Here is a 72,089-nt window from a genome sequence, read left to right as displayed (position 1 = left end):
CACTTCTGTTCAGCTATCATGGAGTACAAGGTCTGCAAATGCATTCTTTAACAGCATTAACTGTTTTCAGCCCAATGGAATAATTTTGACCATTTCTGTATTTGAATTCATAACTCTTACATAGAGCTAAAATACATATCTAAAACACAGATAATTTAAATATAAAATATGATAACTAATAAATGCTTTTGGATCTATATCAAAATTATTTTGGTAAATTTAAAACTTGCAATGAAATAAATATCACTATAGGGCATATACAACTGTATACCATTCCTTTATAAACACACATCCATAATCAATTATTTTAAAGCCCTGTTTAACACACATTTATTATTAATTAGAAACCAAAGTACATTAATAATAAATAAATCATAGTATATTTCAACAGAATAGTGGTCTACCTTCTTCAAATATGACTATCAAAGCATGGAGGGTTTATATATAAGTACTAAAACAAAATATGCAAGGGTTTAATGCTGATGTATAATTTCACCTAATAACAGAACTACAAATAAAAGCAAGGTCATGTCTGATTAATGACATGTTTATATTTTCTAAAAGTATGTGATCTGGTACAACAACTAAAAGTTCACAAGTTTACATTCCCTATAAATAAGAGAGGAAATGTGACACTAAACTGATTGTAAGGAAAAAATAACTTTAGCTTTCAAATGATATATTTATAGGTTTGTTCATTTTAAATTTAGCAGTTGTAAAGTTATAAATCCAAAAATGCAGTTAATTTTTAGAGCTTCTCACTCTATGAAGTGCAAAAAATAACTGTTTTCAAAATAATTATGACAGTAACAAATAAGTATAGAGACTAGATATTAGTCTCTGTTTTGCATGTTGAGATTGCAAGAAGGAGTCCAAATATTTCTACTCTTCAGAATAAAATTATAATGAAGTGAGGAGAAAAAATTGAAATACGAGTTAGCAGTTTTGATGTTTTCTTAATTTGTCCAAAATAAATGCTAATAAAACACGAGTTACACACAAATTCTCAACCTTATGATATTGGCAATAATTTTAATTTGTGCATGATCAGAGATGTGAGATCATGTACAATTATATCTAACTTAATAATGACACTCACCCTCATAATGCATCCACAATAACAGGTTCACAAAAGTTAAGCTAAAACACACCATGTTTTTCACTCCACATATTTTAAACTAATTACTGATACATTTTTCAAACCTTATGTCTCACTAGTCTAGCTGAAATATTTTACTGTCCAAAAACTGTGCTTACAGTAACACACATTTTTACACACAACATGTGTATATTCAGTGTACAACTACATAAAAAAACATATTTTGAACAATATATAAGTGTACAATATGACAAACTGACAACAATAATACATGTGGTAACCAAAAGGCACCTTCACCTGATGCTCCTTTGTCTGCTTCCGTTTTGCCATCTACAAGTCAGAAAACCCACTTCTATTAGTGTTAAATTACAATACGGAATCAGAACTAAATTACAGCAGAAAAGAACTCTACTGCAGTTTATGAAACCTAGATCACCAACCACAGTATAATCTTATAAACATAGACAGACTGATGCAAGGTCTGTCACATACTATCACAGCTGATAAACAACACCTACAGACATGACATCTATTATAATGTTGCCAAGAAATAATGTAAAATTGGCATCCTCACAAAATTCAGTAATTAAGAGTATATTCTGAAATTCTCTACTTATTGAACATGATTTATCATATTGCATGTTATTCCTCAACCTGTTATGGTGTAAACTCTAGTATTAGACTGTGTACTAGTCAAGATGATAAAGACCTACGAATCAAAAGTTTATATTTTGGTTTTTCACTTCCAGACAAAATCCTACAAGTTTGAAAGACATATCTAGTAATCTCTAAATCTTAATATTTTAGCTACAGTTCTTTTCTAGGTGACTGGTGTGGAGAAATCAGACATTTTTTTTCTTTCAGTTCATTAACTCGGCCAAAGTATTCCACAAAAACTCTAGTTGATCACTTAGAAACTGTAAAGTGCAAAATCCTTATAGGTATTTGCCAATTTTCTAAGTATAAATTTTACAATTAATAAATGTCAATGACATTTTGATTAGTGGCAAAAATGCAGAGTTTTGCAAGGTTGGGCACACAAATATGCATCTTAAGGGTAAAATTCAGCCCATTTAAGTTACATTTCAGAAATTTAAATGGGCAAAAACATATGTAACATAATAAATAGTTTTGACATCTAATTATGTGATTTGCATTTCAGTAACAAATTACAAAGTTTCTTTTCTTTATAACAGTTAACTGTTCATTTTAATAGTCAGCACATGCTCATTGAACAAAATATGAAAAGCAAATTACTCTAAAATACTGCACCAGACTAGTCATCATATACTTTCAGTTTGTGCTTCACCATGTTGATCTGCAAAAACATATCTTCTTTAAATTGAGGAGTTGTTCCCCTCTGCTATACTTGATATGTTTATTTTGGGAATAGTGTGTACATATATGTGTGTAGTTTGCACTGCTAAAAGATCATTTAAAAATACAGGAAATAACCAAAGCAAATGCTCCTAAAACAGTCTAATTAATTTTATCTTTTAACCTATAAAAAAATCAAAGACCCCTCTTTTCAAATGAAACCTGGAATGAGGCTCGTTGACAGAAAGCCACAACCTTCTTGTGTGAAGTGTGTGATTACCCACAAGTTGTGTATTCTTTAGTTTTAATCTGTTCTTCAAACACATACATACCTGTGTATGAATTTTTTTACATCAAATTTTACACAGTTTTCAACATGATTATGTCAGGAAATGTCTTCTCATATTCTTTACTATATACTTTTGCAATACTGTGACCTTATGCTAAGTGTTATTTCACTGTTAAATTGTTTACTTTCTCATAGGTAGCAAGTAATAAATGTTTACATAATGTGATTTGCTAGCAATTATCATCATACCAAAATCTCTGGAATGCTTGTGTATCAGGTAAATTCACTATGGCTTGTGGAAATGCCATTTAACTTGACAAGCTATGGGTGTAAGAAACAGGCTCTTAGACCATTAGATGCCCAGCAATTACCAACAACCACATTAACTGTTGATGTTCTAGAGTTATATCTTACAAACAACGTATAAAGAACTTCAGGAACCTACACTACAGAACTACCACACCATTCCAACAGGTAGCTCAAAAAGTACAAATCACCATTTAATTTTAGTTCTGTATCAACTTCATACAACTGTCCTAACTGTTCTCGGTTATTACGTGGCTATAACTGACAAATTTGTAAACGAGTTTACCATGAAACTCCACTCAACTTGAATTTTTGACATTCAGACCCTGTAACTGGTTAACTTCAATCCTTGCCAATATCAACTTGGAAATAAATGTTAATGCTGCAACCACTCCCCTTTATATTGTGTCACTATCAGCTCTTCTGATTACAACTTATAAAGAGCAACTGATGGAATACTTGTAACATCTTGAGTGCTATCACTTGGGCCAAGAACATATATTTATTAAAAAATGTTTTACACTTAAAAACAAAACAAATCAGAACAAAGAGGTCAGCCATATAAATACATGATATATATATATATATATATATATATATATATATATATAAGAGGTAAACTTTTAACTAAAAAAACAAAATACAGGAAAGGCTTAGCCCTCTATATAATAATTAGTATGTCCAATGAGATCATTCACTCTCTTCTGCAAAGAAAATACTAAACCAACTTCACAATCATCAGTATCAGTCTCGTAAATAAATGGATAGTCACTACAAAGTAAAGCCAGTATCAAAGCCTTGACTAAAGCCAATTTTAGTATTAGAAATAAATGGTCAACAGTTTCTGGTAAAAATTAACTTGCATTCAAAAGTGTATTGAACTACTATTTTATCAATTTATGTAACTATGTTTGGAATCAAATTGTAGAATATAATTCAAACTTTATTAGTGTATATGGATTATTTTCTTAATTTAAAAATAAATATTAAAATAACATATCCAAATATAGATTTCAGTGAATCACATGGAATGTTGAATACAGCACTGTTTAAAATCAGATGTTTGTGATGTCAAAATACTAAATCTATAGTTTTGTGCATATTAGAAGCTTAAATTACTAACATCATCAAGCCATAATATAAAATAAATATCTCATATCTTTTTATCTTGCTGAGATATGACTTACTGAATCAAACACAGTGACTCTGTTTACCTCTTTCTACTTTTATATACACTTACTTCAATATATGACAGGCTAATAACCAATCAACAGTTTAGAACATCTCCAGAGTAGTTATCCCTGCCATTATAATCTTTAAAGAGGCTTCCACATTCTTTCAATCCAAGATTTCAATAAGGTGGGTTTCCTTTGTAGTCTGTTTGAAGTTTCATTTTTTTTTAAATCTAAATATATATTAATTACTAAGCTTAATAAATTATAGTGGAATTCTATGGTATCAGTGTAGTTTTTCAACTGTATATGTGAAACCTAAAAAAAATTATTTGTTTGATATCCTCCATGTGCAGAATTCTAAGACTTAGCAACCTACATCCAGAAGCAACTGAGTACATAGGCCGTAGCAAAAAGAGATAACTGTTTACTTCTTGACTTACTGTTCTATATTTAAAAATAAAAATGTTTAATAGTTTATTTCTAAACAGCAATTATATATGTATACTGTATAATAATTGAAATGTGACTGTATATTACAACATACTAGTCTACTACGAGACAGCCAAGACAGGGAAAACTAAAGGTCAGTTTTATATTACTAGACACAGTAGTATGACTGCAAGTGCATTGCATCAGTGCAAATTATGTGATGTTAGCTAGGCATGACTGAAAGATCAATATGATAATATATATATTAAATGGTATATATTTACACACATATATATATACCATTATGAGATTTAAGCTACTTAGGCTAAAATTTGTATTTTAGTGTTATAATCAGCAGTTATTCTAGCACAGAAAAAGAATAATTTATATTTATTACCTAATTTATTTACAATGTTTACGAGGTTAATCAAGTGGCATACCCCACATAAAAAACATCAGAAATGTAAAGTCTTACTGAAAACAAACATTTTAAATATATTTAGGATGTTTTATAGGTTACACAAACAACAGAGATTTTTGAGATGAAATATAGTTGCTTTTTATCATAACATGGAGGCACTCTACTTTCACAAACAAATCTATGTTTAAAATGTTAATTAAAAAATCAGATTTTTGATATACAATATCCATGTAATCTTTATTAAACGTCTACCAAATTTTGTGAAAATACTCATGCTGTATCAGAAATTATCGTGCAAATACTTAAGGTGTGAAAATGTGTAGATGAACTGATGTATAGTCATGTGAAAAAATTATGACACCCTCTGAAAGCCTGTGTATGTTTGTAACAATTTGGGATAAATGGATATTTAATCTCAATTGTGACAATATTGAGAGATTAAAGTAATATAACTAAACAATTAAAACTGAAAAAAAGACTTGTCAAGATATTCTGTAAAATGTAATTTTACAAAAATGCATATTCTAACTGAGAAAAAAGTTAGGACACCTCTATATTTATACCCACTTAAAATGGCTCAACTCACACACAGGTGTATCACACAAAATGCACATGATTAGAAGACCATTACTCAGCATTGTGAATGAGGCTTGCCATATTTAAACCTCAGACATTTAGTTTGGTGTGCTCCTGACTGTTGAAGTTGGAGTGAGTATCATGGTGAGAGCAAAAGAGCTGCCTCAGGCCTTCAGAAAGAAAATTGTAGCAGCTTATGAGTCTGGTAAGAGATTTAAAAAGATCCCAAAATATTTTGAAATCAGCCATTCCACTGTCCAGAAAATAGTCAACAAGTGGAGGGCTTTCAAAACAACTGCCAACATACCCAGGTCTGGTCATCTAAGCAAGTTCAACTCGAGAGCAAACAACAAGATGCTTAAAGAGGTCTCCAAAAACCCTAAAATGTCATCACAGGAACTACAGCAGGCTCTGGCTACTGTTGATGTGAAAGTGCATGCCCTACAATCATAAAGAGATTGTACAAGTGTAATTTGCATGGGAGGTGTGCCAGGAGGAAACCTTTGCTCTCTAAGAGAAACATCAAGGCCAGACTGAAGTTTGCCAGAGAGAATGTAGACAAAGACCAGGACTTCTGAAATAATGTTCTTTGGACAAATGAATCCAAAATTGAATAATTTGGACACCAGAACAGAGGACATGTTTGGCGTAAACCAAATACAGCATTCCAGGAAAAGAACCTCATACCAACTGTGAAGCATGGAGGTGGAAGTGTCATGGTTTGGGGCTGCTTTGCTGCAGCAGGACCTGGACAGCTCACAATCATAGAATCCACCATGAATTCTACTGTCTATCAGAGGGTGCTTGAGGAACGTGCAAGTCCATCTGTAAGAAAATTAAAGCTGAAGCAGAACTGGACCCTGCAACACAACAATGACCCCAAACATACCAGTAAATCCACCAAGAACTGGCTGAAAACTAAGAAATGGAGAGTCCTGGAATGGCTGAGTCAAAGTCCATATCTTAATCCCATTGAGATGCTGTGGGGTGACTTGAAACAGGCTGTACATGCAAGAAACCCCTCAAACATCTCACGGCTGAAAGAATTCTGCATTGAGGAGTGGGGTAAACTTTATTCAGACCGATGTCAGAGACTGGTATATTGCTACAAGAAGCATCTCACTGCAGTTATTTCAGCCAAAGAGGGTAACACTAGCTATTAGGGGGTAGGGTGTCCTAACATTTTCCTCAGTTCAAATATGCATTTTTGTAGTATTACATTTACAGAAGATTTTGAAAAGTCTTTTCTTTAGTTTTAATTGTTTAGTTATATTCCTATAATCTCTCAGTATTGTTAAAATTGAGATTAAATATCTATATATCCAAAATTGTTACAAAAATACACAGGCTTTCATAAGGTGTCCTAATTTTTTCACATGACTGTATACTATACCAACCCATAGTGAAAGAGTTAAGGCATAATAGCATGTTTACTCACTTGAAGTCAAAACCAAACTGCTGATGCTCCTTTTTCTTCCTTACAAGCATCACCAACAATGACCAAACATTCCCTCTGATGTTAACTTGCTCAGTCCTCTTATTTCAGCAATATCTCTGATACTCCATAGAAGTCTGTGCAGTGATTAGTTTAATAGACACCCTGTGATGTCTATACAATGACATGCTGCCAATGTTCTACACACTGCAACAACATTTACCAATAAAGACATCAGCAAGTTAAATCCTGAGTTCCCACTGCCAACCTAAGTCCAAATTAATTGTAAAGTACTCACTCAGTGATTCAAGTGCACTGGAAGCTAGACAATGTGTTGCAGAAGAAACATTACTTATACAATCAACTCCAATCACATTTTTCTTATTCTGTCTGACAAATACAGCTGGGTGCTTGGTGGAACCAGATTTAAAAAAATGTCTCATAATTATGCCAAGCAGTTCGGATGGTCACACTCTCCCACAAGATAAAAACAAACCTAGAAGGTACAAAATTCTAAAAAATGGAAAGTTCCTTAGTAAATATATAAAGAGTATGAAAAAAGGCAAGTTTAACCAAACAAAAAGTTGAAACTAGACACAATTACTTTACTTTGAAACAAACAATTTATTACAAGACAAACAATGAAGAATGACAATTTCTATCTGACAGACAACAATAGATTACAATGTCTTACCAAGGTCAAATTCTCAATACCCTTGACACAAGCAGGTACAAATTCAAGACAACTTGATTTTACAAGAAACATGGCAAGTCTACTTGAAGTAAGTTTTTCTTGTAAGTAAGCAAATGTTCAGTCTCTACCAATGTTTCTCATAAATCCTAGTTATAAACACACCAGAAAACTAATATTATAACCAATGAAAAGAGAATAGCCTCTGATTTTATGAAAGAAAAAATTAACTCGATAATAAATAGCATCACTATTTCTAGTCAATTTATGTCATCAAGCAAGTTTGTACATCTCATCTTATATGACTGCTCAGTCCACAGTTGGAAAAATCTTTTATATTTCTAATTTTCAAAACAGTTAAACACAACAGGTCATTGTCAAGTTAAAACTTACTTCAATATGGAAAACTCCCAAACAAAGACTGCTTCTTGACCAAGAGCTACTGGCTATCCTCCCACAAATTACATAAACTACAATGTCTTTTAATTGGCAGTTAAGGCACCATGACAAAAAAGATGGTATCTTAAAGACATACGTCTAATTTAACATATTTATTTTAGCCACATATATTTATAGATATTTAAAGTTTTATCTCTTTTAAATTTACCTTTCTAAACCTAACTGTTCATGATTTAACCATCTGCCCACACACTATTATTGTAGCAACATACAAGACATTCAGCAAAGAAGTCATTTCAAAGATAAATTTTATAATTCACAATTGCACACTCAATAAGATCATTAGAAATATTTTTTTTATCAATGTATAGATTCAATCTGTAAGATGTACAAGTGATAACATCAAACAACAGTACTGGAAAAGTGTCACCTTAGTAAACATGCAGATACACTTATAATAATCTCAGAACTGAGACTCAGTCACGGTAATTCTTGTTGTCTTTCTTTCATCTTTAAATTCTCTTGTCTAATTTTTAGTGTTTGAGCTAAAGCTTTCTTGTGTTGTTTCCTTTCCTTATATTGACCACGCCCACGAATGAGATTCAGTTGTTGCTTAATGGCTTCAACAATATTAATATCATCTGGAATATGGACAAATCTTACTTGCTTCCCTTGAACAAAAAAACTTTCATATTTCCGTTGTTCATTATTTGGTGTGGTTAGAGTCACATCACTCATTGTGAGATTCATGTATCTAGAAAGAATTTAAAACACTAACAGTTAATACAGTAGTCATACATTTATATATACATATAGATAGATATTTCAAACAAATATATATTGAGTTGAATTTCTCTCCTATTTAGTTACACTAACAATTATTTCAAAACAACATTTTTTAATTAGCATATTTTGAGTTTAGTACATCCTCACTATTTAGCTGAGAATTTTTTAATAAAATCAAAAATTAAAATGAAAGCTATTCAAACTTTAATAATATAATGGGGTCTTAAATAATGTACAAACATTTAAAATATATAATGTATTGTAAAGTAAATTAATTGTATATTATCATGGAGAATAACAACAGAACTTAAAAGGTTTCTCCATTCAAATCAGGACAAAATCATGTTGTTTCTTTCCATAAATTAAAACATATTTCAATGAAAATTCAATGATAAACCTAAATATATTTTAAACTATTCTCTTACCTGTAACAAACTGAGTATTAAAAAGCAATAAGTAATTTAGTAACATACAGTATTATTTGAAGTTGTTTTGTTTATTTCCATGAGAAGAGTTTCTTTACTAGCTAAATCAGATTGATATTTTGTCACGATTTACAGCTATTATCACAGAAAGGGTAAACAAGGGATATCACAACATAAGTGAATTGAAAATACTATTTCACATGTTTTAACATTTAAATGCTGAACTTATTATAAAGAGACTGACATTTACCACACATATAAACATAAATGATCTGAGCATAGTGGGATGGTAATTGGCCTTCAGTCAGAAAGTAATAGATTAAATAGTATTTTCAATTTAACATTTGAGTAAATTGATTTGACTAATATTTTAGTATTTTTTAACATTATACTTGTTTTCAAGGGGAAAAGATTAAAGAGTGATACAGAAGCATTGAACAGTTAAGATACTTGGGTATTCTTGTTGTTGAGAAAAGTCATTTATTGTGATGGATTTAAAAAAAAAAAACTATTTTAGAATTTCAGAAAAAGGTTATTTCTCTGAGTACACTTTGGTCACTATGACAAGTTTTAAAAGCATAGTCCAAAAGACAAAGTACATGATTCTATAGTTTATAGGTGTGATTTAGTTTAAAGATAAAACAAAAAAAATCTTCATTCAGTAAATGGGTGTTGAAAACTGTTATTCAACTTATGATTAGTATATCAAGACAAGTCAGAGGATGGTGTTGTCCAAATTCTTAGGGAAAGTTAGTAATTAGGGTGGCAGAAGTTTTCAAGTAATCAGGTAATATAAAAGCTTGGCTTCTAAGCTACAATAAATATGTCATACATATAAATAAAATTTGTAAAGTATCAGCTTATATTTGACAGGGCAGTTTTTCAATCATCTGCATTTACATTAACAAAGAAGAGCTGGCTAAAGCTGGGCCAAGTAATGATTCTATATGTACACTATCTTTTGGCTAATATTGAAAGATAAAAGTAGTAGTTTTTTTAACAGAAAGTTGTAGGAGTAGTTTGTAATCATCTTTGTTTAGTTTATTAACACAAGAAAGGTTGTCTATAAAATGATACGCACTAATTAGTTTCTTAGAATAAAAATATTAGTAAAGATGAAGTTATATCAAGGCTAGCTTTATAGAAGTTTGAAACTAAAGGTGTGGAATTTATTTCTGTTGTAAATTCCAAACAACTATTAATAGCAATTTCATTAGATGCAAAAGATTTTAATATTGCTACAAGAAATATGGCTAGTTTATAAGACTGTAATAAATAGACAACAGATCATATTGTTCATGGGTAAGGTTAAAAAATACCTAAATGGAACCCATGCCTTGACCACATGTAACTACTCAATAAAATAGGCTCCTTACTGCACAAGATAAATCTCCTATATATTAATCTATAAGCAATTTAAAATTGTGCCTATCTAAAAATTTCTAAATATTCTGATAAGCTACCAAGTTTACTTTATAAACTAAAATAGAAAGAAGATATGGTAGTTTTTCAAGTATCATGGTACAATTCTTAAATTTGCTTCATCACTGGAAGGTTGTGGAAGTCTAATTTGTGCTTCACTAACCTTGTTTTCATTGGCTAGTAAGACATTCTGTAGTTAACTGTTACTTTGACAGGTTTCTTAGACATTCATGCTTTAGAAATTGTCAGAAAACAGTCAGTTGCAATTGTCTATAAAAAATCCAAAATGTTATTAAAATGCCAGGTATTCAGTATTTTGAAAAATTCAGATAAACGGGATTTCAAGGCTTCCAACAGCTAATCTAAATTGTGGTTGAACATTCCTCACAGAAGGACTATGAAAGAAAGCCATGTTCAAGCTGTGACTGGAACTGTTGACCGATACAGCTAGGGCTACAAGGGGAGGAAACAGCTTCCTCAAAGAACTCTGATGTTGATTAACATCTACAATCAGAAACAAAATTAACTGAGAACCAGTACATTTTCACTGATACTTGTGTGAATTGGAGAGTAGATAGGTACAGATGGTGGTAGTGCTAGTGATGTTTCAGAAAAAAAAATGCATCTCATAGAAATATAAAGATATTCCAAGATAAGTCACATGTGAAAAATCAGTGGTAAAAAGAATTTCAATTGGTGAGAATCAACTTCTATTGAATTTTAGAATAAATGAACAGCACAAAACAGCTGTGTTTAGGCTATAAATAAAAGTCTATCAAAAGAAGCTCATCAAATCAGAAATACAATGGAATTTGAAAAACTAAAAAAGCAGAATCAGTCACAATGACCTATATAATGTGTGCAAACAACATTTTTTCTCTAGATGAATTTAACAATTATAGCCTAGTTTCTAATTTTCTTACTGTTTTACAAAGAAGTACTTAAGATATACACTCTATTCAAATATTTCTTAAAAGAAAAACTTTTCATTTAAAAGACTGTTTACATGTGTACACTGCACGTTACTTAAAGAAAACACAGCAACATTAACATGACACAAAACAAAAAGAACACATTATTTTTTCTAGTGTTTGGTGTTATCTATGAGCTCCAGAACAACATTGTGAAGACCATATACACTTTAAAGCTGCAAAAAAGGTTATTTGTTGGAACCATTTGTTTAAAGAAACGATTGACTCGGTTTTAACACCTGAAGAAACTAAGGCAGACAGAACTGTATATTCATAAAATGTTCTTCACCTACTGGACAGCTAAGCTGATTTTTTAAAACCTTTTGGTACAACTGGGAAAAAAAATATGAAGTTCAGACTTTCTGCAGTACTTCAACTATAACCTAGAAAATGAAATAATAATTTAAGGTATAAAATACTGCTAGAAGGTCCAGGATGTTGATTTGTTAATATATTTTGGTCAGCAACCACTGATCCAAAGCTTCTACCTGACTGACCCATGCCTTCCCCCATGCTCTGAAGGGAAGCATGTGTGAAGGTATAAAAACCTGGATAAGAGGGAAGAAAGCCAAACACCTGTTGATGTGCAAGTTTTATCCAACCACCAATGCAGGTCATATTCAAGAGGGAGAGGAAGGAAAATAGAAATCTCCAAAGGATCCCACACAAGGTTCCATTGGTTGTTCGGGGTGTACAGAAGAAACTGCACATGTGCTCAAACCAAGAACATAAGGGCTGCTATGGAAGACCATATTCCCCAAAACAATAAAACCTCACACACTGTAAGAGAAGAAACATTAAGGGCATGGAGAACTAAAAGCTCCATCAAAGAAAGCCAAAGAAAAGAAGGTTGTACCCTATTGAGATAAATGTTGAAAACAAACCACCAAGTGGACAACAGGAATGACTCTTCTAATTTCGTTATCCAATCCACATGAGCTGCTTCCTTTTTTGGAAAGAGCTATTAGAAAACAGTCATACATATGATGGAAGCAAAAACCTTGAACATGTAAATGTTGAGGAAATGTCTTAACCACTCAACAAAAGACATACAGGACCAAAGCAAGCTGAAAGGGTAGGGTGCAAAATTGATATACTACCTGATGATAAACATACCAAAGATAAATGGGAAATCAAGATATGCATATCAATATTTATGACATTACCTTTGTCATCTGCAAATCCAGAAAAAAAAAACTCTATCTGAGAAAAAGATTCCATAGTAAATTGTGTTAGAAGCAAAAATTAATTGAGGCAAGACAATTCAATCATAGGCTAATAGTCTCTGGTTTCCTTGAGTAGTACAAATAGCCTAGAATAAAAACCTGAAAAAAATAATTGACAGGTTTGATGATCTACAGGGATAGGCCTTGTATGCCTGATCAGACATTGGTTGGTTGTAGGATTCTGAGACAATGGAAAGGAAATGGGTATCTGAGATAATTGAATAGGGAAAAGATACTGTATAACAAGTTCATTAGATAAAACTGCCAAAACCAACATACCTGAAGCAAAAAATTGCAAAAGATACTTAGAAATCAATGAGTAGACTGTTCAAGTATAAACAACAGGAGGAAGCAGCTTTTGATATTACTGAGCATGTATGTCAAGCATTGTCCATCCAGTGAAAGCACCTTGCATAGAAAAAAAAATTATTTTGTGAACCACAAGTGTGGTCAGCCTTGGCAAAACTTCTGAGAGAAGCCCCTAGTGTTTTAGTAAGTAAACAAGTGTGGTCCATCTGGGCAGGAAATATCTAGTAGAATCATCCTGCATAAAAATTTTATTTCATGATCAACAGTATACCAAGATTGGTTGGTTGGATTGGTGTTTTATGGCAGAAAGCAACTAGGCTATCTGCATCAAACATCCAGTAAAGAGTTAAAACTAAAGTACAATTAGTAAAATTCATATAAGGAAATTGATGTAAAACAAGGCAAAGTTTAATTTTTGAAATAAAAACATAAATAGTATTAAATCCAATTTTTACATCTAGTCTACAGTAGTAAGAGAAAAACTACAGTATATAAGTTGTAAAGAACCTTCTGTAGCATAATTGTAATTATCATAACTTGCCAGGAAGACTAATGGGTAAGTTCAAAAATCCTTCATTAGTCACCTGAAGTTAGCCTTTCCAGTCCTGGTATTGTGTGATTTGACGTTATAGACATTTTCAGAAAGTAGAGTAACAAAACTTTTAATAGACTTGTAGCAATATTTTAATTATAACTCACCAGGATGACTAACAGGCAGTTCAAACAGCAACATCAGTCACCTGAAGTTGGCTTTTCCAGACCTGGTTTCGAGTTATTTGATTTGATGGGCATTTTCTAATTTCAAACTGAACTAGATGTACTTTGATTCTTAGAAGAGAATCATATTAAAAAAGGTCTAATGTATAAATTAAAAAACTTAAATAACATTAAAAAGATTAATGGCCTTTAAAAAACTAAAAACATTTCTAAGGTGGACATTGTCACCATCGTCAATAACACTGTCTATTGTTATGGATAAACCTTGGGACAGGAACATATTTATAATGGTGCCATCGTTGAGTGAGAGTCATAATGACGGCAAGACAGTAAAATGTGGCTTGTTGTGCATTAGTCCCAGATAAAAGAAAACAATGAGTTATACAACTGTAACCTATGTGTGGTCTAGTCAAAACAGCTTCCTCTTTCCAATCCTTATGGAAGCAAAATGGCTAAAGTCCAATTGAGGGTTTTATTTGTAAAAGCTTGTTTTCACATTGCTCACTCCAAGTTGATTGAAAACTTGCACAGAGTAGAGCCTTAAATACAGGACCATAGTCCATGTATGGAACAGGCACAGCAATGTCAGTACCAGAGCAGACAGATTTAACTGCAGAGTCAATAAGCTTGTTCCTGTGATTACCAACATGGCCCAGTATGCAGAAAAAATTGGATAGAAGTAGATGATAAAGAGAAATAAGCCAGATGGTTTTGAATATCAACAACAACAGGGTGTGAACTAAGGTGAAGCAATTCCAGGGCCAGTAGAGAAATAAGAGAGTCGGTATAAATAGTGCAGTTTGAGTTTGCATAGCTTCTATGTGATCCAGGGCAAGATAAATGGCGTACAATTCAGTAGTGAACACAAAGCTGTAGGGAGGATTCTGCACGCAACCACTGAACCACAACAAACCATGGCAGAGACCACACAGTTACCTGATTTTGAACCATCTGTATAAATAGGAATGGAAGAATGGTTTGAAAGATTTTCAGCAAATAACAGACAGTATTTTCAATAAAGTGTTTACTTTTCTCAGATGACTTAAAGATAAGGCTTATTACAGTCCCCAAATATGACCTGGCAGGATGGGCTGACCAATGGATGTTATCCAAGAACAGACCTAATTTATCCAACTGCATTTGGATATGAAGTCCAAAGGGAGCAATAGCAGATCATCTGTTCTGAAAAAGTATGGCCCACCGAGAAAGGAAAACACAACCCCAGGTGGGATGCTTTGGTAAGGAACGATGTTTTGAAACATATAGTAAAGACAGCTGCAAATGGCAGAGTTGCAAAGGTGCATGAGAGTCTGTGTATAAGCTCTGAACAGGGGAAGTACAGAAAGCCCCAGTGCAGAGATGAAGTCCTTGATGATGAACAGGGCCCAGCATCTTTAAAGCCGTGGTCCTGGCAGAGCCATGAATCAATGATCCATAGTCTAGTTGTGATCAAATAAGAGCACAATATATCTTTAGCATAGAAATTTATCTGCTCCCCATGTGATGGAAAAGAGGGCACAGAGGATGTTCAGTGCTCTTGTACATTTGACCCATAGCTGCTTGATGTGTGGTATAAAGGTCAACTTACAGTCAAAGATAAGCCCCAAAAATTTTTTCTCAGGGACCAGCAAAAATCTCTGACTTGAGGATGTTCTTCAAATCCATCTCAACAATAACTCCTCACGATGATTTCAAAATAGCATGAGGTGTAACCTCAAAAAGTATATCCCCAATCGCCTTTGAATGCAAGAGGAGTTCACTGTGTTGAAATGTGGATGTTTCCACCAATATGTCAATAAAGCAAAGCTTCTTTATTGACTCTGGAGAGCTAGCAAGTCCCTCTTGTCCCTTCTGAATGAAAAATGGAGACATCTGCCCTGAAGATTTCTCTGAAAGAGAACGTAGTATTAGAAAATGAAGTACAGGTGTTACAGATGTTGAAGACTGCTGCTCAGAATCTTCAAGACATGGTCATTTACCTATGGATGGTTTCTTCACTATTTTATTTAAGTTTTCAATTGGAGGATTGATAATAAAAAAGAATATTTCAGTGCTCATTGATCCCACCCACCATGGGTCCCTATGAGGGGACTCATTACAATGACAAATAAGGACACTGCAGCAATCCCAGGGTTTTGTGAGGGCTATACCTAAACACCAGCATCAGCTACAATGTCCACAACACCTGTTAAAAACATTCAACACTGGTACTTGGTTGACCCTTGCCCAAGTGGACCAGCTTACTGATCCAAGGGGACCCAACCCAAGGCCAAGCATCTACAGGAATTCAAGGCCAAAGTGGTGTGTTAGGGTTGGAGCCCTCAACCACCATGATCCTCTCCTCCCCCTCACAGCAAATACATGGGTGGATGTGTAGATCACAGAGGAGGTAAACTGAAAGAACAGAAGAGGATATACCAAGATAAAAATCATCAAGAATTGCCTTATATTAAGCTTATTATGACAGTATGTAATATTAAATATATCAACAATAGTTATCTTCTCACTGAGTGAATACAAATGATGCACAAATTTTGATTTGGTTTATTGTATAAAACTTCCATGGTCCACCACTCCAACTGGAAACTGGAAGGGGTAAGGACTCTTGTACTCCACTGGAAGAAAAGGTAAGAATATGCTGAAGCAATAACAACTGAGAATAGGACAGGGAGTATTTCTCCAGTAAAACCAGAGCAGGGGAACTACAGCTGAGCCAACCAATATGGAGCAACTAAGAAAACACAAGGAGTAGTATGAAGAAAAAGACATAGGGGAAGAGTCTGATTTTAGGGATATTTACCCCAAATCTGAGGGATAAGGAGCTGGAAACTAAAGAGAAAGGCAATTTGTTATTGCAATGAAAGGAAAATACAATAAACACACACATATATGTGGTGTTTCCAGTGGAGAACAGACCCATAGAAATACTGACAATGAACAGATCACTCTATGGAGAATCTGGTTGAGACATGATAAGATACTAGTTAAAAGATTGATAACTCCTGGAACAAGACAAGCCAAACCCATCATATTGTGGTCATTAGCCTAGTTTAAGAAATCTAGAGTCTGAAACAACAGAGACCTGGGCACATTCCTCCTTGTTTGGTGATAGACCTGATGACAACAGAATTGTCAGAATAAATCAAAACTACCCTCTCTCAATATAAAACTTGATGAACTGCCAAATATTTAACATGCAGATATGCAGAGTAGCTTCCTCAACTGACTACCAATTTAATGTCTCTAGAGAATCAAGGAATGCTCTCTAGCTCACCAACAAAGCATCATGAACAGATAAGACTCAGGATAAGGTGAAGAAATGGGCACCCCACAATGGTCATGTCCTTGCCAAATTAGCCCTGATCCCATGTGGAAAAGATATGTTATGAATGAAAGGATTTTGAGAAAGGTTCCACTGGTCAAGAAGCATCCAATGAAAGTAATGCATGTGCACCCAACCAAAGGGAATGACAGCTTCCATGAAAACCCACATTCCTCCAAAAAGAGATACAAATTTCCCATGCAGAAAGAGAAGAAGGTAGGATTATTGTGACTACCCATTCCATATTCCAGAGCCAAAGTACAGAAGGCTGGACTTAACCAGGACAGTAAGACAAAAGAACACTCAAATGAATAAGATACTACAAGAAAGTAACAAAGTACTTCCTCAAATTGATGAGAAACCCCACCTGAGCAACTGCTCAAAGATGTAAGCTGATGTGAGTTACTGTTGGGCATGGGAAGATGCAAAAAGAAGCTGTACATGGTCTGGAGAGCCCTAGTACCCACCTAATAAAAATAATGTACAAAAGAACATACCACTTGACAGAACACATATGAAACTGAAGAAAATAAGGAAATGAATAATAGCTCCCACAATTGAAAGACAGCCTCCCTGCATACTAGCTGCCTCAATGATCTTCATTCTATGATGAGGAAAAAATACTAAGCTGTGCTGAAAGTGGAGTAAGTGCATGATGAGGTGAGTAACTATCAGAAAACCATTTTTAGATAAGAAAAATAACTTCAAAGACAATACACACTTTCCCACACAGAAAGCTAAAATCACACATTGATATTGTAGAGGAGAAGTGTGAAGTTACCTAGATGAGGTCCTTTCAGAAGGCACCTGAAGGATACTCATGACGTTTGATTCCTAATAGTAGGGACTCTATAGAGGCACACTGATGAGAAGCCATATCTTATCTCATCAGGACACATTCTTTGCTCAGATAAAAGGAACGAAGAGGCAAACAAGCCTATGTGTCATGTATATAAGCAGAATAAAAAAAATGGCCACCCAAGTACTTTCACAGAAGAGGTAAAAGAGACAATATCTGTACAGTGAATGGGAGTATTCAGATTGTACCTAGTGCTCACCTTGATCATCAGACTTATTGGACTGACACCAGCCAAGAAAGAAGCTACAGAAATTATTAATTATATTATTCTCAACTCTATTATCAGACTCTTGGGCTAACACCAGTTGTGATGACATGAACTGGGAAAAGTTTTTTTCTAGGTGAGTTGGCATAGAATGACCCTGTGCGGAGACACAGAGAAAATGCTGGATCCCCATATGTCCTGTTTCAGCTGGAAAGGTATTTTATTAGAGATGGTACAACAGATAATCTTGTAAACCTATTCTGAATAGCAAGCATAAGACAGGGAAGCAGGCAGAGCACCCTCTGGTACTGACTTTCTTTACAATAGTCCAGGCTGGATTGGACAGTGCACATACATTATAATAAACTACGAGGATACCTCAAGTGATTTTATTTAACAATTGGAATATACAGAGTTACGGCAGACAGTATGAGCACTTTTTGTTATCTCGACTCAGTGCAGAATTGTATGAAATAAGTGTATCCTTGAAGGCACCACCAGCCACCTGATATGATTCTTATAATAAGTGCTATAAACCAAAGAGAAATATACTCACCTGTCCAAAGACAATAGGTAGATTGTAGGACAGAATGGAGGTAGGTAATGACCATCAGGAGATGAGACAGCCAGATGGTAAATAAAGTGGGTAAAGATGTTATGCAAGATAATCCTCATGCTAACTTGAATTATCTCATTCCATAACCATCAGAAACAAATGACAAGAAAATAAGAGAAGTGATAAATTTGATGGAACTGAAGGCAGACCATCTGTGAGCAACAATCTTCAGTGAGGAGAAGACTTAAAGAATTTGGCAGACCATACCAATAAAAGCAGAAAGTGATTTACCTCTGGAATAAGAGGAATACCAGAATGTAAAGTGAAAAGTACAAGATAAGTAGTCATGATTGGCATGAACAGGGCAGAAAATTCTGTCCAAGACTGAATGAGCATACAAGAGTAAAATAGAAGGATGGATGAGAAAGGCTGAGCTCTCTACCTAAGTGCCTGAAGACCTTGGGAGGAAGGACCATTTTTGAGAAATAAGAATATGAGATGATGAAAAAAAAGGCAGTAAAAGTTTAATATTTTCAATGATTCAAATGGGCATGGTTAAGGGAATACAGGATGACATCAAAGTCCCTTGTTGTGGTCCTAGTGGGAGGGAGGATGTCATCCTGTAGTATCTTAAAAAGGCACAATGGTGAAGACAAGGCCACCCAAGAAACAATAAAGGCATTGTGCCTTTTGAAATATGGAGAACAGTCTGGTAAAGGAAAGTGTAGCAATTGATAGATCAAAAGCCACACAACCCCCATGTGGGTAGAAGCAGACAGAATGATGCCCAGAATGGAAAATGAAAGGATTACCAGATGGGAAACTCCAGTTCAATGGGCAATGAAATGGACTAATCCCAACATAAAGGTGGAAGAAAAAGATCTCATGATGGAAAGGAAGGTGGAGATGCTAAAGCAATAGAGTACATATCTGGAAGGGGAAGAGAAGAGATGATTGGGTTATCAAGTGAAACAGAAAAAGAACCAATGACAAGTCAGCCAGAGTGGTATGACCAAAGGAAAACAATAAAAACTCTCCAGTGAAGGCCAGTATCCAAGATAAAGACTAGAAAGGATTGGTAAGCATTAAGACAAGTGTAAGACAAGACCAAGTGAAAGGCAGTGACAGTTAGGGCCAATGGATAGAGAACAGATGATTGGAAGAGAGGAAGAATGAAAGAAAGGGACTTGGCTGGACAATAATCAGTGGAGAGCTCAAGAGAGCATCCTCAATGGAAACTAGTGACAGAAGAAATATTCTGCAAGCAGAACTTAGTCCAAAAAGGAAAGGCAGTTCACAACCTGATTCAAAGAATCAGGTACATGACAGATAACGAAACCAAACTGTATAAAAATTAATCAAAGAAAAATAAGGTTTAGGTTTTGAAAGCATTGATTGATTGATTTAGTGTTTTATGGCACAAAGCAGCTAGGCTATCTGTGCCAAAAGTACAGTAAAAAGGTAAAAATAAATTAAATGCAATAAAATACATAAAAGGGAATGAAGGTAAAACAAAACATCATTGAAAAACAGAAAAAGTATAAAATTAATGTTGACACCTAGTCTACAATGTTAAGAGAGAAAGCAGAGTAAGAGAAGTTGTAAAGGACTTTCTCTAGCAAAATGGTAATGATTATAACCCACCAGGAGGACTAACAGGTAAGTACAAGAACCACAGTCAGTCACCTGAAGTTGGCCTTTCCAGTCCTGGTTCCGGATTATGTGTCATTATGGCCAGTACTAAAAGGTAAAGTAATAAAAGTGTTAAATGACATGCAGCAAAAGTGCAATAACAACTCGCCAGGACGTCTAATGGGTAGTTCAAACAGCAGCGTTAGTCACCTGAAGTTGGCCTTTCCAGTCCTGGTCACGAGTTATTTAATGTTCTGGCCATTTTACAATGTCAAATTGAACTAGAGAGATTGAGACTGAAAAGGGAACCACAATTAACACTCCTACGAAAAGTGGGGCCTAATAGGCCCCAGAGCAATTTGAAAGGTTATTAATATTAGACTAATAATTTTGTATTTAAATGAAATTGCCATTTAAATCCATTAATAAAGGGATTAACGAGATTCCCACTGTCCCTATCTACTATCTAGCGAAACCACAGCCAGGGGAACGGGCTTGGAGAAATCAGGACTAAAAACGTCTTTTCGTAGGAGTGTTAAAAAGGTGTAATGAATAAATATCCAACACTTAAATGAGGTTTAAAAAGATTAATGACCATTAAAAAACTAAAAACTTTATCAAGGTAGACAGTGTCACCATGACTAATAACACTGTCCAATGTTACAGAAAAACCCTGGGATAGAACATGTTTAAAATAATGCCGTCGTTGAGAGTCATAACGATGGCAGGAAAGTAAAATGTTGCTTACAGTGATTTGAGTGTTACACAAACTACACACTGGTGCATCAGTTCCAGATAAAAGAAAACGATGAGTTAAAAAACTGTGACCAACGTGTAGTCTAGTTAGAACAACTTCCTCCTTCCGAACCTTACAGAAGCTAGACGGCCAAAGCTCCATATTGGGTTTTATTTGAAAAACTTGTTGTCACGTTGCTCACTCCAAGTGGACTGCCAGCTGGCACGGAGCCGAGTCTTGAATACAGGACCATAGTCCATGTACGGAATAGGCACAGTGGTGATAGTGTCAGAGGAGATAGATTTAGCTGCCGTGTCTGCAAGCACATTCCTGCAAATACCAACGTGGCCTGGTATCCAGAAAAACTGGATAGAAGTAGATGTTAATGAAAATGGGCCAGTCGGTTTTGAATATCGGCGAGAACAGGGAGTGAGCCAATGTGAAGTGATTCCAAGGCCAGCAGAGAACTAAGGGAGTCAGTATAAATAGTGCAGTCGAAGAACTGCTCAGCTTCAATATGATCCAGGGCAAGAGATATGGCATACAGTTCAGCAGTGAACACAGAAGCTGTAGAGGGATTCTGCACACAACCACTGAACCACAACAAACCATGGCAGAGCCCACAGAGTCACCTGATTTTGAACCATCCGTATAAATTGGAATAGAAAGGTTGTTCGAAAGATGTTTTGAAAGCAAGCAGTTCTGGATCACATTTACCCACAGCAGTTAAATGAGGAAGACCTAAGAAAAGAGACTTAATGAAGTAATCCAGTATGAGAGGTAATAATAAGACCACACCCAACAATCTATGACAATTTTAAGTGCAGGGATATGGAGAAAGAACTCACCTGAGGTCTATATGCCAGACTTAAAACTGACATTCAGGAGTGCTCTCTTACAAGAGAGAAAAGCACCAATGAAATGATGTATTACCAGTGTGGGAGGAGGTGATGGAAAACAGAGGGTGATACTGGATGGATCTAGCCATCCATACAAATACTACAATACAGGAAGGTAAAAGAGGTCCAGAAATTCCACACAGCATATTTATAATCATGCAAGGACCAACAGATATGTGTGGATAGAAAAGTATGGCCATAGAAATTCAAACTATGACAACCCAACACAACAGAAACATTGTCAACAAGTTTGAAAGGTCTAATACTAGAAAGAAGAGGATGTTGGGAACCAAAAGATAGGGATCCAGGGACAAAGACAAGGAAAAAAAAAGTGAAGTATGTGATTGAATCAAATCACGAATACCATCAAAATTCAAGGCAAAAAAAAAATGGATTGAGGCAAAGGAAGAAAAAAGTCGAACTTGGCATGGAAGAATATCTCTCACACAACAACCTTCAGGAAGAGAACTGTAGAACTAAAATGGCCAAGAAGGAGAAGTGCAAAGAATAAAAATGACCTGGAAATTCCACAGGGCACTTTGGCATGCCTTAAACTGAAGGTATAGGGAAAATAAGTAAAGTTGTATGGTAAAAAAAAAAGGATTGAGTAGAAAAAAAAAAAAGTGACTACTCAAAGCAAAACAGATGCCAAAAGTTTCCCTCTCAAAACCTACAAGGTAAAAGCAATCCCAAAAGTAAAAATCGTGAAAGGGACAAAAAATACTAAAACTTAAAAAATAAGAGATGGATGTGAAAGGAGAAGCTTGATGTTGTGGAAAGTCAGAAGCAGGAAACAAGAACATAAAATAGGGGAAATTAGATAAATGGTTAGTATCTGATCAATCATGACCAAAGAATTTGAGAAAGTTAAAATTTATTTTTCACAGAAACAGAAGTCCATAAAGCCTAAGCAGGTACAAGAACAATCAGATCTGTTCTCCTCATTCACCCACAAATGAGGAGAATAAACATCTGAAAAGAAACTGAAGCAAAAGTTTCTGGTATCATAAGGAAACCTGTTGCCCTATTCACAATGGCTGCCACAACATCCCAGGTAACATACCTCCAAAAGCCATAATTGTTACACAAGATGCGAAAGAAAATTAGTTACTCAGAAAAGTAGTAAAAAAACACTATGTGAATGAGTGTTCATTGTCTAAAAAGAAAAGGAAGGAAATTAAGTTCTTTAAATATCACAAATCTTATTAAATTTACAACTGACTGATGTTTTCAGTATCATGGAAAATCACAAATACAGCTAGTGCACAGGGAGGCTACGTCACCCTTCAATTAGTGGAGGGCTTTTGCTGCATGATAAAATCATTATGCAGAAGTACATATTGTTTAAATTTCATGAACTTAGGTGAGAGTCACTTGAAGGCTAGTGGCATGCAAATCTCTGAAACTCAGTCATAGGGAAGATAGTTTTCTGTGTGAAGAGAAGTATACATCCTCAGAAATTGGTTTTTATGCATTTTAACAAAGTAAAATAAAATTACTTTGCAGTTAACTATAAAAGTGTAAAATGACTCTTAAAAGTATTTTGCAAGAGCAGTTCATCCTGATGCAATCACTTCATCCACACAAACATCTGAAATTTTCATGATATTCCTTATAATTTTCTATATTAAATTATCTGAGATATAAGTCATTCCTAAATTACTTCAAACAACCAATAAATAAATCTTGAATATAAAAACACAAATTTAATTGAGAAATCCAATCTAAACTTTCTAACACCATCTTGCTTCACGTGTTGCTAGCAGGGAATAAACTTGATTAACTGATATTTAACTATCTATTTACCTTTGAAACATCAATTAGCATCATGTACAATAACTGTTTAAATAAAATTATGCATAAGCTGATTAATATATCAAAACTAAATAACTAACAGAAATTAGTGTTTTCAATTATTCCAACTATACAAGTAACTTTCTTTTTAAGTTTTGAGCACGCACATACAATTTACTACACTTGTGTAAATGTATAAGCAATGAACCCTACTGTTATAAAGCTGCACGAGCAAATTTTAATGACCCTAACCCTTTAAAAACTAAATTTATAACACAAGATCTAAAAGTAATTTTAATAATATATTCATTAGGACTTACATTTCAGAAAATGCACCCAAAAATATTTAGTTTTCCCAAAACTTCTCACATTTAACCCATTACTCACTGATCATATAACATAATATAATACTAACCCATCAACTATTTCTATTCTTCCTGAAATCGATACTTCGTTTCGTAGTTCCACTGTTGTTTCTCTCTCCTGAAGCGCTTGAATAAGACAAACGAGCGTTTTCGTAGACAATGCTCTTTCACGTAACGACGCCATGTGTAAACAAAGATTAACAGTAGCGACACTGTTATTTTGAGCAGTTTTAAGTTGTTGTTCTGTGTCTGTGTGTTTGTAAAGTAACGTGTTAAACACAACTTCCACATAATTATTTTAAATATTAGTCACAAGTGAAAAAGAGACAATTTAAAGTAAAAGTACTGATGAATTCGAAATATTACTAATGATTAAATTTTCATCAAACACATTTCTACATTAAGTACGTATATATGTAATAAATATTTAAAGTTTGTTTGTGTGGGTGTAGTTCTTATAGCAAAGCCACATAGGTCTATCTTCTGATCCCACTTCAAGTTGGCGGTGGGTGGTGATGACTAGCTGCCTTCCCTCTAATCTTAGACTGCTAAATTAGGGACGGCTAGCACAGATAGCCCTCGAGTAGCTTTGTGCGAAATTCCCAAACAAACAAAAAAAAAAATCCCACTTCAAAGTTTGTTTTAATTGTTTATTTATTTCACGGAAAGCTATTCGAGGGCTATCTGTGCTAGCCGTCCCTAATTTAGCAGTGTAAGACTAGAGGGAAGGCAGCTAGTTTAATACGTTACTTTACAAACACAACTTCCACATAATTATTTTAATATTTCACGCAAAGTTTCACTTCAAAGTTTGTTTTAATTCTTTATTTATTTCACGCAAAGCTATTCGAGGGCAACTGTAATTCAGAAGTGGTAATGTAGACTAGAGGAAAGGCAGTTATTCGACACCATCCACCGCCAACTATTGGGCTAATTTGATCGGATAATAGAAGTTACTGTTACTTTATAACGTCCTTGTTGGCGAACAACAAATGGGCGAACATATTCTGTGAAAGGATTCGGGCCCGTGTTTCACAAATTGAGAGTACAGCACCCGAACTACTGGAGGTATTTAATGATATACTCTGTCAAGAGATAAAAATAAACAAACTATTTTTCTTTTAGTTGTTTTAAACAAATTACAAACTGTTGATCATTAGTCTTCTCCAGACATTAGACAAACGGACTTATCTATTTCTAGTCTTAAAATATAAAAACTATTTTTATCATGTCAGAAGTCTTAAATATAAAATATATATGAATATAAAATGCGCTTCTATCTTCTTATAGAATGTTAAACTATTCTTTGATATGTACATTTGCAAGTTTCACATGACGTGCTCAAATAAGTTGATCTCATTATAACTGGCTTTGTTTGTTCGTTATTCTGCTCTAGTCATTGAGGATATCGCTAATTACTGTATGTTTTGCAAAGATACATAAAGCAATGTCCTTAAATAGTGGCCCGGTATGGCCAGGTGGTTTAGGTACTCGACTCGTAATTCGCGGGTTCGAATCACCCTCGCACCAAACATGTTGCCCTTTCAGCCGTGGGGGCGTCAAAGTGATTGTCAATCCCACTATTCGTTGGCAAAAGAGTAGCCCAATATTTGGAGGTGGGTGGTGATGACTAGCTGCCTTTTTCAAACCTTACACTGGTAAATTAGGGACAGCTAGCACAGATAGCCCTTGTGTAGCTTTGCACGTCATTAAAAAACACACAAACCTTCAATGGTAGGTCGGGGATATTTTGAGGTTACAGCTCTACTTATGTTGTAATGAGTATGATTCATCATGTGTAACGTTAGCCACTCTGAAGAAACAAGACGTGTCTAAGAAATGTTGTATTTAAGTTGCCTAGAAAAGAACCTTGAAAGTTCAATCACTGAGAGTATCCATTAAAGATAACAATCTGCTGCATTATTGTGCAAGTATAGATACTACTTGTTTAGTGTTTCAGTCAAATATTACATTCAGTATTATTCATTCTTATTTCTGCTTTTTATATCAGATTAAGTGATAAATGATTTAATATTTTTTTATAATCGATATCTTGAATAAATCTCGTGTTATCAAGCACATTTATCAATAGATCTGTAAAGTTTCGCATGGATATACCATCTTCCCCACTGAGACAGCGGCAAGTTTTCAGATTTACACTGCTAAAATCAAGGCTTTGATTCCCTGTAATGAATACATCAGACAGCCTAATGTGATTTTGAAATAAGAAAGACACACACACATGGGTATACCAAAGAGTGGATAGGCAAGAGAAGATATTGGTACTATAATTGCAGGACTTCATAGATATAGTTTCCAACACCTGCTGAAAGTGTACTGCCCTGTATTTGAACTACTCTACAATATTTTTGAAAAGCTTCTTAATTAAAGAAAATTACATTTTTTTTTAGAATTAGAAGGATGAATGATCAAGATATGCTGTCACTTTTAAGAGACTGATGAAGTTTACGTTAAATTGCAATGAAAGAGATGCCCGGCCTATGTCAATAATACTTAGGTATTTGCTTGCCCTTTTAAATGTGTGGCTGATAATAGTATTCCTATAGATAAAGACAGCGAGTTTGAAATTGGAAACGGGGAAATGTCTGCTCATGGACACAAAAGTGAAATATCTGGGTCTTATAATAAATACAGATGGAGTCTCCACAAACTCTGCTAATACAACATCAGCGAGCTACAGGCGTTAACCTGTGAGGAAGAAGTATGAAATTTCGTTGTTTTGGCATTATATTACCGATGGATTGTGGCAAATTTCTCCGAAATAGCAGAACCATTATCTGCTCTCCTTAAAACTGAGATGCCTTTTGATGGAACAAGAAAGTTGAACAGATACAATGATCTCTAAAACTTCTTGTTGTAGATCTCCAAGAGACTGTACAATTTGAATAGGGTAATGAATCATTGTTAGATACCAAAGCCAATAACAGTAGATTTGGGGCAGAGTTGTAATCAGGTATTCAATTCATACACTCATAGTTTCTATATTCGGATATTTAAATATAAAAAAAGAATGATAATACTCTGGATTATACCACTTTAGGATTATAATTTAGTCAAAAGTATCAAACATACCCGCAAGGTGAAAAAACTGATGAAGTGTCTCACCGTACGAAAAGACTGTCCATTCATTGAATTTCATAACATTGTACACTGTGTGGGAATCGAAACAATTTCTGCTGTAGCGATATCAAGCAATACCGTAGCCGATTCCATTAGTGGATGAATACTACAATTAATATTTTTGAACTCTAGGAAGAGCAATAAAAAATTGCAGGTTTAGCAGAGGCGCTCCTTCTCTGAAATATAACACAGATATACAAAAACTGTCACGAATGTAGGAATTCGTGCTGTATCGTCGTTATCAACCATTGGACCATTGTTTTCAGCCTGCGTTGTAGCTAGTTGTCTCCAGAGTTTTAAGACATATAATTATTCTGCCTTTAGATAGCCCATACTGGGAGGCATTAATATGCTTTTCTCACTTGTGCTAAGATTCAGAATTGGTTCTACTGGCTGCATTTAATTTGCAGTATTGAGCAGTGGTGTGAGCAATGTACAGTCTTTGCCAGCCAAACCTTGTTGATCTTGACTAAATCAAATGGTACAACCACTTATTGTATATCGTGATGGCTTACAGAGCATTTGAATAGAGATCAGCAGTTTACCAAACATTCTCATGTTTGGGCAAGTATCTTATTTTCTGTATACATTGTGTATATGGTTCTTCGCCTACAGCAAGCTTCCAACAGTGTACAGAAGAATAGGTGAACTAGTTAAAATCATTGACATACAACAGTTTACACGTCAATAGCTAAGAAAGGCTACCATACAACAGAAGAGATAGTACGATAAAACAGAGCGTGATAATGAAAAAGATGTAAAACTTGTGTGTCTATCCATTCTAGCTGAAGGGAAAGGCAAGTTACCAGTACATACAGATTATTGAGAGCTGAAGAATTATGGTGCTCAGGTGCCTGATGACTAGCTGCCTTGACTTCATGAATTAACCTAACTTAAGTCTTACACTGCTAAATTAGGGTACGGCTCTGTATGGTGCAGCATGGGCTAACAACCTGCTCACTTAAATACTTGTTGAAGAATCCGCAAGCGGTTGCGGCCCTATGTTCCTAGATGGAATCTACTGGTGATAATTAACTATATAAATACAGTATTTGCTTTGGGCTAAAAAACGAACATAAATAACATATAAATCATATCACAATACATTTTCCAAGTGTAAACATTAGGACACAAAATTGTCCAGAAAATAATATAGTGGAAAAATGTAAAAAGAAGCAGCAACTAGTTTTCTTACCATGTAATTTACCAAACATTAGATACTCTAAAACACTTCCATAATTTAGAATATACCATATGCACCACTAACAATATTATGAAGAAATTACATACTTAATCCAATGCTCTATTAACTAATTACCCTCTGAAATAGCTATATAAACTGATAACAAATTCTGTCAAACATAAAAAAGACAATATTAAAACCATAAACCCAAAAAGCCCACCGAACTTATTTATAAGCACCACTTGTTTTTTGTAGAAAATGTACAGCCATTACAAAAACCTGGAAATGTGAATAAGAGAGTATGACTTTGACATATCTAGGTTCATGTTCGCTTATGTATCAAAATTAAACACGTTAAGTAAACTGTAGAACAACAACAAACGTAATCTTCCAGAATACAATGCAACAAATGCCAGCCTTTTACATCGGTGAAATAGAACACAAATAAACAAACATGCGAAAGAATACTGAAAACCTCCCTCTTAACCAGTACATGAATATACGAGAGAAAATGGCCATCACTTTCGCGTCGAAACATAAACCAGACGTCAATAAAACAATCAGAGAAGCTTAATAAATCTATTAACAAACATCGAGTTATCACTATGCACATTTTGTAATTAACATTTTCTCAAATGATTTTCAACACGATATTAGAAATTTTATAAAAGTTTATCAGTAAACCATTATCTAAACTATAAAAAACCCACATTATGTGTTAGCCTTAATTTTGTGACCACACGATAAATGGAAACGTCGTACAAATAAATAAAATTTTTAGAAAAATATACCAAAGACTTGTAATTTTTCATTTATTTACCAACAAAAAGAAAACTTGAGAAATAAATAAAAGCAATTTTGCTTTTAAAACATCATAGCTTTAGTGTGGCCTATGAAAAATTTAATATTACAGACAATTGTTCTAAAATCGTCAATGACAATTTTAAAAAATATATTTGAATAAATATATTTTTCATGCAATTTATCAAATAAAGACTTCGAAAAAATTAAATTACTAAAAACGTATGCAATATACGTGTAGATTAGTACAGTGTAATAGCGTAGGCCTGGCATGGCCAAGCGTGTTAAGGCGTGCGACTCGTAATCTGAAGGTCGCGAGTTCGCATCCACATCGCACCAAACATGCTCCCTCTTTCAGTGTTGGTGGCGTTATAAGATGACGGTCAATCGCACTATTCATGGGTAAAAGAGTAGCCCAAGAGTTGGTGGTGATGACTAGCTACCTTTCCTCTAGTCTTAAACTGCTAAATTAGGTACGGCTAACGCAGATAGCCCTCAAGTAGCTTTACGCGAAATTCAACATCATCTTTATTTTCACTGAATGTATATAAATCACCACATTACGAATTTTGTAACTTACTACTTTCGAATAAATAATACACACATTCACGTAGTTTTGTAGCAACAAAACATTTTATACACTGTACAAAGAATTCAACTCTCATGACGAATAATCCGCTTTGTTTACCCTACAAGACGTTGTACATATGTTAAACTTTTAATTTCCTTTCATTACCTATTCAAATCTTCAAACTTTATTATCTACATAGGTAAATAGACAAAACTGGTTTATCAAATATCAAGACAATTTGATATAAATGCAGGCGTGGTGTTTCGGGGAGACAACTCGCAAGATCGAATTTCCACCATCAAACATGACAGGTACTACATGGTTGCCAACTGGGATTGTCACTCAGGTGTAAACATTCCTGAATTACAAAGTTACCGTCTGACCCCAGACAAGTTGGGATTAAAGTGTAAAAAATAATAATACAAGAGTGAAAATAACTAGTGTATATTGGTTGCAAAATAAGTTATTTATATTTGTATAATTCTCCAAATATTTGTCAGAATTCAGTGACGTCGAGAATAAGCCAATACAAATGAACACCTTTATACCTATATTAAAAATAATAAAATAAGTAATAGAAAATTATATATTCAAACATCTAACACCGCCCTCTACATCCGACACTCAGTTGCACAACCCCTTCCAAACATGTGGTCAGCTTCCGGTCAGTTACCTCTTTTTTTCTTTGTAAACCTGACGATAACCGAAGGTCGAAACGTTGTTCGCTCCTCTACGTAAAATATTTTCTCAGCCCAAACGAGCCGTTTTTACATATATATTTGTCAGAATTGAAAGTTTTGTTCATAAGCTAATACTTTGATGCAGTTTATGCATTTGGTATCATTAAATAGTTTTAATTTTCCATCTATCCACACAAAAATTTGCTGAATCACACCTTTATTTCATATATTTTAAAACTACTTAAGTACCACAGTGATATAGTTACTAACTGTAAAGCCCCCAGTGGCTCAGCGATATGTCTGCGGATTTACAACGCTAAAAACCAAGTTTCGATACCCGTGGTAGGCAGAGTACAGATAGCCCATTGTGTAGCTTTGTGCTTAATTCAAAACAACAACTGTAAAATATTTCGACAAAACATGGATACTATTCATCAATACTAACTTCTTCAGCAAACACGATGGAGGAGGGTATAACGTTACTCCAAACGCTGCCAAAAAGATAGAAATATTTTTACATTTAATCCATCCCCAACAAATATGAACACAACTAGAAACATTAGTGTTGTCAAAATTAGTATTTTAATACGTGAAACAAATCAAAAGTGGAGAAATATGCATATAAAAATAATTTGAAAGCAACGTAAGGTCACCTAGAGTGAAAAGAATGAATTTATAAATTTAATTTTTGCAAAAGCTTACATAGAATTTCACATAAACTACTCAATGGCTAATTGTACTAAGTGTTCCATTTGGAAGTAAACGAAAAATGATGGGGGTAACAAGTCAATATCATCCATTGCCAACTCTTAGGATACAGTAATCAAATAGTGGAACTGATTGTCACAGCATACTCCCATGACCAGAAAGATAAGCACATTCACTGATGAAATTCAAACTAATGACCCTCAGATTAAGAGCCAACAAGCCATTTTTTGAAAAGGCTTTGTCATTCTCAATGTAAAAAACGTTTTGTAAAGTATCAAAATATATTTTTTTAGGTAAAACATTTCGATTGCATTTCCTCGAGTAATTATATGATTATTACCTACAATCTAATTTTAATATAGCCATCTCAATCACTAAATTTGTATATTTAATTTTAACGTAACTTTGTGGAACAAGATGGGATATATTGGTCCATTCTCTGAAATTAAAATATTTAAAAAAAAAAATCTTAAACCTTGCCACTGTCATTGTATTTACAAAGCTATCCCTTAAATATTTTGCCTCTACGACATCCAAAATCAACCCATTCCAAACACCAACCACCCAGTAAGAAAAATATAACTGTCTTAACTGAAGATGATTCCTAACCTGTCAAAATTTACATATTTGTGACCCCTAGTCTTACTGACCTCACTGTTAAATATAAAAAACGATGTTGCCTCAACTCTTATTTCCTTTAGAATCTTGACACCTGAATCGGATCCCTCTTAAGTCTTCTTTTTTCAAGAGAAAATAATTTGAAAGATTTCGACCTCTCTATCCCAGGCAAAATTCTAGCAATCCTCCTCTAAACTTTCACAATAATTCAATGTCTTCTCTAAAGTAAGGAGCTGAATAAGGAACAAAATATTCCAAATGTGACCCAACCAGTGATATATACAATGAAATTATAGCTTCTTTACAGTTATATTTAATATTTCTTAGATACAACAGAAACTCCTATTTGCCTGACAACTAGCAACAACATACTGCTTGGATGGATTTAGAAATGGATCATTTATTAAACTAACATCCCTTTCTTCCATGGCACTGTTAAAGTTATTTTCATCCAAATTATACTTATAATTTAAATTATGATGACCAAAATGCATTTATTACAATTAAAACCCATTTGTCATTTCTTTGCTCAGCTCAGTAAATGATCTAAATCCTTTTGTAAATCATCAGCATTTTCTCACAGCTAGCAACACCCATGACTTTAATACAATCTGCAAATTTAAGTAATTTATTGATTATTTTTTCATCTATGCCACTGATGCAAATCAAAAACAGCAAAGGTCCTCAGACTGAGCCCTGAGGTACCCATTTGTGACATTAATCCAGATTGACTGAGCTCCATTTGTAACAACACTGCTTTCTTCCATCCAGTTTGCTAACTTATACCTCACACCTAGAGAGATAATTTATTTTAAAATTTTTTTATATGGTACCTTATCAAGTGCTTTCTAAAAGTTCAGATACACTCTTACCCTCATCTATATAAGCAATAACCATTTAAATGACTTCGCAAAGCATTTCTTTATCACACCTTCCAAATTGTTTCCTGCAACTGATGCAAGACTAATGGGTCTATGAATTACTGGGACAATTTATATTACCTCTATTAAAAAAAAAAAGTAGTAGTTATGTTAGCTAATTTCCAATCCTCTGGTACATACCCACAATTCAAGCTCTAACAAAAATAGTATTAATATCCAATCTTTAACTTTCTTCAAAACATTTGGGAAAATATTATCAAGCCCAGGAGCCTTATTATATTTTAAACTTCTCAATGTTTTCTTAACCAGATTAGAAATAATGCAGTCATCTTTCTTTTTTTTTTTTTATCTTGTTTCCATTTATCAAGTGTTCAAAACTGGATTTTATAACATCCATGCTTTAATTTTTTCATTGTGTTCTTTCTGTGACATATAAGCACTATTTAATATATTTTCTAATTCACAGGATATTTATAAGGTTATACCATACTATGAATGAAGACAAATACAACATAGAGATATTTACCTTTTTACTTGAATTTTTTACTTTTTGCATTATAGCTATTTACTTAAGAATAGGTTTATTGTATTCACAATATACTATCTAATAAGTTATAACTTTAATAATGCATAACACTGGGGTGAAATAATAATCTTTCTAAAGTCAATTGTGTCCTTGAGACTCCCTGAGAAGGGAAGCAAAATGAAGAAACTGTGAAGACAAATAAAGCACATGCATAGTATTTTATATGGGTTTCTTTTTTTGTGTTATGTTTTATGTATTCCAAAATTTATACTTTAAGAACAATATGACAATAAAAATACTTTAGGCACACAACAAACAGAATGATTTTATTATGTATCTGCACAGATTTTATCTATACAGCTAATAAATTATGATAAAATGTGATTTCTTGCTAGATTTCTCTAAGATGATACTTTTCTAAAATCTTCTTGGTAGTTTCTTCAGCACTGAAAAATAATTAGTGGTTCTTACAAATGATGAGTTACAAGATTAAAATATTCTTAAACTTGCATTTAAAAATGAGGTACATAAATTACACAAATCAAAACACTTTTCATTAGTGAAGCAAACTGAAATAATTCACAAGTTGTATTTAGATTATAAATAATTAACCCTCATCAACATACCTTAGATCTACATGGACCCCAAAGACACTGTTGATTGTACATCACTTAACATAATCATTAAAATTTTATATAAATTCCTTTAATTGCCAAGCAAAATCTGTGGATCAAAAAGACAATAGTTTTCAAAACAGGCAAACATGTAGTTTTACCTGTACCATACTGAACAAATTTCAAATATTTATTTCACCACATAGGCTGTCAGAAAGAATAATCCATCAGAGTTGTACAGTATCATCTGGTCTGTTTTCTTCTAATATCATTGTGGTAAACATATATAAGCATTTTATTCCTCAACAAATGTTTTCTGTGGCAACTGCTTATAACACTATTTTATAGAAACCTTGTCTGATAACACTGCACTACAATTTTTTTTTTAAAGTTTTGCTTTCTGAAAAGTTTTTACTGATTGTGACAGGTACCTGGTGGGTATGCACAAATATAGTTTTGGTTTTGCTTCATCACATAGGAACTCTGAGAAATAGACAGTTAACTGTTTACCAGCAATAACGTATTTAATTATGTTTATGTTTCTAATATGCTATTAAGTTCAACATAATTAAGAATGTTTTGCTCCTGATTTTCTTTTGTATTCAATGTCCGGTGCATCACGTTGCAGTGTCCAACAGTAGTCATTAAGCATTGATGGATTCCAGTTGTCCTGATATTGTTTTTCCATTGTAGCAATGTTCTGGTGAAACTGAAGATTTCGATGAAACGGTACGTGATGGGCAAATTTGGATGTGATTTTCGTGATCAGCAGCCAAAAATCTATAAGGAACACCCAACAGTGTTCAAGAAGCAAAAACTTTGTTGTGCAGTGTAAATGATGGATAATGACTTCAGTACAGGAATATACTAAAACTTTAGCAGTCTATAAGGAATGGTGTAATTCTACTTAATGTAATTTTAACTTCATTTGTCAATATATTTCCTATAGAATACATAAATTATGTTGTTCACATTGCATACTAATCCTAATAAAACTTATAATGCAACTGGTTTTTGGAATTTCAATCCAGAGCTTGCTACTATAGTACTTTTGTGCTGGATCCAGTTGAGACCTCAGTTGTTTCACAGTGTAACGTTTCAAAGGTGTGAGTTGAATAAATAAAATGGTAGAAACACTTTTTGACAATTTAACTTATTACAAAATGAAATATATATATATATAGCATATCATATAATACCCATCAACTCTTTTTTAATAATATTTTTGAAATAACCATAAAGCTCAATATTTCTGTGCAATTTAATAATAGTTTTGTTTTTACAAAAAAGAAGTATTAAGTTTAGAGAGATTAACAAGTCTTCATCACATCAATGTGCTGAAATGGAAACATATATTAAAATCTTGAAAAAAATGGATCTGGAATTATTTCAGATTTAAAGATAGAATATGACAAATGAGGACATCAAATGCACTTTCAGGTTATAAATTTATGCATTATTGTTTTAAAGGAGAGTATATTAGATCAATTAAAATAAATGTGTGAAAGAACACATACATTTAAAAACAGTTAGAAAAGAGATTTTACTGGAGCATGTCCTAATTTGAGTGTGATGTATTTTAATACTCTAACTGAGGCCAATGATGAGCCGAGTCTCTGGACATAAAAGTGAGCTTGTTTATGTATGTCAAACTTCTTTTTTCTTTATTTTTCAGCTCTGGGCATAGGACAGGTAGAATATTCAGCACCTGTCCTGTGAAAGTGGGTTTTCTCAGGGCACTTCAATTTCCCCCCACAACAAATTCTGAGGCATTTAGATTTATAGATCCCAGCCATTCCATGGCCCTGATCACAAGACATTCCACTGATTATTGTGAGATTGGTCTCCAACTTGCTTCTTTTCTGCCAGTGGGCTCCAGACTTGTCCACTTCCTTTTTGCTGGCTTTATCTCACTCTGCATTTTCACCAACATTTTCTTACTTCCCCACCTCACTTCATCGCCTCAAACAAGCCAAATTAAAACACAAGAAAACTCCCACATACAGATAAGTAGTCTTCCAAGTGGGGACAAAGAGGAGCTACAACTTTCCTGAACACCCCTGTTAGGGAGAAAATTCCTCAGACTTCTCTCTCTATAAACTAAACCTCTGCCAATGTTTTGTTTCATTCTGTATGTCAAACATTATGGTGCAACACAATCAAGCTAGTTTAACATACATAAGATGCAGGTTTCTTTTAAGTTGTAAAGTAAATCTTTCAACATTTTTCTAGGGCTATTAGTCAGCAAGTATGCACTTTCAGGAAGTAAATCTACTATGGGAAAGGTATATTTAATATAATTAACAAACATGTAAAACATTCTAAAAATGACTGAGTATTTATGGAAGCAGAAATGTAAAGTGAATGAAACAAATACATGTACCTAATTAATACTGTTTAAATTAAAGAATTAGAAAGAAAGAAAAATCATAATAATACTTTATATAACAACAGATGACTATATTAAACAGTAAAAAGAAACAGTGTCAACAGAGTTTGTATAAAGTTTTGAAAATCCTGGAAAGTCATGAAATTTCAAGAACAAATGTTTCATGACAGAACATAAAATATTTTATCAAAAGGTCCTGGAAACGTTTTTGAAAGTTTAATTTCATTGCTTCCACATTCCATTTGTAACAAGTTATAGTACTGTGTGTTAAAAGACTTGCATTTCATAGGAATGTAAATGACAGTTCAAGTACCATAAACCTAACAACCAGGCATGAAATAACCAAATATATGCTACTGTAGACAGCTCATTGAAGTATGCCTGATTATGTCATCCATTTTATAAATATATATAGATTTATCTAGACATTTTGAGTTGTGTATAAAAAAACAATTTTCATCTTTTAAGTGAAAATAAGGACTGCATTTACATTTTTAAAATTAACATGAATTTCACGTCAAATACCTCTGAAAACTGAAAGTTAATAATAAAACCTGTGAATAAAAATTACTGAATGTTCTTTTTGCATTGAAGAGCAGGCATTACTTACCTATAATTTTCCACTCATGAATTCCTTCATATGGAATCCCTAAAAAAGTTTTACTTTCCCATCAAAATTTAGATTTTATTAACATTTGTTGTTGTGATGAAATTTCAGTTGTGAGGTGATGAAAAGGAAAGTATTTCTGTTGTAAGTAAATATTCGAAATTTAGTTTAATTCTAAAAATACAAGTTTTAGATCAAGGATTTGAGGGAGAATGAGTGGAATATACCAACCTTATAAAAATACTAGATATTCAGAAAAAAAGGCATTCTTCTGAGCAGAGTACCTCTTCATCCAATTCTGACAAAAATGTCAGTTTTGCAAGCAGAAGTAGTGGGCTGTAACTGTGGTGATAATAATGAGATGTAGGTGATGGCATAAACATGTAGTAAGAATACACTGTTCTGCTCTTACTATGAAGGATTCCTCGAGGAGCAGTTCTGAAATATATTATGAAAGGACCTATTCCATTCTTATCAGAGAAAGCTGATAAGTCACACAAGTAAATAAATTAGAGGTCATCAGGGAGAACCAAATAAAAACCTGAGCAGTTTCCAAGGATAGACTCAACAATATGAAGACATTGCAAAAGCAAAATCAAAACAAAAACATAACAATAGAAATACAGATGATCCCCATCCTTATTGTTGCTGAGATATCTGGTGATAAAAAGTCTTATTTCCAGTATCTTTAGTACCATGCAATGATGTCAATGTCAAGGTATGAAGTCACTTGATGGCATCCTCTATCCACTTTCAAATAGCAACACCCTCTCATACAGCTCCAGCACAGAAATGCAAAAATGAGTTATTATGCTGTCACCATTTAAGAAATTATGTCCTGAAAATTCCACCTACACATGAATTGCTCAGAAGTGCTTGTAATTTTAAGTTTCATTAATCAGAGAATTACAGGACATAAGGTTATACAGACTTGTATAACTTTTTTTTACTTTAATTTCTCAACTTCACAAATCATATAACAAAGTTCTTTCTTTCTCTGATTTCATTGAGCCTTTCGACTGAGTGAGATCACATTCCCATCATCATCTTTCCTTGTAACTTTCTCTCTCTAAATCACCCCCAAATTCCAATTGTCACAAACCATCCAATCATGGCAGTCTCTCCAGTTTCCATGAATGCCATTAATTATTGTTTTTCCCCATCTCAATATCACCTTGAACTTCACTGACTGCTCATTCAGTAGGATGCTTACATTCACCCTTTACAATATCTTCATATAAGGAATAACCATATAACTTCAAGGTCACAACACTACATTATTAAATTTTTCACAAATATAAAGAAAATGTTAAAGCATTTGCTGATTAACTCAGTAAGATACCTTAACATTTATCACTTGTAAGTGAATATCTGTTACAAAAGAATGGAATTTTTGTCTCTGACAAATGCAGAGGTAAATGTAACATTTAAGCATCTCAACTGAAATAAATTCATACACAGTCACACAGAAAGAGACCATGATATTTTGATTTTTTTATGAATTGAAAATTTTAACCTCAACCACCTCTAGATTTGTAAAAATGGGCATCAGAAATACCTGGTACGTTTATAACAAATAGAGGTTAATGTGAAAGAGTCCTGATTGAAAAAACTGATATAAATATTGGTTCTCAAAACATAAGATTTATTATCCTTGATCACAAGAAACCCATTTGGAATAAAAATGCAAAGAGTGTCGAGCAAGGTATATAAAAACTCACAAATTATAAACTTGGAGGATAATAACAGTGGCAAGCAAAACCTTGATTCTGAAGGTACAGTGATGTGATGAAAGCAAAGCAGCAAACGCATATGCAGTTTTGTTTCCATGTCTACCCATAAAATGTCAATGAAAGCATACTGAGATCAGGAGAACAAAAATCCAAAGGCCAAATATGATGAACTGTAAAAAGAAATCCCCATTTAAAAGTAGTTGGGAACATCATTAAAAACAAGATAGATTAAATGCACAGACCAATTAGTTAATGTGTATGGACCAACATCTGTAGAATGAAAATCTTAAGGTATAAATAACCAATCTCGATTACTTTCAAAATATTTCATTCTTGCAAGATAGGAAGAAAGAGCTCTGATCAGACAAAAAACTTGTCAGAAGGAGAATGTCTCTTGTAAAAAGGCTCTATCATAAAATAAATTCAGAGTCTTCCTGGAAGAAAAAAGAATATGAGAAATGTCAGTAGTGAAAATGACTGAAAGCATCCTCCCAGACGTAAGAAATAAAAAATATTCAAGAAAAGATGATAAACAAGCTGAAAGGTGTAAAAATAAGAAAAGCACACACACACACACACACACACAAAAAGGTGTATAACATAGGCCAATGCCTTTTCTGGCAACCAAAAATAACAGATTTCAGGTTTGTAGCCTGCAATAGAAGCAGACAAGCCCCACTCACAAAAGAGGTACATCAAAAATAAAATACACAAGCTTTCAACAAGATGAAGAAAGAGAAGTAACCATGTTCCACAGGCTTGATTAAACATTGAAAGATATATCAGCAAGGTTAGCATACTGTCAGGAATAAATCTTTTCAAGGATATGATAACATTCCAATTACCCAACAAAGAATTACATAAGAGCCAGGCACGAAGCTGTACATAACAAATGCCACTGTGGAAGGTGCTTGGTAGAGTATATACAAGTTCATATACACAGTTGCACACATTAAGTATTCATATTATAATTTTTGATATACTTTTAGTGAAGATTCCAAGCTTTCTGTACACAAAAAAATCAGATTTTAACTAAATATTTTTAATAAGGATTTGTTTAAGTAAATATTGAATGTTTCTTTTCTAATTTGAGTATGAAATGATTTTCTTTATATAATTGAAAACTATTCATGTCAAAAATTTCAAATATTACACCCGTTATCTCTAAAACCTAAATACATTTCAAACATTTGTTTTCAGTAATAAATTATATTTTTTTCTGATATTTTCTCCACCTTGACTATGTTGGGCCTGTAAATTTGGCTGACCCCGTAAACAATAAATAAAATTAGAAATATAAGCTATGCTTCTTTTTGTTCTAGAATGACAACAAATCCACAAAAATACAATTAGCCTAAATAGCTTAATTCTCATAACATTATATATTTATTATTTTTATTATATTGATCTTTTAATCATGCCTGGCTAACATTGAATACATTGCACTAACATGAGACATGTGCACTCATGTGACCATTACCAATAATACAAAACTGAACTTTAGTCTTTCAAAAGTGACACTCTTTACCATGTTTTAGTAGACTAGTATTCTGTAATAAACAATCACATTTCAATTATTATACAATGTATATGTATCTAGCTTACTATTTAGAATCAAGTTATTAAATGTATTTTCATTAAAATAAAGAAAAGTAAGTAAAGAAGTAAAACAAACATTTATCTCTTTTTAGCTACAACTTTTGTATTCTGTTGCTGCTGGAAATAGGTTGCTAAGCATTTTAAAATTTTACACATTGAAAGATATGAAACAAATTATTCTTTCATGTTTTACACATGCAGTTGAATAAACAAAAAGTCATAAATTACTATGTCAATACTGTAAAATTCTACTATAATTTATCATGCTTAGTAACTTAGTAAATTTTGAGCAGACTAAGGCTTAACCTACCTTCTTGAAATCTAGGTTCGAAAGAACAAAGTAGCCTTTTAACAGAATAAAATGGCTAATAAAACCACTTACGGACATTCTAAGCTGTTGATTGGTTATTCACAAGCTATATATTGAAGAAAGTGGATATATAGAGCCATTTCAATATATGAAAAGAGGTAAATGAGGTCACTGATTCTGTATATAAGCCATATCTCAGAAAAATAAAAAATGATACAAGGTTTTTATTTTACATTCTAATAGCTTGACAATTTTGATACTTTTCAGTTTTTAATTTTAACAAAATTATAGACTTGGTATTTTGATATTACAAACACTTAACTTGAACCAGTGCTGCATTCAACATACCTTGTGACTCACAAACCTCAATATTTATAAGGTTATTCCTTTAATATTTACTTTTAAATTAAGAAATTACCTGAAGTACAATGTTAAAATTTGATACCAAACTCAATAAGTTTGGTATCAAACAAAGTAGTAGTTCAACAAAATTTTGAATGCAAGTCAACAATCACAACATGGCCTTTGATTTACGACATGTCACAATAGTGTTAAGAGCCCTAGAGCAATTTTGACTTTCTTCAGGAAATCACCTACAGATTATTGAGAAACATGGTTTCTGTGCTATCTTCATCTTCCTTATCAGTAGTGTGATACTAAGATGGCATTTGACACTGATCCTCAAAAGGTTTTTTTATTTTGTAACGCCTCTCACAACCTGTATTACTGTGTGGTATTATTACAAAAATAGATTTCATTACCTCTGAGATCTCATATTTACATTTGCTCACTTCATTGTTTATTTTTTTCAGTATTATACCAAACACTTGACTGCTGGCTCATTAAGATCGATCTCAGTCAATATAATAGCCTAGTAGATGAGAAAATGCTAATGAAGACAATTTATTGCACTGCCCCTAGGTACTTTCCTTGCAATGAATGGCTTAAATTTTCCAACAAAGTACTCTCCCAGTTACAAAGAACAATTTCTTTTCTGACAGATATTTCTGTTACTTCTGCATGTTTCAAAGTTGTATCCTGAAGTGGGAACTTGGCTTTCATATATTCCAATGCAATTTCACTGTAACTTCTTACATCTTTAAAGAAAGAGCACTGGCTCCCGTTGTCAAACTTTGCAAGAAAAGGTTCAACTTTGTAACCAGTTACCAAGTTCTCATTTTGTAACTGAAGCTTTCTACTTTGAAATTCAACTCCAAAATATTCAAATAATTCAAAACGGCAGTACTCTCACAAATCTGCTTAAACCTTTGAATAAAACAACCAAGATTCTTTGCAACCAATGGATGAGTTGGTCCTCAGACTGTAGTTTCAAATTATACTCGTCAAAGAGTTGAATACAATTGTTCAGAAATAATGCATATACAACACATCTCCTTGATGTAAGTAGCTTGTAAGATCTTTCCTCTTGGAAACAAGTTTCCTAGTAATTTGGAGTCATGTTTGTCCTGTATTTTCCTTACTCGCCTTTGAAATTTTGTCTGCTGCTTTCACAGAAGAACCATCCATAGAAGATCCAGATTCATGCCCAGAAAACACACAGACTGTCTATGCTTGGAAGTTTTTTCTTTGCATAGTTTATTTTTTTACACAATTACTCTCTTTTTTCACTAACCTCTTATTTGCATGGAAAATATTTTGCTTTCACAGAGTTTTTGCTCATATTCAACTTTTTTTCTAGTCACCATGTAAGTCTCCAAAGTATTATTTCAAAGATTTCCAATGCTCATTTAACCTCCAGAAGAGACCTAGCATGTACACACATGCTTCAGAATAGTTTGAGTCCACACATCATTTAAACTCAGAAATTCTATAAATTTTTGTCCCTATTTGTTGGTTGGTTGGTTGATTTAGTGTTTTATGGGACAAAGCAGCTAGGCTATCTGCGCCAAACATCCGGTAAAATAGTAAAAACAAAGTAAATGTAGTAAAATTCAAAAAAGGAAATGAAAGTAAAACAAAACAGAATTGAAAAACATAAATAGCATAAAACCAATTTTGACATCTAGTTTACAATGTTAAGAGAGAAACCAGAGTAAAAGAAGTTGTAAAAGACTTTCTGTGGCATAATGGTAATTATCATAACCCGCCAGGAAGACGAACAGGTAAGTATAAGAACCACTGTCAGTCACCTGAAGTTGGCCTTTTCAGTCCTGGTTCCAGGTTGTGTGTCATTACAGCCATTATCAAAAGGTAAAGTAATAAAAGTTTCAAAAGACGTAGCAAAATTGTAATAATAACTTGCCAAGCATCCAGTAAAAAAGTAAAAGTAAAGTAAATGTAGTAAAATTCATAAATGGAAATGAAGGTAAAACAAAACAGCATTGAAAAACATAAATAGCAGAAAACCAAAGTTGACATCCAGTCTACAATGTTAAGAGAGAAACTGCAGAAAGAGAAGTTATAAAGGACTTTCTGTAGCATAATAGTAATTATCATAACCCGCCAGGAAGACTAACAGGTAAGTACAAAAACCACTGTCAGTCACCTGAAGTTGGCCTTTCCAGTCCTGGTGTCGAGTTATTTAATGTTACAGCCATTTTCTAATTTCAAATCGAACTAAAGAGATTGCGACTCTTAAAAGGGAACCACAATAAAAAAAAGTTTAATGAAGAAATATAAAACACTTAAATTACATTAAAAAGATTAATGGCAATTAAAAAAACTAAAAACTTTATCAAGGTGAACAGTGTCACCATCACCAATAACACTGTTTAATGTTATGGACAAACCTTGGGACAGAACATGGTTAAAATAGTGCTGTCTTTGAAAGTCGTAACAATGGCAAGAAAGTAAAATGTAGCTTATAGTGAACTGAGTGTTACACAAACTACACATTGGTGCATCAGTTCCAGATAAAAGAAAATGATGAGTTAAAAGACTGTGACCAATGCATAGTCTAGTCAGAACAACTTCCTCTTTCCGATCCTTACGGAAGCAAGACGGCCAAAGTCCAATATAGGGTTTTATTTGGAAAAGCTTGTTTTCTCGTTGCTCACTCCAAGTTGACTGCCAGCTGACATGGAGCCGAGCCTTGAATACAGGACCATAGTTCATGTATGGAATAGGCACAGTGGTGTTAGAGCAGATAGACTTAGTTGCAGTTGCTGCAAGCTCATTCCTGCAAATACCAACGTGGCCTGGTATCCAGAAAAACTGTATGGAAGTAAATGTTAATGAGAAATGGGCCAGTCGGTTTTGAATATCAGCAAGAACAAGGTGTGAACCAATGTGAAGCAATTCCAGGGCCAGTAGAGAACTAAGCAAGTCAGTATAAATAGTGCATTTGGAGTTTTGCTTAGCTTCAATGTGATCCAGGACAAGAGAAATGGCATACAGTTCAACAGTGAACACAGAAGCTGTAGAGGGGATTCTGTGTGCAACCACCGAACCATAAGAAACCATAGCAGAGCCCACAGAGTCACCTGATTTGTAACCATCCGTATAAATTGGAATAGAAAGATTGTTCGAAAGATGTTCAGTACATACAAGATGGTACTTCCAATCAGGAGTAACTTCTTTTCTCAGATGACTTAGAGAAAAGGTCATATTTGGGGACTGTAACAAGCCATGGTGGGATGGGCTGACCAGTGGATTCTGCTGTGTTATCAAAGGACAGATGCAATTTATCCAATTGTGCCTGGACACGAAGCACATAAGGGGGAATGGCAGATCATTTGTTCTGAAAATGTATAGCACACCAAGGAAAAAAAACACAACCCCTGGTGGGATGCTGTGGTAAGGAACGAAGTTTCAAAGAATATAGTAAATACAGTTTCAAACGATGAAGGTGCAAAGAAGGTTCATGAGATTCTACATATAAGTTCTGAACTGGGGAGGTGCAGAAAGCCCCAGTAGTTCAGGATCAGTGCTCTTGTGCATTTGACCATAGCTCCTTTAAGTGTGGTATAAAGGTCAGCTTACGCTGGCTTATAAAGATAAGCCCCAAGAACTTGATCTGAGGGACCACAGGCAGCAAAACTTCACCTTTACAGAGTTCAGGATCAGAGTGAATACCCAATTAAAGGCAAAAGTGCATGCAAACGGTTTTAGAGAGAGAGAAATTAAAGCCGTTCATCGTGGTCCATTTCAGTACACAACCAAGGGCAGTTTGTAGTTGCCGCTTAATATATCTCATGTTCAACGACTGACACAAGATGTGAAAGTAGTCGACATAGAGCCTGTTTGACACAGTGAGAGGGAGTTGTTCAGTGATGGCATTAATCTTTATACTGAAAAGTGTGACACTCAAAACACAACCCTGAGGGACTCCAAGTTCCTGTACAAAAGAATGAGAAAGTGTCTTCCAACTTGGAATCTCCTGTCCATTAAAAAATTTTAAATAAACATGGGTAAATGGCCACGTAACCCATATATATGGAGGTCTCGCAAAATGCCATACCTCCATGTTGTGCCATAAGCCTTCTCAATGTCAAAGAATATTGATACAAGATGTTGTCATTTGAGAAAGGCTTGACTGACTGATGTTTCAAGTTGAATTAGGTGGTCTATAGTGGAGTGCTGTTGTTGGAACTCACACTGGGTGGGCGAGAGGTGCTTGTTTCATTCGAGGAACCAAACAAGACGAGCATTAACCATCCTTTCTAAGGTCTTACAGAGACAGCTCGTCAAAGCAATTGGATGGTAGTTGAAGGAATCCTGAGATGTTTCCCAGGCTTAAAAAAGGTAAGATAATAGCCTGACACCAGGCATTAGGAAAATCATTCTCCTGCCAGATCTGGTTAAAAACAATTAGAAGAATATCAGGAGAAGCAAGAGATAGATGGTGCAGCATGTCATAGTGTACATCATCTGGTCTAACAGATGTGCTGCAAGACCGATGAAGGGCCATTTTCAGTTCCACCAGTGTAAAGGGACAATTATAGTCAAAGAGACAGTCAGTTCGAAAGGAAAGAGGTGAACGATCCGCACGAGTCTTGATAGTCAAGAAGGTGAATGAACAAGCAGAAGTGCTAGATACTCAGAAAAAGCTTTCACCTAGAGTATCAGAGATGCTCCGGACATCAGCTACCTCTTGGCCATGAGAGAGAAAGATCAAGAGGGGAACAGGATTATAGTGCTCACTGAGCTTTCAAACCCTGTCTCATATGACCTTGGAACTGGTGGTAGAAGATATGCTAATTGTGAACTTAATCCAAGATTCCTTCTGGCTTTATGTCTTACCCTCATAGCATGTGCACAAGCCCACTGGAAAGTTATGTGGTTTGAAAGTGTGGGATATCTACGGAAAGTATCCCAGGCCTATTTTTGAGCCTTCCATGCCATGTGGCAGACAGAATTCCACTACAGAGGAGGATATAGTGGAAAACGTGTCGAGGTTTTAAGAATACGTTGAGCAGCTGCTTGTACATTACAGTCAGTTACTGCTGCCACACAGTCGTCTATTGATGGCTGATAGATGATGGCAGGATCAAGTTCAGCAAAAGCAGTGAAAGTGGACCAGTCTGCCTGATCCAGCTTCCACCGGGGCATGCAGGTAGGGTGGCATCGACTATGGCCAGTCTCTCTCAAAAGTATAGGAAAATGATTACTGCCTCGTGGAGTATTGTCAACCCTCCATGAAAAATGGGAGAATAACAAAGTAGAAAAACCAGTATTGAAAAGAAAATGGTTGTGATGAGAGAGCATACGCTCTACAGAGAAACCCCTCCTATCAATAACAGCACTTTCCCAGACGGGATGATGTCCATTAAAGTCCCCCAGGACTAGAAAGGGAGATGGCTAGTGTTCAACGAGAGCATCAAGGTCTGATTGATCATATGTCTCTCCAGGTGACAGGTAGAAAAAACAAACAGTGATAGTATGACTCAAGGAAACACGGATAGCTAGGGCCTCCAAGGATGTGTTGAGTGACAAAGACAGGGTGGGCACATGCTGCTCAACCAACAGTGCCACCCCTTCATGTACTCATCCTACACACAGCCTGTCATTTCTGTACAGAGAAATCTGCTGAAAGGTGACTGTATCAGCAGGTTTCAGAAATGTTTTTTGTAAGGAAAGACATACAGGATGGTAGGAAGCAATCAGTGTTTTGATGTCATCCAGATTAGAACGTAAACCTCGACAGTTCCATTGTATCAAGGTGGCTATTTTTAATAATGCACAGGCGAAGTGGCTGGAGAACCCTTCTGTTAATGACCATGTCATTTTTCCTTACTGTCTTTACTCAAGGGAGGTCTATCAACCTCCATGGATCCTGCCCTGGATCGATTGGACAGGTCTTTGTTGTTGGAAGGGGATTCCAGTGACTGAGGATGCAAACAAATGATTGTTTTGTATCTTGGGGTGGGAGAAAAATATGCATCTGAAGAAATGTCTGTACCTGGAACCAAAGGATGTGGATCTTGGAGTTTGTTGGAATGTATGGAAGGAACAGAGATGGGTGTAGAAGTTGATTCATCAACTTTTTTAACCATGGAGGTCAAAAGGCTTTTCATTTGTTTTGAGAACGATTCTCTTGGAGGCACAGAGAGATCTGTCTGCACTCCCACTGTAGTTGTGGAACAAAGTGCAACAGCATATGTCTGAGATGAAGTGGTGGACAGCAATTTCCAAGCCTCAGGATAAGTAATGTTATGAGTCATTTTCAAAAGCTGCACCTCTTTTTTCCTCCAACCATTTAGGGCAAGAACGAAAGTAGGAAAGGTGAGAACAATTGCAGTTGACACAATGTGGGTCTGTTTCACACTCATTGGCATCGTGGTCCTTGCCAGTACAATGAGCACACGAGGGAACCATGACATGACGTCTTTGAGTGGTCGAAACTCTGACATTGGAAACATCGGAGAGGGTTTGGAATGTACGACTGTACCCTGCAATTTAGATAACCTGCATTGATGGTGGCAGGTGCACATGGTGATGTAAATGTCAAAACGAGGATATTTGTTGGCAGTGTTACTCCATCTTTGCAAGTGGAGATACACCTTACTGCAGAAGCTCCTTGAGTGGAGAAACCAGTGAGAATCTCTGACTCGGGGAAGTTCTTCAAATCCCTCTCAACAATAACTCCTCATGATGAATTCAAAGTAGCATGAGGGGTAACCGCAATAGGTACATCTCCAATTGCCTTTGAAATCAAGAGGAGTTCACTGTGTTGGGATGTGGATGTTTCAACCAATATGTCTCCAGATAGCAAGTCCCTCCAGTCCCATCTGAATAAAAAAGGGGGACATTTGCCCTAAAGGTTTTTCTGAAAGAGAATGTAGGATGAGAAAATGAGGTACAACTGGTGGTACAGATTTTGAAGATTGCTGATCAGAGTCTTCAAGATGTGGTCATTTACCTATTGACTATTTTTTCACTATTTTATTTAAATTTTTATTAGGAGAATCCATAGGAAAAAAAAAATTTCAATGCCCACTGACCCCACCCACCATGGAGCCCTATGAGGGGATGCACTACAATGTCAAGCAAAGACACTGCAACAACACTAGGGTTTTGTGAGCACTATACTCAAACACCAGCATCAGACACAATGTTCACAACATCCGTTGAGAATTTCCAACACTGGCACTTGGTTGACTCTAGCCCAAGTAGACCAGCCGATTGACCCAAGGGAGGCCACCCAAAGGCTGCCCGTCTACAGGAATTCAAGGCCAAAGTGGTGTGTTAGAGTTGGACCCTTCAACCACTAGGATCCTCTCCTCCCCTTCACGGATCGCCACACACGGCAAACATATGGGTGGATGTTTAGATCCCAGAGGAGGTAACCTGAAAGAACAGAACCTTCCCTGGGAGGTCCCCTCTCCATGTACAGGAATCCACACAGAGAGGGTCCCTATTTGTATTCTAGCCTAAACAGTAATAAATGTCAACAGGACCTTGAAACTGATGTTACACATTCTTTGTTGCTTTTTCTCCTGTTGAATGAAGGAGGTGATATGCATATCCCATATTCACCATTTCAAGATAAAGCTTCAGAAGACAATCTGCAACTCCTTTTCTTTTTCCCTATCATCACATTTGTGATGTCAACAGCTAATGGTACATAATTCTCCCACTTTAAGGACTTTGAGGCTAGTTATTTGAGAAAGTAATGTATTTACCTCTTTCTTGTTTTCATTGAAGTATGTCACTACAATATAGCACAATTTAGTGTCAACATCATTACTCCCAGACCTTGTTTAAATGTTACTCACAATTTGCTCAGATGCACAACTGGAAAATTTTCCAACTATTGCAGAGGTTTTAGTTCTATATCATCTGTATCGTTTAGTAATTTCCAAATCATGAATCATTCTGGTAAAAGTTTTTTGAAGCACGGTCTGAAACTGCCAAAGGAAAACTGAGTTACACAATGAAGGAGAAGGATAAACATTCCACTCTGATCACATCATTTTCTCATGTGATATTGGGTTTCAAAAAAATGAGTCGAGTTTATTAATTCCAGATGTCCTCGAACAATTTTACTTGAATTCTCATGGCTATACTTCTGCTTGCTATAAACTTTTCTTTGTTGTAATCATTGTAGATGAAGCAAAACAACTTTTTTACACTATTTTTCTCTCAAAACATTATTGATGTACCCTAAATGCTTACTATATAACACTATTTCTTAATAGATTTTTATTTCAAGCATTTGTTAGATTGAGACACATAGCAGAGCAGTAAATTATTTCTAGAAAATTATTAGTAGAAATAAAAGAATGAAAAAATTTGAGACTTTTGCACAAGATTGTAAAATAACAACAGTTCATACAGGCACATAAAATGAAAAAATATTGGAACAATTATGCCTAAATTGTAAAAGTTTGCAAGTCTGCATTTTGTTTTGAAAAGTTTTGCATTTTTTTATTAGCATGCATGAATCACATGTTAAGAACTAAAAAGTGAGTACAAAGATGATATTACAACTGAAAAACATTCTGATAATCTTACATCTGTAAGAAAACTTTCAATAAACTATATACTTCAAATAACTCACGTTATACCTGTTTCTACAGCTAACCTTATCTCTGTTGTATTAAAGAAGCTAGTAAACTACAGATTAAATTACTTTATCAAAGATAAGATTAGAAAATTGAAAAGGACGAAAGTCATTTTACACAAAATCAAAGTTGTTAATTAGGAAATGTATGGAAATATAGAACAAATGTAAAATTTAGAAATATGACTACAAAATGATTTCTGAAAAACTGTTTTATTGAGCAGCAGGAAGCCTCAGAGACAGTTTTTATGATGAAAGTCTTGGGTTTTGTGTACACAGGAGGTTGATTAGAATAGATAGTTTGTTATGGAGTGTAAGGATGAGCAACTCGCAATAAACTTACTTTTTACTTACCTCACACAGTAAGATAATGCATGGCTTATATATTCAAAGTATCTTCTTTAAAATTTCAGAAACACTTAAAAATACAATAGTTGAAACTTCAAATACTTAATAACAAAGTAATATGAACATGATAAAACAACAATATAAAAAACAATACAATTAAAAAGTTGAAGAGAGTAACAATAACAACGTAAAGTATTTTAAATTGAACTAATAATTTTATTGATATTTAGTATTTTTATTGAAAAATAGAGAGAAACTAAGTGGAAAACTTTAAAGCTGATGTTACAACATAAAGGTATTTCTAAGTGATAGAGTTTTTCAGATTTACAGCTTTTGATTCACTTGAACAAAAGCCAAACTGCATATAGCATGCAAGTAAAAATGTTTACAAAATGGTAGATCGAACATATTCTTATGGCTTTGTATGTAATATTCAATTCCATTTATTATGAACTAAACTAATACATACCATCCTGATCTCACAATGTGGTAACAGCCTTTTACTGAAAGATCAACAACAGTCGATCCTAACCGTAGAGGATCATTCTCACCCAGATGACTACCATCAAAAACTGCTCCCAATTTAGGCCATAAATCTTTGAATTCCTGTATGATGTAAATATGTCCACATATATGCATTAACAAAGTGATGTTGTACAGAAGAAAATCTAATAGTAATGTGGTAAGCACTAAAACTGTTCAAAATTTTGGCACAAAGGATACATTATTGATTATGATATTTCTTTAGCCTAAATAGATTTTCATATGAACTTTTCTATAATAAACAGAAAACAGAACTTTCAATAACTTCTGTATCAGTGTTTTACTATAGTAAGCTTAATGAGAGTTAAAGATCAAAATAGAAAAATCTAAGCATTCTGAAAAAATGAATTAGGTTTTTCCTGAAGATGTAGAAAGAGTATGTATTTTGTTATAGCAAAGCCACATCAGACTATTTGCTGAGCCCACCGAGGGAAGTCAAACCCCCGACTTCAGCATAAAAATCCGTAGACTTACCCTGTACTAGCGCAGTCAGATACAGCAAGAATCTTCAGATGTTGTGGCCGTGCAATTTAACTGTTTACAAAGCAGATTAAATTTATAAATGTCAATTATAAATTTAGAACTATAACATGGATTTATTTACCAAACTGCCTGATGTATAAAACATTATACTGTGCCAATAAAATATGTAAATACTTCTATAAAAATGAGTAAGGGATAAAAAACACTAAAATAATGAGTATGGAAAACTAAAAATGTATTAATCCTCTTTTTGGCATTACAGTGTGGTTTTAACATAAAAATCTATAAGAAATTCTTACATGAGAGTTATTATTATCCTGTACTGAAAATATTTTCAATAGGTACTTCATATGCTAATTTGTTTTTGCATGCTATAAGCCTTGAAGTCTTATACACCCCATAATAATGTTTCAACTGCATGGTACATGTAAATCATCATGCCATAACTGCCACCAATAGGAGTGTGACACACCCTCCTGATAAAGGTGACTCTGGGTATTCCATTTACCAAATTATCACTTCAAGATTATGCAAAAAAGAAAAGCATCATTTTCTGCAGGAAGGAAAGGTAGGACATTTGACAGAAGGTAACTACCTATTGGAAATATATTATCAATAAAGTAAAATAATAACCTTTAATTGGACACATTATCTATACTTACATGTATAGCTATAATCCCACATTAAATATTCAGAGGGACAAGTGTGAGGGACACAGAATAAGTGTTCTTTATAAACATTAAGAACACCCATAAAGTATGATCCCTGTTGGGAGAGGAAAACTCATGGGAGACTGCACCACTTCTGTACCAGGTATACTCTGTGTCCACAGCAAACAAGTGTCACATACATGGGCAGAAAGTGGAAGAGGTACAATCAAACAGGGAAAGACAACTGGTTGGGACAGAATGCAAATCACAGTATATTGGAAGCTCAGTTCCATAGAGAGAAAGACGTAGAAGAACCATCTACAGACAGGTATGTTGGGAAAATGAAAATGAACATGCTCCAAAATGTTGAGTGACGAGGGCATAAGGGACTATACTCGAGTAATCTATTCCAGTTCAAAACCAACTGGTATCAGATGTGTGTGTTTTCTTATAGCAAAGCCACATCAGGCTATCTGATGAGCCCACAGAGGGTAATCGAACCCCTGATTTTAGCATTGTATATCTGTAGACATACTGCTGTACCAGTGAGGGGTGGTATCAGATGTAGAAACTCCTCACCTCAAGTAGAATGGAAAGATATACTATGTACATTGAACTATGAAAAAGGCATAAGTGCACAAAACCACAACCAAACACATGTCTGGAAAACCTGCCATCCAAACAATGGTACAAAAAATGTGCCCATGTGGCATGTCACATCAAACTCCAGCTCGATTAGACTTGCACTCTTCTGCACAATGTGATTCTCAAACAGTGAAAACACCTGAGGTGAAGCATGAAATAAAAACAAAACAAAAAACACTGCTCTGACCAACATCATCCTCTGTGTATTACCACTCAAAGATTGAAGTGCAATAGCAACTTCCAGGTCCCACTGAACAAAAGTGGATTTCATCTAGAAAATATAAGCAACCTCCTTCTCCAGATAGAACTGCACAAAAATTGGGTGCAACATGAATCTCCAGGATCCACCTCACGGAGGTGGAATGGATGACTGGAGAATCATGCCATCACACCAACAGAGCCCCACCACTTTATGCTCTACTGATTGGATTCAGAAACACACAGGAGAATTTCTTCAAGGTCCCCTCACCCAAGAGGCTTGGAACTGGAAAGTGCAAAAGGCTCCCAAATTCCCAGTAGAAGAACAACTTGGATAAAATGTAGTGGAGAGTCTGCATAAAGATAATGTAATGGGTGACCATGAAAACCTATACTGAAAATTAGACTACCACTCCAAATTTAGCCAATCAAAGAGATGAGCAATTATCCTCTTCATGGGTTAGTACAGTCCAGTATGAGCATATTAATGAAGCAGATATATTATCAGAAAGAAACCTATTAGATTATTTTGGAACATCCCATCTTAACAGCATGCATTATTGGCCATGGATATATTGTGTGGCTGTACAATGCAGATTTGAAATATAGATAGCTTATATTAGGTTTGATGTTATGCTGCATATGGAAATCAGGAATAATGATACTTTGATTCCAAATTTCAAAGGGATGCAACAAGAATTATCTGTTGTGAATTAAGCAGCAATTTGGAAACACTGAGCAAATGTGGAAACATTTTTAAAGAATATTTATCAATATTCAAAACAAATATATTCTTTACAAACAGAAATGATAGCAGAAAATTGAAAACCAGGTTAGCTCTCAAAGAATGTGAGATAAAATCAAAGAAAAGCAACACAGATTTAAAAGCTTTATATTGACTGGTATTATAGAAGACTGTATAAAATTGAGAAAGTTTGTCAAACAGGAAATTAGAATATCTAAAAAGATGTAGGAGAAAAATTTAGCCAAAACCATAAAAATTAACATTAAGGATTTTTAAAAATATATTGGTGGTAAACAAAATGTTAGGATGGAGATAAGACCCTTGAAGAATGACAAAGGAAGTCTTTTACCTGATGATTATGAAATGGCTAGGTTATTAAATTCTGTTTTTTCTTCAGTTTTTATTAATAAAGACTTAAGCAGTATTCATCATCTTGAACAGATGTAAACAAAGTTAAACAACACAACTGCATAAATTCTAAGCTTGTAAAAATAAAATTGAGCAGTATAAAGAACAGTAAGACACCTGGGCTAGATATTTCCCCAAGAGTTTTAAAGAAGGTTAAGGACAACATACGAGAGCCACTTACCCAAATTTTTTGTAAGTCCTTGAAGAATGGACGGGTACCAACAGATTGGAAATTAAATAAAGCCCCTCCTATCTTCAAGGGAGGTATTAGAAACTGTCCAAGTAATTATGGACCTATTAGTCTTATATCAGGTTTGGGAAACTTTTGGAAAGTCTGACAAAAGATACTTCGTAAAGTTGGTTAACAGAGTTCAGAAATTTTTCAGGTAGTCAAAATGGTTTCACTAAGGGAAAATTTTGACTTACAATATTTTGACATGCTTTGAAAATGTTACTGCATATATGGATGAGGGTAAGGGTGTAGAATGGTGTACCTGAATTTTCAGAAAGCATTTGACAAAGTGACACAAAGTTCTTGTAAAAAACTCTTGTCCTTATGTGTGTAGAAGAAAAGTTAAGTAATTGGATAGAAGAGTGGGTTGATGGAAGAAAGCAGGTGGTTGTTATGAATGGAGTTCAGCCAAACTGGATTAATGTTGCAAGTGGTGTACTTCAGGGCTCTGTCTCAGGACCACTGCTGTTTTTGATCTGCATTAATGACATATATGAAGAAAAAGTTATGAGTAAATTACTTACAATTGCAATGATATCAAAATCTTGAGTGTTGCTGGCTGAAGAGGATGCTCCTGCTTTACAAAAGGATTATGAACAATTTAGTGAGTTGGGCAAATAAATGGCAGATGGATTTTAAATGTGATAAATGCAAGATATTACATGTGAGTTACCACAATTTGAATTTTAAGTATAATTTGGATGGGAATAGCTGACAGTATCATGAAAGTAAAAGATCTTGGTGTAATGGTTGGTCAGTAGTCTCTTAATCCATCCAAGCAGTATGCCATTACTAGTGGCAAGGGAAATAAGATTTTAGCTCGTATCTACAGAAGTACTGAATACAAGTCTAAAGAGGTTATAATTTAATTGTATAGATCACTGGTTAAGCTGCATTTGGAGTATTGTATTCAGTTTTTGGCTTCTTACCTCAGGAAAGACATTAAATTGTTGAAAACGATTCAAAGAAAAGTTAATAAAATAATACCTGAGATGAAGTGGTCATCATTCAAGGAAAAATTAAGATTAAAATTTTATCTTGATAAAAGAGGAGTTAAAAGGGATCTGACTGAAGTACTTAAGATTGTAAAAGAAATTGACAATGCTGAGGTATCAACATTTTTCATATTTAACAGTAATGATTATAGAACTAGGGGCAAAAATAATGATTTAAGCAAGGTAAAAGCTATCTTCACCCAAGAAAATTTTACTTTTTAAACAGGATGGTTGGGCTATGGAATGGCTTGCATTCAGATGTTGTGTAGAGAGTAAATTTGAGTGAGTTTAAAAGAAAGTTTGGCAGTTATATCAAAGATAAAGGATGGCTTTAGTTTTTCTTCTTTATTTAACAGTTTTAGTTTGGCTCAGAGGATAGTATAGCCAAGATGGACTAACAGGTCTCTTACTGTCCCTGAACATTGTTATGTTAAAATGCCAAAAGCACCTAGATGAGGAGTACTCCACAGATTGCATAGGTACCTGAAAACCTGAAGGTTACAAAATCACTCAGTTGGATAAACCTGGTTGGGACTTGAAAAATGATCTGCTACAAGGTGAAAAGCATGCAGAACATGACACACAAGGAGATTTACCTGCAGTGTATGGGTCCAATAAAGGAGTTCCAATGTTTGAACAGGAATGGGTGCTTCATTGTGATGGAAATAAGCCACAAAATTGGAATTGTTGGAATGGAGCGTAACAGGTTAGTGTTGTACCAATGTTAGAAAATGAACCAAAGCATGCAGAGTAACACAATAATTCCCAAGATGTCAAAACAGTAAAATTTTACAATCTGAGACCATGTCCCAGAATCCTCTTGCTGATGGACAACACCTCCCAACCTTGTAGAGAAACATCTGTGATTCGATGAAAATCTAGACAAGGTGGAGGAAGCAGTACTTCCTTTGTTATGCTGTTATTGTTCAAACACCGATGCAGACAGTCAAGTAAAGGAAGAAGAAACTATAATTCAGGAGTTTAAGGGATCTTGAGCAAGTTCCATGGGCCATGTGGAGACCTCTGAAGAGAATGCACATGTACCTGACCCAAAAGAATAAGGAGTCCAAATTCTCAAAAGTAACAGAATATTTTGTGCAGAAACTGAGAAAGTAATAAACATGTGGAGAACTGAAAATACTATTGAACAGAGAAGTTAGTAAGGATGGACTTCAATGAGGGAGTGTAGAGAAATACACACAAGTGGATGAGAGAAATGAAATGTAACCTATCTTAGAATCCAACTAACTATTTTAGCAGCAGATCTGTGTGTTGAGAAGACTCCAGTTTGAAATAAGCTAGCAGAAGAGAGTAATCCACATAGTGGTATAAACAGACAATTCTAAAGCATGAAGAAGTTAAGCAAAAGTCATGACCACTCAACAAAATACACAATTCTGAAGTAAGCCCAAAAGACCAGGTGCAAAACTGAAACAGCCCTATAGCGGACAAACTGAAGATATCATCAAAACAAAGAGAAACATGAATATGAAGATAAGCTTGAAACATCTACCTTGATAATCCATTGTTCTGGAACAAAAAACAGAAAACCCTTAAGTGTCATAAAGAACTCTATGGAAAGCCAAGAAAAAACTAGAATTTGTTGAGGCAGAATACATAGATCAGGGGACAAAAATCATGGAGAAGCCTGGCTGTTGACAGGCTTGATAGCTCTCTATGATCAAAGGGTCAGCACAACCTTCGATAGGACACAGACAAGTAGTCGAATCCTGATTTAATGAGAAAGAAATCAACACAGAAGGCAAAGATAGAGGAAAAAAAGAAAGTATGAAGACTCTTTTGATAAAATTTAGACCATCCATTAATCAGTAGTGACTAACTGCCACAAGTAAGCAAAATCTACCAAATATCCCCAATCTGACCAGACACTCCCTGATAATCACTGAACTGGTAACAACAATGAACTTGACTTTGAAACTCACAGGCAAATTATGATACTCTTGTGGTACGGAACAGGAGGTTACAGGATAGGAAACAGTTAAGGATGTGGTATTAGATGAGAAAAAACAAGTAACCAAAGACTAAAGTGTTATATGTAATTCCAAAAGCTTTGGAAAATATCTAAAAACAAACAGATAGAGAAAAGTAGCCATCCAGAAGTCACTAAAATAATAGAAAGGTAGATGAATTTGTGAATAGATAGCATAATTCGTATATGATTCTAACAGTAACAAAACCATGTGTGAAGGAATGGGGCTGAAGAGGACAATAGCACCGAGGAGGAGGAAAGAGGAAAAATATATCCTAAAAAAACCTTCAAAGGATTGGTGGATAACTTGATAAAGGAGTGGTATGTTAGAAATGAAGGAGAATTGTAAGGGTAAAATGAAGGTTGGAAAATAGACATTAGAGAAATGGATATGATTATCAGGGACAGTTTCTCATATTTGCAAAAATGGCTCCAAGAGGTGAAAGTCAAGATAGAGTTGATCAGCTTGCTAACAAGCCAAAGAACAAAGGTCAGAATTTCGTAAAGGACAAGGCATGCTAAAACCATTCTTCATCCAAGAAGCAAAATGTTCAACATAGGAGGTAGAAAAAAACTGTTAAAATCCTCTTCCTCAAGAACAGGTTCAGATAAGGTGGGAGGAACTTAAACACAGTTGGGAGAAAAGGATGCTTCATATACCAATCAAACTCCTGATAAAAGATACCCAAAAAATCCATAGTGGAGACCTCAGCCCTGAAGCCAGTAATGGCATACAAAGTAACTGTAATAGTATCAGAAGTTGTAAAAAAACAAATTTCAGAATTCATTGTAAACAATTAAAAATGAAAAAATAATAAAAATGATAGGTTATCACAGCAAGTTACTACAGAAAAAATTAACAGCAAAAGCATAAATCAAACCCACACTTTGCAAAAAAAAAAAATTAAATGAACATGCAAAAACAACATAATTGAAAAATGTTTGCGCTTAAGAAATGATAGTATGATAAAATCGAACTATTGGTGGAAGGTTGTTGCATGATGAATTATGTGCAAAATGCAGTTGAATCACATTGATCATGGAGTATGTGGGAGTTCAAGGCTTACGGCATTGGGAAATATTTACATATAGAGGGCAGCATTGAATGAAAATAGTTATATATATAAGAAATAAGATATTATATGCGAATTTATATTTCTCTCTCCTATCTTCAGTGACTTTTAAAACTGAAAACCAGATAAATGTGCTTCTTTTATTGTTCATTGCATGTTATCAAGAGTGGTTTACAATAAGAGTAAACTGATAAACTTTAAAACCAAGAATATTCTAGACACAAAGATAAAAATTTGATTACTCACTTCAACTGCTAACGTGCTTGAATGTGAACTCATGTTTGCACTTGTCAGTGCTAGTGGTGCACCACAAGAACGAGCCACACACCTTATAAAATTGCAATTTGGAATGCGTATGCCTACAAACTTTACAGTTGGATTAAGTTGTGCATTTAAATTTAGCATCCTTTCAAAAATAAGGGTAACAGGTCCAGGAAGTAATTCTTGAAGAATAGATGAAGATACTGTCACATGGCCCCACCTGTTTAAAATATCAAGTATACATTCATATCTACAAATAACAATATAGTATATAATCAAGATAACTAACAGCCAACTAAAATGTTCTAAAAACCATTTTATTCTCTAAAAGGACTTATACAATGCTTTCATTTGATTTGGTATCTCAAACTCTTTACTGTTAAGGTTTCTCACATGCAATGTTGCATCTCAATCACTTTCTTCAGTATAGCTGGATAAACTGCAAGATACTGTAAATGGTCTAAAATTACCTCACATGGTTATATTTGTAACAAGAATTCAACTTCATAAATTAGTCTCTATAATTAACTTTTAGCAATCCACAAATGCATGCTATGTTCAAATTTAAACATCTTACAAGACCTTGCTATCAATCTCTGAATCTCCACTGAAAATTCAATTATTTCAGAACATACAAACCTGTGTATAAATGTGGTAAAAATCTAGTAAAGAAAGCATAAATGACACCATTATATCTTGCAGTTTTACTTCTGAAGACCATAGATTAGTCCAGGTTAAAAATAATTTTGTGTGTATCCATTTTTAACTTTTTATGTTTATTATTTTACTCTCATGATTTTCCATAAATTTGTCACAAACAAGAATATTACTGATGTCTTCTCTTGTGAAAAGAACACACTCAAAAGCTCATCCATCTTATAGTCTTCAAAAAAAACCTTAACATCAGCATATTTAATGACATCATTCTTTATTTTAATAATTTGACTACCGTTAACATACAAAAATTATTCTTGGTTTTGACATTATTAACCTACTTCGTGATACTTTTTTTTTTATTTCAAAACATTTTTTTTAAAACTAAATCCCTATTCTTCCCATAGTTTTATAAATTTTCCAAGTTATCTGAATATTTTAATTTCTTTAATTTATGGCATTTATCCTTCATTTTATTTACATTCTTAATAAGCCAATTAGGCCTGCTTGATCTTTCTAACTATCCTTTTTCCTCTTTTCAGGAACATCCCTATATTAAATAAACTAACTTCTTTTACCAATTTTCCAAGTCTGTCCCACATAATTTAACTTATTTTCCAAATACACTAATGATAAATCTTGTCTCGCGATCTCACAATTGGCTGCATATCCTGTACATATAGTGCCACACTTACCCTCTTTTCTTAGAAGTCTATCATGATTAAATAACACAATATGGAAGTTGATAATTCCTGTTCTTTCATAGTTTTACATTTTAAAGAGAGCTATGAACTCACCATTATTGTTTCTAATACTCTAAACACCACAATAATAGCAACTAAACTTATTACTAAATCTCATATTTATCTTTAAATACAATACTTAAATATTTAACTAATGTTCCAAACCTCCTCAACACCCAAGTTATCTCAGCAATTATTTAATTCCCAAGCTCCTTCAACACTAAGCAAATTTAGTTTAAGCTGTCTTTAATAAATGTATCTAGAACTTCCCAAACATCTTGCTATCTAGCCAACTTAAGTGAAGTTCAACTCAGTGTATAATTCACCATGACCCTGATAATTATCCCACAAGTTCAATCACTCCACCAGTTGCTCTATGTATATCTCTGTAAACCTTTCATTAAAACTTCAAATCCTAATAAAGCAATTAATTTCTGCATTTAGTCTGAGAAAACATTCCCAAAAGGATCACACCTATTTCTTTTCATAAACCTGCACAGTTTTCTTCATATTTTAAAGCAGATCTTGTTTGCTATATCATTTACATTTACATGTGTGCAAAACAATAATTCCTTTTGGTGAGCAACTTCTACACCTAGTGTTTCTATGGTCCCAAACATATTTATCAATAGAGTACTTAATGAGATAGTCCTCTACAATGTAAATTTCATTTGTACCTTTCCTCATTGCAAGCAGCCAAAGATTCATACCTGTTAGAGACTGCTATCCAAATGCTAACTACACCTGTTCCTAAAGCTTAACATTTTACCATTGTATACTCTTGTAAACTCAATATTCTAATTCTCACCCATTGGAATCTTTATACTAACTCTCTAAATTTCTTGATTTACTTCTTTGATTTTGTTCTTATCCACTCTAAGAGAGCAATTATCCTCAAAACCCATCTGTAATTTATCTTGAAGTAAACATATTCTACAATTGTGGAATAATAAAATAAAATCACTGCAAAAACAATGTTAAAATAGAAACATTTATCTCATGACAATGCAATCAACTGTTCTTCATCAGGGTAAACGAATAGATAGGTAACAAATGTTTGTGTATTTGTAAGTGAAATAATTTTTTTCTATTTTTAAACTGATTTTATTTTACTGCATTAATCTTTAATATTGTCCAAACTTCAATTCTTCTCCAAATGCAGGGTATTGTATGTTTCTGAACCCCCAAAAGTTGCTGCTAAGTGTATAATTCTCAAACAGCCAAACTATAGAATGTATCACATTCTATATGGAAACAGAGAGAAAATATTTTGGAAAGTAACTTGTGTCACATGAGCTTATTTACTTGCATTTTTTGTAAAGTGTATATGTTGTAGAGTGATTACATCTACATAATAGTTTGGAAAACAATTGTTTATGGTTGTCAAGCAAACAAACTAGTTTTTTTTTTATTTAACAGATTTAAAGCATACATGATACAGAAAACAATAATGGGTAACACAGGTCATTTAGACCAATAATTATACTTAATTTATAAAGGTAACTTTATATATACACAAACACACACAATACAGTACAGAACAAATGATGAACTTCAAGCTCATTGATTTACAGTACATTAAAAATCTATCTGGACATTATCCATGAGACATACATACATACAGTGGAATGTCCTTAATATCTGCAACACAGATTGCAATTGGTTTGGACTGCTCCCGCTCCTTAATTTCATATAGCTTTTGGATTCCAGTACTATTTTGAGCCAAACAAGCAATTCCATAGATGGTATCAGTTGGAACAGCAATAACATGGCCTTGTTGAAGAAAACTGACAGCAAGCTCAACAGCACCTTAAGAGAGAGAAAGTGTATTACAATAAAAACAACAACTTTTAAAACAACTTTAGTATTAATTATATTGTTGAGTATTAAACTCATATGTAAAAAATATTAAAGTTCATAAGTCAAATTTGTCTTTTTTATGGCATTTTAAAATCATATGCTAAAAATGTTATAGTACATTATGATTTACCCATATTATTTCAAGTTTTAGCAAAATTAGAAAAATACTTCAAATATAAATATTTTTTTAATGAATTATACTGCTCATTAATGTCAATAGAGATATATATAGTACATCAGTTCATTGTAACATAACTAGTTACTAAGGGATTTGTTTTTTCACAATTATCCTTGCACACCAACCCTTGAGAAGAGCAAAACATTTAAACCCTCCCTGTATTTTTCAGAAAATCACCAATTCCTATGTTAAATTCCTCTTAAGTGCTGATATCTGATACCACCAATGACAACTCATTTCACAATCCAATCACCCTGTTAGACATATAAAACTGTTTTTGCTCATAGCTGTTTGTAGTTTTCAAATAAGAATAAATATTAAACCCAGTTTAAAATTCTACTGGAACATAATTCCTTGCCTCTTTTGTAACATAATAGGTTTTCTATAATTTAAAACCTGTACTTTTCAGTTTCTTTTGGTGCAGTTTTGAATATTCAGAGCTTAAATAATGGAATCAAATGAATAAAAACTAATATTCTGAGCACCATTGAAAACTAAGCAGAGGAAAATCTTTTAAATTTTGAAAAATGTGCACTTGTATGTAAAATTTTATCTAGGATTAATCTGGTGCCATAAGACATAGCTCTCTTCACTCATACACCTGATAAGATTTGTAGCTACTTTAAATTTATGAACTTTACAATTATGTTTTCTCAATTATAAAATAAAAGAATGCAGTATTCTACATAAGAAAATATCTAACAATTTTGGAAACAAAAATAATTTACAACTTAAAAATATCAGAAAAAAGTCAGTGAACAATGGACATTTCACCTATTTAGGTCACATACTCATGAATATATGGGGATATGACATTTACAATTACTTGTATGGGGTAACTTATTTTTAAGACAAGGAAGTGAAATTTTGTTGTCTTACTAGGCAATTGAGTACTTTTCTACAGCTGGTTATCAAACCTGACAAGAGATTGATAATAAAACTGGTTTGTTAAAGTGTCATTCTGAAATTGAAAAATTTTTAACTAGAAGTTCCCTCCAAGATATAATTTCAGTATCAAACAGTGTCTACAACTTGAACGGTTTGCTCTTTGCATAAAAAATGTATACATTGCCTCACAATATTCTTTTATCAGGTGCATTTTGCAGGGCATGTACAATTTCATACGGAGTAAGTAAATTTCAATACGTACTTGGCCGACTGGATAATTTATAGTTTTATCTTGCTAGAAAAACCCCAGTTTAAAATTTCATAAAATATTTTCAAACTGAGTATTATCATTCTTACACAACAATAAATTATTTTTTGAGCTTAGGGTTGGCCTAAATGAGCTGAATGGCATTGTCACCTTTAGCTTTTCCAGTGTTCTTTTCATCACAGGTAAACTTTTAGTAGAATTTAAGAATTTTATTCACAGTCACTTTTTCTACTACAACATTAATGCACAAGAATCAACTAGGTTTTATTCCAGCCTTCTACAGAAGGTCAAAGACCAGATATTCTGGTCTCCATTTTTCATTTTTGTGATTTCTTTAACAGAAGACAGGTGCCTAAGAATTGGACAATTACTGATGTTATTCCTATTCTGAAAGGAGGTGAGAAGAGTTAGGCTGGAGATTATTTGTACCACAGTTTTTCTTACTTATGTTGCAAAAATTCTTTCTAGAATCTGATTGGTCTCTGTAAAGTCATTTACTAAAATATGATATTGTAAAAGAAATCCAACATAGATGTACAAAAGAGAATTCTTACTCAAATAATCTGTTCATATTTTTCAAGGATGTTACCTCTATGACCTTGGTATACTTACATTACCAAAAAGCTTTTAAAAAGACACCACACAGAAATTCACACAAGTATGGGTTGAGAAAGACTAGTTAATTAGATTTGGATGGTAGAAAGGAAAAGGTTGGAGATAAATCAAACTATGCTCTTGTTGTCATTGAAGTGATTCAGGGGTGATAACTTGGGACTCTCTTATTTACATTAATGATACTAGCAGAAATTCCACCCTACATGTGGGACAACAAGGGACCGATTAATACATCTCAGATTTTCATCATCTAAACAAGAGATTTCCAACTTGAAGAGTGCCCAAGGGCCACAACTATATTCATGAGTCTAGTGGCAGGTGACAACATGGTAAAATTAGTTACGATTAGAAAAAGAGTTAATCTGAATGTAACTTACTTTATGTTACATGATACTTGGATGAGCATATTTGTGAAAAAAGATGTATTTCATTGTGAAAATAAATGAAAAATGTAATTTAAACATGTTCAATTGCGTAATATATAAATTTGATGAAAAAATGCTGCATATAAAGAAACCAGAATAGCAAACATGTCTATGATATTTAACGTAATAAGGACGTAAAATTTCAATGTGAACTTTGAGGTCATTCGGCAGCATTGACCAATGCAGGTATGTCAACATGGAGTTATGTTGTTGCTAGTCTCAGAAGATGAAGCAAAGAAAAATCTGTGAGATGATTTCTGTTGTGGTTCTTAAAGAATTTCATCATGAAGAACACACTTTGATATATGTATGTGCCATCAAACATTGATGTCATTTTCTGTCCAAAAGCACGCAGATTTGAAAATCAATTTTTGAAAGTAGTTTAAAGAAATCTGGTCCTTTTTCTTGTCTGGTTTGCAGAAATGAATCAGCTTGCAAATATCATAATTCAAGTTGAACATCAGCTTGTTGATTTTCTATGTCAACAAAAAAGAGGATTATTGAACAGCTCTATCCTGCTTTTAGCATTTCAAATTCTTCAAATCTTGCATTAAGCTCATCTATGATATCTTCAATATTTACACAAACTTCTGAAAAATCAAGTGGCTCATCATCTTTGAACTATTCTGTTAATAGCTGACAACTTGGAAAGTGGGCCAAGTTGTTGTTTTCTAAACTCACTTTGAAAATTCTTATTTTGAAACCCATTTATGTTTCCTATTAAATCTGATACCATCTGGTTCTGCCCTTGGAGCTTCAGGTTGAGACTGTTAAAGTGAGTGGTGATGTCTGCAAAGAAAAGCTGGTTGTTTCAAAAAACTTTTATTTTTGAGCTCTTCTTCCAATTGTGTTGTATCCAATGAAACAAACTGATCAAGGAATGAAGGAATTTCTTTCCTTATTCCAAAGAACCATTCAAGACACTTTCTGACACTTAGCCACCTTACTTGGTTGCAAAGAGCCAAATCCCCATATTCTGCCTCTATATCCTCCAAAAACTGCTTCAGCTGCTGATGTAAAAGAGCTTTGTTTCCTCTTCTTATCACGTTAATAAATTTAACAATAAGTCTAAAAACTTTGTTTTGTTTCACTGATTCCCCACACAAAGCTCCTTGACAAATAACACAATGAAATGTTGGACAAGTTACTTCATTTTCTCTAATAAAACCAACAAAGCCTAATTTTTTCCATTCATTGCAGGTGTGCCATCTGTTACTATTGCTGAACACTTATTGAAACCTCCGATTGTATCAACTGAATTTTTCACTGCCTTGAAGACGTCCTTTTCTTTTGTGATCCCAGGAAGAGCACATACATTCAATAATTCCTCTTTCATTGCAAAATCTTCATGAATAATGTGTACAAATATTAACAACCGACTTACACCTGGTTGATCAGTACTTTCGTAGAGACAAAGCAAGAAATAAGTACTTTTTTCAACCAATCCAACAAGCGAGTTTTCTAATTGTTCTCTCATATCAGTGACTCTTCTTTGTATGACTTGGTTGGAAAGCAGCACTGATTCAAATTTCTCAGGAATTTTGGCATTCCCAAATGCCTTTGCCATTTCAACAGCACATTTCTTTACTAAACTGCCATCAATAATGTTTCTTTGCTCTTGAGAAATGATGTATGAAGCATTCAAAGCAGATGTCTGGCATTCTGACAACTTGCTAAACATACTCATTTGTTGTTTTAATTTCTTGCTGAAATCTGCAATCTGAACTTTTCAAGTTTCCCTTTCATGTTTTTTATACTTTTCTTCATGCATCACTGAACAATGTCTTTTTACATTAAATTCTATGGGCAGTGATATAACTTGCATACAAACCAAACACTGCAACTTGCCATTATTATTTGTAATTAAATAATCAAGTTCCCAACTTTCCTCATATGCTCTATTTTCACTGTCAATCTTACCTTTCTTAAAACCTTTGCTCATGTTTATATTTACCACGGAACTGAATAGTGATAATTTACAACATTTCAACCTCCACAACAGCAAATGGACACACTGGCAACAGCCACCAGCTGGGCAAGTTCACTTTGTCTGGGAGAGAGGAGGGAGTATATAGCTGAGTGAGTCCACTTGGTCTAGTAGGAGGAATGATGGTATAATATGCTGAGGTGTATGTGATATAATTTAAAAGCTAGTACTGTCAAGTTATTACTGTAAAATTATAGACATAAATAATACACATAAGTGCACACAAAATAAATTTTAAAATTTTATTAGTGAATCTCAGTTGGAGCTTTAATGCATTTTTACCTTGCAATTCAGAATTTTTCATTTCTTCACTACAAAAACAGATTAAAACTGTGTTTTGTTATAAAGAAATGTTTGTTGCACACACCACAGTAATTTTTCTAATTGTCCAAATTTTTAATACCCAATGTGAGAAATATTTTATACAGTTTTGTTTGTGGTACCACTTAACAGATGGTGCAGTCTTGGTTACATACATAGATATTGACATACAACGTATGTTCATCATAGTAAGAAGACTGATAAAAGTAAATTTACAATGTCTTCTGATGAGATTGTACTTTAAAGTATTTATAGCTATACTGAAGATGTTAAGATACAACAAAATCTTGGATCGAAAAATAAGTTGGCAACTGATCTTTAATTATACTGAGTGCCATGTAATGCATACAAGTAATCAATTTGGTTCACACATATGGTATATCTAATGTAACTGAAAAAGCAGTGATAGTGCTCTGTTGCTAGTAGCAAAGCTAACAGAATTCAAGATGGCTATTGACACAATTATGTGTGCTTATGTTCAAATAACTAATCTTGCAGTCACTGTGAGTTTCCTAAATTACATTAATTGTGATACAGATAGTGAAAAAATAATTTTGAACAAATATTCCACTATTGAGAAAGATCAATAACTGATTTTTGATAAACTTTCTATGACATAAAAGACAAATAGGCATGCTCATGTAACAGTCAAGATAATTTTATGTGAAATGCAAGAACAATTTTTATCCACTATTTCACACTCAGTTTGGAAGTAAGAGTAAACAGATCTACAGGTAGACAGAGGGTACATAATTATGACACAAAGTATCAACTCTTAGAACCAACAACAATAATGGCCATTTTTCAACATATATTTACTTAGAATTGTCACTAATGCCTTACTGAATGTATAATCAAACTGATTTTACAAGTGTTTAACCTTTACACTTAACCAGCATGACAAAATTCTTGAAAAATGTAAACTTAAACATATGAAAATATGTAAAACATAAAATGTCTCAATACTTCAATAATCCATAAAAAACTAACACTACTTCCTGTAAGTAGACCATTGAATTCTATTAGTTTTCTAATCACAGATTAAAAACTATAGAGAAGAGCTTAGAGTTTTATCCACAATCACATCTAAGCCACTGTTTTTTTTCCACCAATATTAAATCATAACTACATGACTAGATTTTCTCTAGAATTTTAAGGACATTATCATAAATTTGTTCACACACTTAACTGGCCTGAAACATACCCAACCCCTACTCCATGGCTATTTTGAGCTAAATAAAAGAAGGAAATCATGTTTGTGGTATTAGTTGGAACAGCAATAACATGGTTTTGTTGAAGCAAACTGATAAAGTTGTGTTACCAGTAATATCTTACAAAAATCACTATGGCACTACAACAAGTTTTAAGGTTTTACACTTTTAGCATTAGTCATAAACGTTAACCTATTATACTTTAACTCTTTATATAGCTCCTGATTACTGTAGCTTGCATTAAAAACTTCTTAATCAAGAAAATTCAAGGTCTTTTGTTTTTTTAACTTCTATCAAGAGCAATATTTTATTTTTTAAACATTTTATCCTAGTTATACTTCATATTAGTATATATACTGCCCCCGTTCTGATATTAGTCAAATGTAGAATTGAACAATTGGAACCACAGAACTAAGAATATTTTAGTTGTACTCTTGAGTTCTTAAATGACTAACAAATTGCAAAATCCATTGCCAGATGTTCCTAATACCTTTGTTGTTGAGTCCTGAACATTGTACATTTATCCTATATACTTGAGTATCAATATAATATGAAAACTATATACTATTATGTGATGAGATTTGTGTGCTAGTTCCTAATGCTAAGTGATGCTCAAGCTCGCCAAACATTTCTGTCCATTTATTACTGATGTTTAAGAATTCAGCAGTAAGGTATGTAACTTATTATAAAAGGTCAAAATGTTTTTTTTAGAACTTAGTAATCAAGGACTGGTCCTTCCCATAATGAGAATTTATAGTAGACTTGCACTGGAAAACACAACTGATACAGTTGTAACACCCACAAGATATGTGTACCAGTACTGTGTAGTTTAAAATTTCTTAATAACCAGATAATTTTCTCTTCAGTTTTCTGGGCATTTGGAAATATACTGATTCATACATTGAAAAACCCACATTATAAGATACAAGTATATGTTACAGGTGGTATTTGGCCAGTAAATGCACTTAACTCTAGGATTATATAAGTGACAAGTGATGTGTATTACCCCAGTAAAATAAGTTACAATAATCTGTGTCCTTTGCATGTATTCAAAATTAAAATATTTTCAGGTTTGAGAAAGTATTATAAAATGAAAGATAATAAATTCCAAAATTTTTATTTTATTAAAGTTAAATGAATAGAGAATAAACCCAATGATTCCACTTAAAAAGTTTTATTGCTAACAATTATTTCAAAGTACTTTCAAAGACTGAGTGAGCAGAGTTATTTAAAATAAACCAATAGTGACTGTTGTAAAAGCCTTGACCAATAGAATCTCAACTTCTTAGTACAAACATACAAAAAAAAAGTTATTTCTCAATACAAGTCACAAGTTAAGCCTCACAAAAAATGATGTGAAACAATGTGAATAGTTTTGTACTCCTTGCATAAGAAAATATATCAAATTATAAGAAATGTTTCAGAGGAATAAGGAGTTGAAGAAAGGAATAATTATCTTATTAGACCAAATTAAGACTTTTTCTTTTAAAACAGGTAAGAATAAGAGATGATCTGATTGAAATAGAGGTTTACAAGATTATCCAGGGAATGGTAGGATTAATGGCTCTATTTTCTTTGTGTTATATTCTGATGATGACAACATGAATGGACACTAGTGTAAGATTTGAAAAACAAAAGACAGATTAGACTTCAGATAAAACAATTATTTTTCTAACAATACCATGGTGATTGGCTCTTGAACTGATTCATCTTGGGCACTAGCAAGGTCAGCAACTTACAATTTTAAGATGACAACATTGGGATTTTATAAACTTAAGAACGTGTTTAAATTAGTTTCTTAACAGTCATGTATATGATGACCCACAATAGTCTACGTAACACTAACAGTATGAACCGATGAATCCAAAATAGGGTTCTGAAAGTTTGAGTAAATAATGTCTACAGTACCTCTAACTTGTTTCCTTGGAAGTTTAAAAATCCCAATTTTTCTTTTATTTTTAAAATGCACGATGGGAAGATAAAGGTTTAGGAAGAAAAAATGCTTGTTACAACTTACCATCAATTAAGCCCACGTTCATTGGTGCTACTGCTAACCCATTTTGGTAGGACTGTGGGTATTTTAAATTCACGACTACTGGTTTGTTCATTATATTATTAATAAAGTAAAAGTTTCTCAGTAGGGTGTTACAAATTTTGTAAGCTTTACCGTACCTAATTAGTTTTAACCAAAGAAATGTACGAAGGTTATTTAAATGCACCCATAATGAAAAAGAACACATTTCATACCAGGATTAATTTTGATACTAAACCATACGATAAGTTACATCACCCACATGTTCATTGGTATATCACCAAAACGACATCTGTATTATGTTTGTGAATTGAAACCTTAATAATAATAAGGAAATGCTTAATATATATCTTTCACCACTTATTTAACTGGAAAACAAAATATAAAATTCGTTGTGAAAATACGTAATTAAGCTTATAACATATCTTTTATATAATTTATTTTTCAAAATTAAATAAATCGTTTGCGAATGCAGACAGACACATCAATTACACTGGGGAACACTCATTTTGTTGCATTTAAAAAAAGACCTTTCTATAGTCAATTTGAGTTTGTTGATTTCAAATCTGAAGTCGGTTTTTGTCTGCAAGCTACAGATTTTATGCAATTTGACATTTTTATTTATTTTTTAATTTTTCGTTATTATAGGAAATTATAGGAATAGCTTATCAATTTGTTTGTGTATTTTATTCAGGTAGGAATTTGCGTTTGTACACTTCATCTGGACAATCTCGTTTAATGCTCCAGCAGTAGTCAGCCATTATACTTTTGTCCCAGCGCCCTTGGTAGCGTTCTTCCATGACCTTTAGGTGTTGGTGGAATCGTTCTCCTTGTTCGTCACTCACAGCCCCCAGGTTGTCAGGGAACTTATCAAGGTGGCTGTTCAAAAAATAAAGCTTGATGCTCATGTTGCACCCGAGATCACGAAAAGCGAGGAGCATTCTGTTCACAAGTTCACTGTAGTTCTCCGCCTTATTGTTTCCAAGGAAGTTCTGAACGACTGCCACAAAGGATAACCATGCTGCCTTTTCTAAAGCGGTCATCTTAGCAACAAACTGATCATCACGAATTAGGGTTTGAATCTGTGGTCCAACAAACACGCCTGCTTTGATCTTCTCAAATGATAACCCTGGTAAAGCTGTGATGATGTGTTGGAAACATTCACCTTCGGTTTCCAGTGCCTCGACAAATTGCGTCATCAAACCTAATTTGATGTGAAGAGGAGGAAAGATGATCTTATCTCTGCTTACAATTGGGTCTTGTATGATAGTTGGCATGCCTGCTTCAAGAGTGTCACGAATAGGCCAGTCCTTCTGGACCCAATGTCTGTCTCGTGCTCGGCTGTCCCACATACAGAGGAAACATGGAAACTTGGTGAAACCTTTCTGTTGTCCAAGAAGAAAGTTGACCATCTTTAAGTCTACACAAATGATTCAATTGTGCTCATGATATTTTAATAAGTCCATGACCATTCTCATATCATCATAGTCTTCCCGCAAATGCACTGAGTGACCGACAGGTACTGCTCCATAAACATTCCCATTATGTAAAAGAACACACTTTAGACTGCGTTTTGAACTGTCTAAAAAGAGTCTCCATTCAGCAGGACTAAAGTAAGGTACACCCAGTTCTTTGAGAAGCCCTTGGATGTCATGGCAGTAAACAAACTGTCTGTCTTCTGAAAAGAAGGTCACAAAAGCTGGTCACGCTTTCTGAAATATGATACTTTAACAGAGTGATCAACAAGATTTCTGCCTTGTAATCTTGATGCCAAAAGCTCTGCTGCTTTCTTTGAAAGACCTAAATCCCGCACTAAATCATTCAGTTCAGCCTGGGGAAGAGGCTTGGGGACGGGGAAAGGTTCAGTGTCTGAAGAACAGTTCTCCGATTGTGTACACTTTTCTGACAATTCACTGTCACAACTGTCTTGTTCGCTTGTATCATGTCCAATGTCTTTATCGTCCAATGAAGGCAAGCCTTTGAAAACTGGAACAGGAACTTCTTCAGAGTGCGGAGCAGGCCGAATAGCTGAGGGAATGTTCGGATACGTAATCTTATGTCGGTTTTTCTTCCCAACACCCGTTGTGTTTACCATGCAGAAATAACAGTCAGTTACATGGTTGGTGGGTTCGCGCCAAATCATTGGAACACCAAAAGGCAGACCATTGCGTTTTCCTTTGGTCCAGTCTCGAAGCATTTCCTCACAATTGTGGCACACAACATGAGGAGCCCATTGCTTGTCTTGATCACCAAGATGAACTTCAAAATATGCCTTGTAGGCACGCTTGACGAACGAGGATATGTTACGTCTCTGACGATTGAGTGTGTAGCATCCACATATGTAGCAGAAGGCATCAGGCTTGTTTCTGCAATGATATCTATTTTTGGAAGCCATGTTTGATCTGAAACAAAAAAAGAATGATCAAAATATTAGAAGCTATCTATATATATGGACGTTAAAATGCTTATACATGGTTTACGCAAGTTCACATTTGTACAATTTCATTAACCTCAAATTGCATACAAACTAGAGCTTGTAGAGAAACACTAATTTCAGATTTGAAATCAGCGCCTAAAAGTTACTGAAAAAGTGTTCCCCAGTGTTTTTGATAATGTTTATCCATTCACATTTTCAAAATAGACTGACTA

The 72,089-nt window shown here is 34.0% G+C and overlaps 2 protein-coding genes across 2 annotated transcripts; both read right to left on the bottom strand.

Annotated features, from left to right (window-relative positions):
* Window positions 1-7,651: 7,651 nt before the first annotated feature.
* On the bottom strand, window positions 7,652-24,582 carry LOC143258650 (U7 snRNA-associated Sm-like protein LSm10). The gene is made up of 2 exons (XM_076517922.1): window positions 24,412-24,582; window positions 7,652-8,891 (listed from the first exon to the last, which is right to left on the bottom strand). Exons 1-2 carry the CDS (start codon window positions 24,543-24,545, stop codon window positions 8,618-8,620), a joined length of 408 nt encoding a protein of 135 aa, XP_076374037.1. The 5' UTR covers window positions 24,546-24,582; the 3' UTR covers window positions 7,652-8,617.
* A 9,187-nt stretch (window positions 24,583-33,769) lies between these two features.
* Window positions 33,770-69,724, bottom strand: Tcs1 (Threonyl-carbamoyl synthesis 1). Its single transcript, XM_076517921.1, has 5 exons — window positions 69,426-69,724; window positions 61,278-61,464; window positions 58,244-58,478; window positions 50,505-50,641; window positions 33,770-33,916 (listed from the first exon to the last, which is right to left on the bottom strand). The coding sequence occupies exons 1-5, from the start codon at window positions 69,646-69,648 to the stop codon at window positions 33,862-33,864; spliced, it is 837 nt and encodes a 278-aa protein (XP_076374036.1). The 5' UTR covers window positions 69,649-69,724; the 3' UTR covers window positions 33,770-33,861.
* Window positions 69,725-72,089: the final 2,365 nt, after the last annotated feature.

The sequence above is a fragment of the Tachypleus tridentatus genome, chromosome 8 (assembly GCF_004210375.1).
Source record: "Tachypleus tridentatus isolate NWPU-2018 chromosome 8, ASM421037v1, whole genome shotgun sequence".
Classification (NCBI taxonomy): domain Eukaryota; kingdom Metazoa; phylum Arthropoda; class Merostomata; order Xiphosura; family Limulidae; genus Tachypleus; species Tachypleus tridentatus.
Note: the sequence above shows the minus strand (reverse complement) of the source record. Positions and strands in the feature narration are given on the sequence as shown.

Coding starts and splice junctions, on each gene's coding strand:
- LOC143258650 (XM_076517922.1), bottom strand. CDS start 24,545: ATGGCGTCGTTACGTGAAAGAGCATTGTCTACGAAAACGCTCGTTTGT. Junction 8,892..24,411: donor AGAATAGAAATAGTTGATGG/GTTAGTATTATA, acceptor AATTCTTTCTAG/ATACATGAATCTCACAATGA.
- Tcs1 (XM_076517921.1), bottom strand. CDS start 69,648: ATGTGTTCTTTTTCATTATGGGTGCATTTAAATAACCTTCGTACATTT. Junction 61,465..69,425: donor GAACGTGGGCTTAATTGATG/GTAAGTTGTAAC, acceptor CTCTCTCTTAAG/GTGCTGTTGAGCTTGCTGTC. Junction 58,479..61,277: donor GATATTAAGGACATTCCACT/GTATGTATGTAT, acceptor TATTTTAAACAG/GTGGGGCCATGTGACAGTAT.